The sequence below is a fragment of the Anopheles bellator genome, chromosome 2 (assembly GCF_943735745.2).
Source record: "Anopheles bellator chromosome 2, idAnoBellAS_SP24_06.2, whole genome shotgun sequence".
Lineage (NCBI taxonomy): Eukaryota > Metazoa > Arthropoda > Insecta > Diptera > Culicidae > Anopheles > Anopheles bellator.
In genome coordinates this window covers 80,839,964-80,911,496 of record NC_071286.1, presented here as the reverse complement: position 1 = coordinate 80,911,496, position 71,533 = coordinate 80,839,964, and the positions used below count along the sequence as shown (strand labels likewise).

Here is a 71,533-nt window from a genome sequence, read left to right as displayed (position 1 = left end):
TATCATTTAAATGGAAAACCGATGCAGATTGTAGTCGATTATGCACAGCGCGGTGCGATCGCATTAACCGAAAATGGCGACACCGAATACTGATTGGCAGAAGAAAGGCAAAAAGATTTTACCACCACGGCCCGTCAACGGCAGCAGCCAGTCGCCGGGCCAGGGGTTCAATTTATGCTAATGCGCACCAAACACACACATGCACGCACACGCAAAATGCATTTGCGATTTGTGCACACGGAACGGATGGAATTTATCCCGTCTTCGGTGTCGTACCCGGAACGGCATCTCCTCGGCGCCGCTGACAGCCGAACAGTCCTAGTAGGTCGGGTTGGGTGCTGTCATCGGCAGCATCACTCAGCGCTCGCTGGTTGCTTTGCCAAGATAGTGCCGATGCTACCGAAGGGGATTAAATGTAATTTATCTCATCTTTCACGCGGTCGTCGCCGGTTCGGTTCCAGCGTGGGTAGCAATTTTTCTATTTTCTCACCCCATCACCGTCCAAAATGGTTGAGCTCCACGAGGGTTCGCCGGTTCGGGTGTATGATAAATCTTATTTTGAGGTTTCAAGCCACCAAACGCCACTGGCGGAGGGTTGAAAAAAATATCCCCAAACATCTTATGATGTTGGGGGGTTCTTGTCGCCCGCAGGTGTGTATCGGATCGTCCCGACTCCGCACACACGACCCACTGGTGACACCTACCCCCTGATGGATGCTGTCATCGGTAAATCAGAATTTACGATTTGGTGTTGCACTCGTTCCGCTTCCCACGGTGCCAGCTAACCCCGTAGAAGACGATCGCAGGAGGCCCCCGGCACTAAGTAGCCAGCTTAGGCCGGGAAGAGAGAGGGTGCGGCCGGCAGACAAGATGGATATGGATCCGAGCCAACAGACAGCATCGTGTCAGTGTCATTTGAATAATCAGATTTAGCAGCATTCTTCGTCGTGCGCCCGGACGCGTGTTTTTTCGCCGAAGGAAGACTTGCCACGTCCTGTGAAGACGTGTCCTGCGCTGGTATGTAAATATGATCCCCATCAACACTCGACTGCCCGACCGCAAGGCTCGACCTTCCGCCGCTCCCCGGAGGCCGAAGCTTCTTCAAACCGAGGCAAACAACCGACGTCCGTCGTCGTCTAGGGCCTCCGGCGCCAGTGTTTACTTGTTTACTCCACACGTCCCTTGCTTGTCCGTTTCCTCTCTTCTGCTCTCTCATTCTCTCTCTCGCTCCTGTCTCTTTTGTGGTATTTTCCCACGAGACGCATTTTCTTGGAAGCAACCATAAAAAAGCGACAGAAAGCCGGACTCCGGATCCGTTGGCTTTGAAAGTTTTCCTTCTGACCACACGGTGCCACGAAGCTACGAATCCGGCCAGGGAAGGAAAACTGGGGGGAAATTCTCCTCCACACGGCCCCGGGTGGGTCATGCATCGTTCCGAGCCGGCTTCGCAGCTACAAGTGACAGATACGAACCGTCACCGGGCCCGGAATGTCCACCCCGTTGGTGATTGAAAGCTTGTGTGGCTTCACTGTGGGCTTTTCGATTCCGCTGCCGCCACCACCACGTGCGTTTGGCGGTGTCGTTTGCAACACCCACCCCCAGATGAGAGTCTGAATAAAAGATGACATCAGATTGCGGAAGCGAATCATAACGCGTGTGCTGGAACCGCTTCGTTTTCCCACGAATTTCCACGACCCTACGAACCGAGTGGACCACCCGAACGGCGCCGTTTCGGTTGAAATGGTGATGAAAGTTGGTGAAAATAGGTTTTTCTGTCGCCTACTGTCGAGTGACAAGGACCCACCCGAAACCGAACGTCCGCCGATCCTTCCGTTGCCGTGTTGGGAATTTGGTTCGTTTGTAAATAAACCATAAGCTGGCAGCGAGGGTCCTGTTACTTCGGCCTCTCGGGCGCGCATTACTTGGATGAACATATTTTTTAAATTGAAATTCGAGCCACCATGAAAGGGCCCCGGTTGTCCCACTGAAAGCCTAAATATGTTTCGCGCTCAACGGGCTGATCCACGGACTGTGGGTTCACCGGGTAGGAACATCCTTAGACCCGGGTCTGGTGAAGGATTAACCGCGGGACGGGGCTCACAATCTATCACGGATCGATTCCCGGTCCAATCTCGCACCAGATAGTCCTGATGAATGTGAATGGGTCCCAAGACCACTGGCAAGCAGTTCGATAATGAAATTTGGCCCACAGACGGCCCTTTCAGACAGAGCCAAATTCGAGCAGATTCGGGAGAAACACTAACTACTGTTCCGACCCACGTACGCAGCCCTGGTTAAGTGCGTTAATTGAATTTTGTTAGTTCGGCTCGGACCAGCTGTTCGGGTTTCCGATAAGCGGATAACCGGTCCACCGGGTAAAAGTTTTGATTAGACATCGACCAACGGGACGATTCGATCATTTGGTCGGTTCGCGGCACACCCTGTCATTTGCAGACTTTCACACGGGACGCAACTCTGACTCCATTCGGGTGCGACAGGCGCTTAGGGGTTAATCTGTTATTTTTGTACCGGCGGCAGCAGGATTTCGATGGATGGGGAGTGTCTTCGACTACTTTCGATTGTGTTTTTTTTGGTGCTTGGAGCTTGGAGAATTTCAATAAGAAAAGTTTCATCACGGTACTGTTCTAGTTTATGGTTCGGGACAGCGACTTCAGCACGTTCTCCGATTCACACATGAAACTTTCTACATCGATTGTAGGAGTAAGACAGCTCAAGTCAACGGTACTTGGAGGTGGTTTGGGTTGCTTCCCACCTTGACTTGAATAGGTCCATTTTATCGATTATTGATAACTTTGTATATAACGATGTTAATTGAATAAGAAAACGAACATAGTGAAGGTAATGGAAGAGTTGATCCTTCCTTGATTGGCTCCTGTTGGTTTAGTTAAATATTTAACATCATATTGTCAATCTGGCTCTCAAGAATTATCACCTCATCAAGAATCATCAATTGAAAATTGTCAATAAATCGTTTCAAATACCGAAAGAGGGGATAGCATCTTTAGGGGTTTCGTCCTCCAAAAATCGACCTGACGCGTCGGAAGAAAAATTGTTATGAAATTTTCACAGAACAATTCACCTTGCCCAGCTTGACCATATGGTCTTCCCAAGCATGTAACTCTCTGAGGTCCAGCAAGTCAACCAAAAAGGTTAAGGCAAATGATCTGTTTGAGTTACTATTGAATGTAGTCCATTTTTCCACCGTTTGTTTTCCAATTACAGTGCTGTGTTATTATTTTAACAAACGGACCAATCGGAGAAAAATTGCGGGCCTGATGCCCACTAATAGCCCACGCACTCCAGCTGGAGTATTTGTTTCCCGGAAGCAGCCACAAACCGAAAGTGCCACTCATCGCCCAAGAGCCCTCCGCCCGAGCCGAGGGGCCACTAGAAAGCCCAAGGAGCATTTCGCGTTTACAAGGAAAAATGGAGCATTTCCGTCCGCCAAGAACTCCGAGGTTGCCTCTTTCTTTCGCAGTCCGTTACTGTGTGTCCGCTGTCCGCGGACAATGTCTCGTTGTTCCTGGGAAGGAAGCGCCCAGCCGCGTACCTTCCGCGGACCGTTCGCAGGCTGCCGGAAGTGAGGGCCCCCGGGTGCCGGCACTTCCAAAAAGGAACTTCCAACACAATAGCACCGCAGCCACTCGGCACGGGGAGCGTAATTTCGGCATAAATAAGTAATAGGAAAATTAAAGAATTATTTTCTCTCCCCGATCCGGCGAAACCGCAGCGCGTGGGCCACACTTGCCACTGGGTGGTGGGTTGATGGGGACGGTCAGGGTGCCAACGGCCAACGGGGCTGACCAGCACGGAGAGCGAAACCCCATTTGCCACTAACTAACCGAAACTGAGCGCACATAATTGAGTAGTTTCGGCGGGTGCACGGCTGTGGGACTAATATTTCATGAAGGTAATCAGCCATGGCGCAGAGAAAGAGGCCTCGTGGGGAAGCGGGGGGAGGGGTTGTCGAGTCTCGGAAACCGGAAAGTTGTGCGGCCAGTGCGCTGCAGGGAGCGCTGAAAGAAGTAAACTTTTGCGTACGGCGGCGTGTTGCAGCCCTGCAGGCGAATTTAAGCTGCTTATGGTAGCTTGCGATTTAAGCCCCACGGAGGTTCAACGGTTCTCATTGCCTCAATTTTTTATTAATTTAATTTTAACCACACCCCTTAGGAACAGCAGTTAAGATACTTGTTTCATTAGCATACCGTTTTATTGATGATTTCATGTATCAATGTCGGTGATGATTTGGCAATGTATCAATTAATTCAACATTTGAATTGGTTCGTTTTGGTACACCAATTTGATTTGCAAGACACTTTGGCAATAAATAGGCCTTGCCTGGAGGGTGTTGTCTTACGTGGCACGAGTTGAATGACTGCATAATTGTGCCCCAATAACCAGCAAGGAGCCAGCACACTAGAGACCACATTACGGCGAAGGTAAACAATTTCGCTCGGCTAACCGATAGGCATCTCCCATTCTTTTGATTACACAAACCCATTATCGGGATTTACTTTCCGATTACTGTCGGAGTGGCCGTCCGTACCCATTTCGGAAATCCGTGCGCCGCCGGCCGGGGAGCAAATAAACATTAATGCACCGAAATGTGGCGCAATTATTGCAATTACTTCACGTATCGACCACCGGCCCGGGGAGGTCCGGGCCGAATCCGGTATTTGCTACCGACCTACCGAGAGTGGAGTGCCCTCGAGAGTCCAGAATGGATTCGTCCGAAGCGTGGACATTAATGGGTGGCCCCGTTATAGGGACGAGCCACGCAGTGCGCCGGGAAGGACGATCAGTGCCGAGCGCCACCGACCCAACGGGGCCGGAGGATGAGAAAGTGGTTCGAAAATTACCATACCATCGTAAAAGGTTCGTGGCCCGTCCCGTGGCCCTTCGGTTCGCTGCTGTCGTGATTGGACGGGAGTCGTTTGGCTCCGGGTTGGCCCCGTTCCGTTTTTTCTCGGACCTCCCGACACTTGACACCTGTTTCAACGTGGCCAACGTGTCTGCCGCGGGGGCTGGGCTACACCGGTGGGAGCATAATTTGGGCAGGCCACTCCTGCATTTCGTCCACCGTGTCGCCGCTGGCGGCCGCTCGGTAAATAATTCATGAAGCATTTCTTTTATTTGCTCGGTACGAAAATGAGATTAATCCGTTTCGTGATTTACAGAGATGAAAGCCGCAGTCAGGGCAGAAGGGATGCGACCCCTTGGACCCTGTTGCGACCCGACAGGTGGTCCAAAATCATTTCGTAAGCATAAAATCAAATTGACAGCATACCGCGCGCGTTAAGACGACTGCCACCGGCCGGTGACCGCTTACCGTGTGTAATCCATCCCGAATGGCTTGTTAGCGTCCGTGTGCCGTATTTAGGGTCCTTCAGCGTCGATGGGGAGTTGCTGTCGGGGTGCGAATATCCCTTAATTATTCACGAGCTACCGTGGATGAGTGAGTAGTGAGCGACAACCGGCTCCTTTTTGACAAAGCACCTCTTTTATTAGAAGAATTCCACGATTAAAAGATGTGGAAAACAAAAGTAATCATATTTGATCCGTTCCGTCCAGCAAATATTGGAATCAAGAGTTCTGCAAACTGCAAGTGCAACTGCAAATTGGAAGGCACAAAACGAAAGGGAACGATTAAACGTCAATCGTTGCAAAGTCTGCCCGATGGTAGGTATGTTGAAAAAATTTAATTAAAAACAGTGAAGTGAATGTTGAATAGTGTGGAAAAAAACTTCAATCAACCGAATACCATCCACCCTTCGAGGGCCGTACCAAGTACCAAGCGGCCCTCCTTACTGTGGACGAATGGGAATGGATTCCATAAAAAAAGGTGCCAGATTTTAAGGAAGCCGAAAATAATGCAAATAACAGAACCGAACCCGTCAGCACAAAAACGCCAGATGACAGAAACAATGGCACCTTTCGTTAGAATAAGCGAGTGAACAAGTGAATACACGGGAAGAAGCAAAAGCAAACTAGAAAAACAGCACCCGAAACAGTAGAAAAACAGTCGGCTGGTCAGTGGTCGTTCGAAAATAGCGGTAAAAAACGCCTTGGACACAAGCAGACGGACCCGAGAAGAGCAAAAGGATGAATATAAAAACTATCTCCCCTTTTGGATAGAAAAAAGAACGAACGGAACTCAAAAATAAACCTTGTATAGAAAGTGCTACAAGACAGAAAATAGGCACTCTGCCGAAGGGCATGACGACAAAATCGATCGAGCGCAAGCGAAACGGGCGATAAACGAGACGGCCGCCTCTCCGGGAACCCTTTTATGAAATTCTTTACTGCCTTTTATCCTTGCCCCCGGGCCGTCCAGGACTGTACAGGACTGCTTCCGGTTGCGCCGGGAAGACTCTTCACTTCACTCCCATCTAACGATCCCGATCGCGCGATGTGTCTTCATCAAGGTCTTGTGACTGTTGTTACTTTCGTTTGCTACTGCCGGGGCGAACAATGTTGCTCGGACGAGCTGACCCTGTCCAAAGTTTGCCCTCTGCAGCTTCTGTCGCACCCGTTTCCCGTTCGTTAGGTTGTTTTCATTCGCTTTACATCGTTTTTTTTTTCGGGGGGAGATTCTTCATTCTCTGTTTGCTCGCATCATCATTTTCCGCCGAGCTCTCTGTCAGTTCTGCAACTATTGTTTATTATTCCATTCTTTTGGTGGTGGTGGCCAGCAAAGTACTTCGCATGGAAAAGCGCTCCGCTTCCGAGTTGCGGTGCCGGGGCCAGACACTCACTGTCCACTTTCCCGGTGCCACTTCGCCCGGTGAGAGCGACTTCGTCATCCTCGGTATGCAAATTCCGTGGAAATTCTCTACTTTTCAGCTCGGTTAAGTTTGAGAGGTTCCATTTTTTTTGTCATTCCTGTTTCTGATTTCTTTGGGTTTGAGCTTTTTTCCTCTCTCGTTTCAGCCGAAGCTCGAGGAGAGATGATAATTTTTCTGACCACTCGCAAGCGCAGCGAGATGGAACTGATCGAAATCGAGCAAATCGGGGACACGGAAGCAAACGAAACCCACGACTCCGGGCGACACCGTTTAAACCAAACAAATAGCCGGCAATCGCTCACGGTACGGTACGAAGGATGGCTCCAGTGCCGTGGGAAAATGAAGGAAAACCACCGGAACCATCCAGCGTGATCGAGCGTGAAAGATAGAAAAGAAAAGCCCGAAACAAAAACAATGAAAAAAAGGAAATCAGTAAACTTTCTCCGTCCACACTCATCAATTATCCAATTTTTGCCTCAATTCTACCCCTCCGCTGGCGCAACGCCCTTGCGCCTCTGTTTATTGCCTTAATTTCCTCCGTAATTGTTTGTCCGGCTCGGCACCGAAGCTCGACTTTTCATGCCCCGCTTTCGCCCACTCGGCTCCTTCTGGCACAATCTTCTAATGCCTCCGGGACACGCTTGGCGTATGATTTTGTATCCCTTTCGGTGTACGCTGACCAGCCGGTTTCCTTCCGGGCTCGGTCATCGGCCGGCCGGAAAAGCGCAGCCCGTAAGGACACTCACCTGGGCGAGGAGATATTTAATGAAGTCAGCCAAGTCGGCGATAAGACCGCAAAAAGCTAACCAGCTTCGAGGAAAATTTTGGCCCCCGTCAAACCCGAAGGTCCGAGAATTCGGATGGAACGAGGGCAACCACAATGGCTGCGTGGAGCAATAATAATGATTAATTATGAGCACTGTGTCGCACAACTAACGATTCCGTGTGGTGTGCCGGGTGGCCGTTGTTGGGAGGTGGTGGAATGTTTTTTTTTTCGCCCCCCCCCCCCTAACTGACCGTGACTTTGTTAGCTTTCACTTCCGTCTGCAAGTGTCCTAGGCGGGTCCGTCGCCATTACGCTCCTGCCGTACGATTCCCTGGTCACGGGGCGCCGATCGTTCTTGTCGTAGATGGGCTGCTATTTTTGCAGCACGAACGGAAGCAAAAAGTGTGATGAGACCTCACGTGGACGCCACCACAAACTGCCCACACCTTCGTTCACGGGAAAGCTCGTATGGACATTGGTGAAAATGAATCGAGCCCAACACCATTTCCCAAGGCCTTGCACTACGATTCTTGCTGTTTTTCCGTTCCACGAAAAAGCCCGACCACCGACGACGGTTTTCCCGCTTGAGATGCGGTGGAAGTTTGTTTTTCCGGTGCCGGCTGCAGACGGTGCTTCACTTTGGTATGTTGCAACACTTTTCGGCACACCAAACAGCTTCCACCGCGTTAATGGCCCCACTGCGACGGTGGCATCCGGAACGGCTTTCCGGTTTGTTAAGCCGTGTTAGCATTCCAACACAAGCCGATGGCAGTGGTTTCTCCGTTTCAATTCTAGTACTCGATTGCATAGGGCAGTTTTCGGCGATCACTTTGGCCAGCACGGCCCACAAGGACTCTTGTTACTTTAACCATTTTTTATCATTTCTTTAACATAACTGTCACATTTGTCACTGATATAATTCAATCTAACTTGAACCATTAACGCACCTTGCACCTGCACCAGCGGCTAGTTGGGTTAGGTCAGAGCGAACGCACCGGAAACGACACAACCGAAGTACGGAACGGGCTCAGAATGCAGCGCACGGTTCGAAACGTTCCGGTTCCTGCGACCGATTCGCACGAATCACCGAGTGCAACTGAATGTTGTTACGCGAACGTGGCGATCTGGATGTCCTTCGGATTCGCGGCCCGAACGTCGAGTGCCGTCGGTGGCGAACCAGCGTGCAGCGGCGAGGGCGCATGTACCGGAAGCCGTTTCCCCTCATTGTTTTGATTTGTTTCGGATGCCATCGGCACGTGGCCGCGTGGTCCACGGCGCTTCGTGGGCTGATCCAATACGAAGCCAAATGAATCTAAAACTACTCTGCCTGCTCTAATAGCGAACATAATAAAGGAAATAAATGTTTAAACATGAAATCTCCAAGCTTCAAACTTCAAATAAACTGACCACAAACAGTGGCTAATAATAATAATATAATAATAATATAATTGTTGCTAAGAATCGAAGATTTTTCGTATTTTGGACGAAGAGACGGGAAAATTCGAGCTGTCGAGATCCTTCCATCCGAGACACGAACCACCGCAAGGTACCTTCAATTAACGCTAGGTGGCGCTCGAAGCAAATCCATTTTTTGCTTCAGTTATCAGTCAATTTTATAAAAAAATCCGTCGATCGAATAATAAGAAAATTAAATTCCCTTTTAGCTTTCAAACTATCAAACTGCAATGTTGCGTTTCTTGCTTGATGTTTTCAGTGGAAATAATAGCAAATTGTAAATATGCAGACGAAAATACATACATTGGTTCAGGAAGAATTAAGATTTGATTACGCCGCTAGGATTATCAAGGTTAAAAGGATTAAGCTGATCATACCGAAAGTCACTTCGTCTTCCTTCAAACATAAAAAAATCACGTCTCGATCATCAACCAAACACGTCTCGATTTGTTCTCGTCAGACATGTAACCGTAAAGCATAAGCGAAGAAATGGGTGTAGACGAGAAAAAAAGTACTGTAATTGAAATTAGCATAGACTTATTGGATTGACGTTTGCGGTTATGAAAATAAAGACCGCTCCTGTGAGACTTCTGCTGCCCGTGGTTGGCGACATTATGCTTGATCCGTCCACCCGTCGTCGTCGGGAGAGATAAACGAGACAGAACCAAAGAAATCTATATGAGAATTATCGTACCTCGAGCGAGAGAGTGCTGCAAATTTGAAGATAGTTCGACAAATGGTACACCACAAGCAGCTCGAACACTTTTCGAATAAAACAAGCACCATAAGAACCCCTTTCGCTGCGCCGGGTTAGCGGAGGATAAAAATATGAATCCAAACGAAGCGAACGAGGAAAACGTTGGAAAAGTCGCAGGCATTCGGTGTCGTTTGTCGGTGACGACGACGGTGGGTTGGAAATCGAAATCGAATCAAATGCATCATTTTTATTTACTGCACTCTCCGGGACCAACACACAACCTGGCCCAACGTTCGCGGCCGTTATCCTTTCCCACAGCCATCGACGACGTCGAGACAGGCTCCGGAGAGCAAAAACCAAAGGGTACACCTTGTGTGCATTCGCCAATTTGCCACACAGCGCCAAAAATCACTTACCTTTCGATCTGCCTCGATTTTCGCCATTTGTTTTGGGGCACCTTTTTGCAGCGCCCTTGCGCCGAAACACACGCTCTGAACGCCTCGAGACTGATTTGCAGACATCTTCGCGTTTTTTTTTTTACTCATGCGCTCCTGTTTGGCACAAGCCAGTTGGGAAGGTTGGGAATTGAATACTTTGTACCATAAATCTGGGCCCATAAATTCCCACCAGCGAGCGACCAATGTTGATGGCACGACAAAAAAAAATGATAAGAAAAGGCGAAAGCAGGTCCTTGCCGTGCGCGCGATGAAAGCTGCGTTTTAGCGCACGTACGTGGCAAAGAAGTTGAATTCATATTCCATATTTATCTCCATCAAGAGTTTGCGTTCTTTTTTACCTTTCGGCACCTTTTTTTACCTTTTACCGTTTCTCCTACAGTCATCTTGTACGATGCTGACGTTGCTGCTGATTCGATGATGATGGGACAAAACCGCTAGCTGCGAAGGTGTTTTCGAATGGAAAGGGTTTCCTTTTCTCACATTTTAAAATGGTGATCCTTTTGATGCAACTTTTCATTTGCTACTGAATCCAAATGAAATTTTTTTAAATTAAATGCTCCATATGAATCCATCCACATTAAAGTCTCCAGCTTCCGGAAGTGTCCCCAAACACCCGGCTTTAAACAATACTTGTTAAAATTTAAACTAATGATTTTGATCAATTAGGAAAACTATTTGCAAAATATTGTGAAGCAGAATCGTGGAAAGATGTTGAACTGGGAGACCCCAACAGACCCAATCAACCCGCGATGCGCTCAAATGAGACCGTTATTAAATAACAAATGATATGTCATTCGAGAAGTCCTGGACCGGGGGCTGCCTAGCATTTGGCCAGCCCATCTACCGTGACCGCGGCTACTGTCAGTTGTGGAATATGCCTCTCGGTCACTGCAGGCCAACGAATAGGAGAATGTGCAACATGTTCCATTTCCCAGAGCTCGTGCATTTCCGGAGGATCGACAGTTTTTTTTCTCTCGACTGAAGGTACCGAAGGGATAAAACAACGGCCAGAGAACAACAAAAAATGTGAGTGCGGCTGCGTTGTGTGTCGTGGAGTTGAAAAGCTGAACACTGTGCGTGGAACACTGTGGTCATTCAAAATTCGGTGGATCATCATCAGGTCGATCAGGCAACGTGCAGTGGGGGGATCGTGTGCGAGGGTGACGCCAGAGCTCAGTAGTTTCGGTTCATCATTTATGCAAATAATCAATACGGGTTTTCCAATTTTGCTGAAAGTACTCCAGCCACGGACTAGGGACATTGTGACGCACCCATTCTCGCTGCGTACGCACTCAGTCTCCGTCTCATACGGGGACAACGCAACGCTCGCTCCGGTCAGTTCGCTGCAACCTTCCCGGTTCGATCTGGGCGTGTGTTTGCACCTCCCGCTTTTATGCCCTCTCGATGGCCAACCCGATCCACGAGGTGTCGGTACTCGTACGCCGGCCGACGACAGGCAAGGTCCCGCAATTTGCAGTTTGCTGCGTGACCACCACGGAGATCCTTTTTCGGGCCGGTAGGAGGTGTGATGAGAAAATGACCGGCTCTGTGACTGCAGTGGGTGCATCGAAGGCTGGCTGAACCTCGAACCGGTGACCGGCCAGCCAGCCGCCAGTTGGTCGCAGTGAATACAGGGCAGCTCATCTACATTTAAATGAAGATAGCAAATCGAAGCGTGCTGCACGAGACCAGCCACCCCCTGAAGAGCAGAAAAAACGAATCGCCAGTGCCCAGCAGGATGGAGCAAATTTTCTGCCATCGGATCCACTCGACCAGTAATGGCCAAAAAGCTTTCCCGTACCGCTGGCTTGAGTTCGGGTCCGGTGGACACCGCCGGAACTCTAGCAATGACTACGGAGGAGGTTCGAGTAGTCGATCCGGCGATGCAGGTGAACGACAATGACCGGTCAGTCGGTGAAGCATCAATCGAACTCTTATTACAGTTATGAAGATTTGAAGCATCGTTGTCAGCGGGACGCTCGGAACGAGAGTCGTACGAGTTCGGGAGTGGGCATAACCGTCTTGTGGCCATGTTCTTGGCGTGTCATATTGTGTCATTTGGACCCGGTCTAGTCGCAGGCATTCAATGTCCTTCCCCGTTGTTGACCTTGCTGTACGGCCGCCCTGGACGAGAGACTCTTGGCAAGGTTATTGGTCGTTTCTTTTATAGTGCCCTCGATTGGCTTTTCAGTTGAACCGTTAGCAAATTTACAATGCATTTCAAATGTGTTCCATTGGGTGGTTTGATGGCAGTGCAATAATCATCGCACTAATTGTGAACCAAACCAAAATGGGTAAAATTTAATAGTTCGAGTTCTTTATGAAAGATTTCTGGCATTGAGGAAAAATAAAAAAAACATAACGCGCATTCTAGAGGGTTTATAGATTGCATTAATTTCACGATACATTTGTTTTTCCATTTTCATCACCCCCATGATTGACGATGATGAGAGGCAAAAATCATTTTCTCGATTGATAACCATTTCCAATAAAACTATGTTGCAATACTCCTTCTGAGCTTGTCGGAAAGTTCGTATCGTTCTGCTCGTACAAGAATTCAATTATTAGTTGGTGAATTACAGATTATCTTATGATTGATTGGATGATTGATGGCGTTTCAACGTTTCTAAAACAAGAGTTAAATTAATATCAAATTCTTCCAGTAGCAAAACGAAAAGCTGGAATTTCTACAAAACTATGCTACTTAAAGAAACATTGGAAAAACTTTTTCACTAGCTTAATGTTCCACATTGAGGAACGGCTCATGCCATTGGCGTACGTAGCGCTTAATTATTGAATCGTTTCTTTTCTTTATTCATGAACGGAAGAGACAACCGTAATAACATCTCGTAATCGTGGCTGGAGAGTCCTGGCGTTCGTCTGTTTGCGGTGGCTCACATTCTTGTTCCATTTACCGTTCAATTAGCTTCCTTCTCTGATTGCGTTTCGATGTTGTTTTAGAAAATGTTTCAAAAATCTCCCTCACGCGAGTAACCTTCAGTATCTCTGGCTGTCCCTGCTCTTTGTGCAGGTGCCACAATAAGCTCCGAGATGAAATGATAGATTTTATGAAGCTAATGCCAACAACGTGTTGTTGTAGCCGGCTCTCAGAGTCGTTACTGGAAGGCTTACCGTTATGGGCGCCTTCGGCGAACGTCGTCTTCGGTTGGTAAGAAGGCCAAGAACGATTGTGCTACTCGGCATTCTTGGTACAGTTCTCAACGCAAATCCTTCTGCTCGGAATCCAATCTGGAGCGGACTTTAGAGGCGTAATGGACAGTTAGGCCAAGTAATTAAACCGTTTCATCATCCGTCGAGTTTCCGCCGTGCAATGCGGCGAAGGATTGTAAGACTTCTTCGGAACTTAGCTAAAAAATGAGAAACTTTCACGAGTAATACGTTGGGCCCCGCACCGATGAGATTTCCGGCACGAAACGTATTTGGTACGTAATATGGTTGAAGAAATCACATCTTTATCATTGCAGACCCTGTAACGATGCTGGTTTCGGATGTTTCGAGGCAAAACACCCAACACAAGTGGATCTGCTCGTGGACATGCAATACTTTTTCCTTCTTTTATAATACTTCAAAAAACAATTGTTACAACAATTTTTAACTAATTTAGCGAGCTGGTGAGCGTTCATTCGGTTCGGTTTACTGCAATCCGTACCGTGTACCGCTGGAGTACCGGATGATTGCACCGCGCAGCAAACAGTAGTTCCCATAGTGGGAAACCTGGGGGGGTAACACTCATGCACTAATGCCCGCTGAACTCTTAAGGCTAGAAACGTGTGGTAGCAAAAATAAGGGGGAACAAATCATGCGTAGAAAAATTGTAGTTGAAATTGATAAAATGCAAAAGAAATAGAAAAACTTGGATAACAACACAGGAAACAAACTAACGCCGTGCTCTAAAGGGGTGGCATGCGTTTGATGCTTTTAAGTTCTCCTAGCTCTAACTTGTCTGACGCTTGCGAGGGGTGCGTCTTTCAGAGACGCGGATGTTTGGTTTTCCTTAACCTTTCAGCTCTCACGGCAACTCACGGTCTGATGCTTCGGACGAAACGAAACAAAAAATCATTATACTCCGAGAACAATCGCATGCCTCGCCGGCAAATGGCGCATAGCAGTGACGGGGCATGAGCAGCGCTTAAAACTGTGCGATGAAGAGCAAAAGAATAAATTATATGAAAACATCGCGAACAGACGTAGCGCCAAAGCATTGGTGCACAATCTTTCAGATTGTGCAACTTCCGGCTTCCGGTATGTCAAGCAAATTCTAATCACTCGCGGCAAGAAATGCCGCAAATGAAGCAGCACCGGGCGTACGTAGTTTGTTTCCGATTCAAATTAAAATCTGTGCAACGAAGTCGTTGAAAGGCATGCAATTAGGGTGCGTCGAGCCGTTCCGATGTGGCGTTATTATCATGCAGGAATTTAACAAAGAAGGCGGCGGCCGGCGGATGGCTGACGGGTTCGACCGTATTACGGTAGATGGCGTTAAGTTCGGTGGTTCGCGGCGGCGTTTCTTCTTGGGTCCTTGAGTCGGTCCTTTCGAATTATTGTCGATTCCTCTCCCGAGTTCTACGTGGTCCGTGGTAGAATTAAAACTGCTCCCTCAGACACAGGCCGGTCCCGATTTAATTGCTGCGGCTACTGTAAGCAGCTCGTAAGTCAAACTCTCGTGTCCTGGTCACCTCCGCAAGCATTGGAGTGCAGCGGCTGTTGGTTGCATTTAATTGCAATTATTTTGTGCAGCTCGCTTTGTTGGTTGTCACTGCGCCCGGGAGGTGGCTTCTTTGTCGAGTGGCGGGTTCTTCTCGCTACCGCGTTCTTTCCGTCGTCGGTCCCATTTGGTCAAAGCAGGCTTCGCTTGGCGTCTTAGTGTCCGGTTCGCGTGAACTGAAGGCATGTGCAATGGCGCCGCACAAAATCCATAGTCACAGAGAGACTGTCTTCTCGTCAAACAGATAGTGTCCTTTCGTTTGCGGAAATAGTTCCAGGGTCTGGGCGGGGACTTTGCCGGTCGAGTCCAGGGTCCAGGTCATGGCAAAAGTGCATCATTCTACAGACGTCCAAACAAAAGCGGTTCCATTCGCCTGAGTGCCTCAGTGTCAGTGAGTTTTGGTCCAATGTGTTCCATTAGAGGGTTTTTCGCGGCCGATTGATCTTTTTCAGTGGTTGGATGTTCAATCAAAAGACGGACAAGGCATTCGCCCAGCGGCGAATATCAGAAATTGAACGAAAGGATGTAAGTAAACGATTAATTAAACTTGTACTTAATTAATTTTGCCGTCCTTCATCGTGCATTGTGAGGTGACGGATAAGGTGCCAATCGCCAGGAAATCGCCTCTGCCAGCGAGAGGATGTCCAGCACCACATTGAATTTCCAATTCCAATCAAACCCAAATCTGAAGGCCAGCTGAGCCACAGTCCAAAGCCATCGCCTCGCCGAAAGGCCCACATTTTCGCCCCACTCACGCCCGTCACGATTTCTATTGGCCACTGGTGGAAGTGCGTCGCTCTGCACCCGGCGCGGCAGATCCAGAAAAGCGAGACATCGACGTTGAAAGCACGGACGAAGGGGACGGCGTGCCCGTTCCGAACAATCTACCACTGCCCGGGCGGATGCCCATGTCGTGAATGGCCATCAGTATTCGACGGCGCGCGCCCAGCGGCTTCACGTCCAGATTCAGCAGGTCCTGATCGGTGAGCGTCTGAAAGACGGTCATGTCGATCTCGCCGTTGACGAAGTTCTTGATGTAGTGCTCCAGCCCCAGTCCGGTCAGGATGGTGGTGACGTCGTTGTACTGTGACAGCTGTTCGCGCTGATGGCGCGGCGTCACCTCGATGATAGTGGTCGTCATGTTGTGCCGCGAGTCGTTCGGGCCGCTGCTGGGCGAGCTGTTTGTCCCGCCGCTGCCGCCGGATCCACCAGTTCCGGCGCTAGTGCTCGAGCTGCTGCTGTTCGCCCAGCTCAGATCACACGCCTCGAGGGGGGCCGGCGACGACTGGCTTAATCCCAGGCCCTGCCAGGACAATGTCGGAGTGCGTACTTCGCCCTGCTGCGGCGACGCGTGCATCGCTTTGTAGCCGGCCACGACTCGTGGGTCAAGGTTAAACAGGAACGAATCCTTAAGTGAGTTCTGCAAACGATGCCAAAACAGGTCCATTAAACGCCATGAAACTGACCGTTGGGAAACGGACGTAGCTAATGACCATCATCAGGCGCGGAATTCGTTCTAACGCCGGGACTCATGAGCTTACCTTCTGCTCGAACGCCAGCGGTGTCCGTTGGTCGATGTCTGACGAATAATGGGGGCTTTCCGGGGTGCAGGTGACGTGTCGACAGCGGTTGAGCCCACTGGTCCCGGACACACTCGGGCTCTGATGGTCGACGGACGATGACGATGGAGACCCGTTGATGAGCGAGCTGGACGAAACACCCGTCGATAAGCTACTGTGATACTGTTGGTCGAGAGAGTTACTGGAGCAGTTCAGACTTTGGTAGCCACTTGAGTGGATGTCGTTGTGGCTGCTGTTGGCCTGGCTAGTCGTGAGACTCGTCGTCAGACTGGCCGAATTGCCTCCCGTGCAGCTCGGTACGTTGCCACCGGAGAACGGAACGTGCGTCTGCTGATGGCTGTGTTGATGGTGCTGTTGCTGCTGCTGCTGATGATGATGATGATGTGCCAGCTGATGGTGCTGATGTTGATGCTGATGCTGTTGATGATGCAGATAGGACGAGGTGCCGTGCCCCGTTGGTACCGACAGGAGATGGTGGCTGTTCAGATGGCCAGCGGACTTGCTACACGAGCTGCCTGCTCCGAGAGTGCGTTCTAGCCCGGGTGGCATCGACAGTGGGTGCAACTGGTGTGGGACCGTCTGAAGCTTACCGGAACTGTGCATGTTAAAGCTCTGGAACTGGTTCCGCAGGTGATTGAAGGCAAACTCGGCCGTCGGCAGTCCAGCTGCCGCGGATAGTGCTGCTGGCGGGAGAGTTCCGAGAGACGACGGTCCCAACGTTGCAGTTGGCCAGCTAACGAACGGTAACGGATTGATGGGCGATAGTGGTGAAAACGGAGGTGCCACCGGACCGGCCAGCAAGGCCGAGATGTTTTGCGAAGTCTGGTGAGCGTGCTCGTTCGGACCGAAGTACGCACGCGGTACTTCGGCGACGACCCGCGGCCCGACGGACTTCAGCAGCTGGTGGCGTGCATCGTAGATGTTTGCTATGAACTTTTCGATACCCTTGATCACGATGCAGAGCGTGCTCTGGCGAGACTTTTGGCGCACGGAGATGAACACGTCGTGCGTCAGCATTAGGTTGGTGATTTCCTCTGAATCAACCGTGTTATCCGGGTAGTCGAAGATGAGCGCAATCGGAAGGCTTCCCTGAGAAGAACCGTGCCAAGAACGACGAGTTAATTAGCGTCCATTTTAGAGCCAGGGTCTGTCGTTGGTGCATGAACAGAGGCCACAGCACAGCCAACAGAGCCTAAATGGCCCGCTTCCCAGTACTTACGATTAATTGCTGCCTCGCCAAATAGACACCGTTTATCGAGCCGGTAATGGTCACCTGGGAGCGCTTGATTGGCTTTATGTTCACATCGTTCGCATCCGGGAACATAATCTGTAAAACAATATTCACCCACCGAAGGGGCGCACCGTCGGGGCCGGCGATTAAAGCGACCAGGTCTACTGGATTGCTGGCGGTCCGCAATCATCGGACCGGACCGGTATCGATTGCTTACCTGGGTGCCGGTTCGGTTCATAATTTCCCGCAGATTGCTTGACGCACGCCCGAGCACGATCGGATGGTGCTGCGTGGAGATTTCCAGCTGCATCTGGACCGGTATCTGGCTCTGTGAACGCGAAAATTTACGACCACATTAGAACGAACGCACGGCAGGTTTATGCGGGCTGCAGTGGCAGCATTGGCAGGCGCCTAAGGGGTAGCTCCAAGACGACGATGACGACGTTGCAGAGACTATTATCGTTTGAATGGATTTTGCAAGGAAATCTATTGTTTCAGGAGGGCGGTTCGGCGAAGGAACACAATTGTTGTGAAGTTAATATAGGAGAAATTCGAATTTGGCATGGCGAAGCGGCAATCACGGGAAAGCGCAGCAGATTTCCGTTCACTCAAATGGAGTCCTTAGAAGCTTTTAACTCACCGCAATGTTCTCGCACATCAGATCCATCAGCCGCCGGGTGGCCTCCTTCACCATCTGTTCCTCCTTTTCCGAGCCCTTCACCAGCACCAGCGATGAGTGGAGCTTTGGCCGTGTCGAGAAGATCACCTGCACCCCGTACTCCGCTTCAATCTCCTTCACGTACGGTGTATCGTTGTCCGGCGGAGTCTTACCCGGTGCCAAAATGGGCAGCTCGAACGAGATTAGCAGCGGTGTCGAGTTGCGCACCAGCGAACGGGCCCTTTCGACGCCCTCGATGCTACCGCACATCGACACCTGGTTGCTCTTTTCCGTCGGATTCGAGCGGTTCGAGTCCGGGAAGTGGATGTGCGTGGTCGTGTCTTCCATGATCTTCTTGATGTTGTTACCACCGCGGCCAATGATGAACGAATGGTCTGTGTACGAGACGTCCATCTTCATGATCACACGGCTTCCCTGCAAAGGCCATGTCGGGCCAAAAGTGGACAGTGAATTGAGGTACCCAAACCCAGGGAACGATTGTTACTTACTCTCGAGTCCAGTCGCGCCATAACTTTATCTTTCGCCCGCATCACGTCCGCCATGTTGCCAACAATGCGAATGTGCGGATCCTTCTTCGTTTTCGCTCCAATCTTCAAGCGACACGGCCAGCTGACGTAGGTGGTAGTTTCCTTCATTATCTGTGAGTCGTGAGAAGGAAGATAGAAATAATGGAGTCTTGGACCCCAAAGGCGGACCGACGCGATACCTACATTCGTGAAGAACTCCTCGGCACTATTCATTCCCTCTGAATATGTTTCCACTGCGAAGGAAGAGAGAAACGGACGCGGTCAGTTATGGTGCCCTTCATGCAAGATCTTCCCGTCGGGAACCCACCCTTGATCATCTCCTCAAGCTTCTGCCGGTCCACCTTGAAGCGCTCGACGTGCAGCTCGTCCGGATTGGCGATGCCCAGCTGGCCCGCAATCAGCCGCAGATCGCCCCAATCACTTTCGACCGACGAAATTTCGCTCGTCGTCTCACTCGGCGGGCCGCCATTAAGAAAGATGTGCTTATTAAACGGTGAACAGGATGCCATCATCGTACCACCAGGAACAGCTTTTCTTTAGTGTGCCTTAGTCTTGAGATCGTCTTGCTCTTCACCCGTGTCCGTCCCCGTGGGGTTTCGTTTCAAACGCCGTTGCGGAACTCGTTTCAAGACCAGCTGTAAACGGTTACACTGTTGATCGTCGATTGAAGGGAGGCTGATATTAGTCCTTGTTTCCGTGGAAGCTTTTCTCTCTAGCCACGCTCATTCACTCTGTGCCGGAAACCGGAAATTGGGACAAAAATTAGAAATCGCCAACACTTTCCGAATGCAAGTGTTTCTTTATGATTGGATGGTAATGGTGATGGAGCAATTCCAATTGAGCACCGAATCCATCCAATTAAACCTCGACACGCAATTGACATTGAAAAAGGTGTATGCAATCCACGCGCCGGGACACGTACGAGGCGTGAACCCACTTTATAAACTACCCCACGCCCTTCGCACTAGTCCTTCCGGGCGAAGGCTGACGTAACGAGCATAAAGGATGGGACCAAAAAAAATCATCACATCATAAAACGGCGTCGGAAGAGTGGCGAGGGATACCGATTATCAGATAACACATAAATCATGTTAGATGAAACGGTGCAACTGTGTCACACTCCTCGCCAGGAGCGTTGTTTTCCGGCAAACATTCCCGCGATCCGAGCCGGTTGTCACCGTCGCCAACGATACACACATCACAGTGGTTCGCAAATCAACGGAACCCCCCGATCTGGACCTGGTGGACGAACGGGCATTTGCTTTCGGCTTTCAGTGACGCAAAACCCGGACAACTCCAAGGATAGGCGCTAACGAGTGACTAATAACCGGCGAAGCAATTTGTAACAGCTTCCCCGGGTAGGTCCAATTTGTGATTTATTCGTTTATTTGTGAGCAATTGATGGCCGTGGACCGTGGCTTTGGGGTTTCGAAAATGTGACACCACGTTCCGGGCGCGACCACTCGAGCGAGGGTGCAACCGAACGCACCCGAATCGGATGCGGATGCAAAATGCAATCAATTTGAAACGAAGCACCGACACGAAACGATTCCCACATTCTCGAAGCTCGATGGCGGTGGATCGGTGTTTGCGAATTGATCTATGGGGGCGCCAAAACCATGGCCAGCAACCATTACACTAGCGTAAGTGTTGATCGATGAATCATGTCTAAAATGTATGGTTTAAGGTACAACGAGGGCACAAAATGGATACCCGGTTCGGTGCGTGTCCCCTGACACTGCCGAATACCAATCCGATACGAACCCGAGCTCTGCACCGATTGAGAACTTCTACGCGATGTACTAAAAATGGTGGGGTCCTTTTCGACCCGGATTGAATCCGCCAAAAACGGGCGTCTTGAAGCCATCATCGCACCATTTCACGAAAATGTCTCCCAAGGTTGAACGTTTTTGGTTAGATTTTTGGAAATACGGTTTTAAAACGGGTCTTAATATCTTAGAAATCTTCCTAAATAAGCGTCTCTAGTGGGACATTTCTCGTCCATAAACTTATTTCGTACAGATCGTTCTTCAAATGAATGGAGAGTTTGCTAAAACCATGTATCTTATCGAGATAATCTCACAAATGGACGAAAAAGCCGCTTTCTCGGCTTCAAATATTGATTTGTAGCAAAACAAAGTGTTTCGCGTCTTCAAATCGTTCATTTTTAGCATTCATAACACTGGCCACGATGCGTCCTAGGTTTGTTGCCACCAACCGCAGATCGATGACCGTATGCCAGGTTCATCAACCCACGGAGCGCACCGTGCAGGAAAACAAACTTCTGCACACGGAAAGTTCATGTGCCGCAGCCCTCATTAACACTGAGCCACGAGATGCAGCTAAAGCCGGTCGCCCTGTGGTACTGGTGCGCTCGGACTTGGTGCTTTCGTGTTCCCATATCTCTTTCCTGTATTGGTACATCATCGGGTCAGATTTGTTCCGATCGGGTTGGTCTAGGTGACGGGCTTAGTTCGAACTAACACGATAAGAGCTTTTTTCGCTTTCGGTTTCGCTTCTAATTGCCCTGCTTTTTTACCATCAAAATGTGTTTATCTATCATCAAATGGTTTGTTTGATATCCAAACTGAGGGAAGATGCTTGAAGAAGCTTGTTTATTTTACTACCAATAACCGTGTAAGGATTTTTCAGGTGACCCACTACAGTACAAAGTCCAAGTGGCCACCACGTTGTTGCACTATACTCACTTCCTGCCTGTTGCAAGCTTTCCGTGTCTTCACACTGCGATCATTCGGCGAATATTTGTTGTGTGAATCTCAGAGCCGTTCCGAACGCGTTCCGAAACGTTTCGTATTGTGGCAAACGGAAAGAAATTGCGTTCCTGTCGTTCACTAACTCCACCGACCGGGATTTGACCGCACCGAACCAGAATGGAGATCCGATCACTGGCTTGCTAGTAAGTTACGATCACCAGCGGCTGTCTTCCCGCCCAAAAAAATATATTTAGGATGCAAGATGAAGGATGAAGGTGAAAAGTGAATAACTAGCTTAATCGGAAGGGCAAAATCGTGTTCGCTGCGAACGCACCGGCGATCACTGGCAGACTGAAATCCGGGGCTCCGTTCGAATTGGTCGTCACAACTATTTGCCAAAATTCGGCAAAGTCTATATACCCACACGGCAATCAGCATCCGAGCGAAAGAGACCGATCGATACGCGCTCGGCGCTCGTTGCGGAATCTGTGATCTTTTGATAACATTTGCGCTACGATCACCAGCGATTCGACCGTGCTCCGTTGCGTTAACAGAGGTTTAATCGATTCGCAGTGAACCGATCTGAGGAGTCTGGCAGTGTTACCAACTTGGCAAAATCTTTTTTTTTCTGATTGGCCATAGTATGCGATGCAAAGTCGGCCGAATCAAAACTTCCCAAAAGGCTACGGTTGAAGAGTGTTTTTGATACGATACGTTCTGTGAATGCTTTCTGGAACGAAGGTAAAATTCATTCGGCTTTTTACATTCTTCTTCCACAACATACGATAAACAACGTATAGCATTTTCTAAAAAAAACCAGTGTAAACTGATTGCCTACACTAATTAAGATCACGTCAATAGACATGTTGAAGACTTCGAGAACGGTTTCGTTGTTTGCTGAACAAGGTACGCTTTTTTTGCATAAAATGTAGATTCCATTGCCCCTTATGTCAACTCGCACTTTCCAGGCGGACCAAGCCATCCCGTTGACGCGCCAATAAAAGCGATCGATTGGTTACTGTGGGGAATATAAAAGGGCAGCCCTATACGAGGCCCCTGTTCGTAGGGATAAAAACCATGCCACGGTGCATGTAACACCATCCTCAGCGAAGGCACTCATCTGACGGGCATCAGTATTTGTCTTTGTCACCGAGTGGACGCAAAAATAAAACCCGGTAAATCTCCTTCACCGGTGGCGCTCAACGTTACTGGATAATGGTAAAAGAAAATAAAACGTCGCAAAATGTAGGGAAAAAACAGTGCATCACCCAACAGGTGACTCTCGGTTGGCGACAGGTAGTTAATTGGAGTGTCATTCTAAGGTGCACGATGATTAAACCGTTCCGCGGGGGTCCGGCTTGCTGTTGCAGTTTAATTAACTGCAGACCGGTGCCCGTTCCGTTGCTCTAGCTGACGGACTCTCATGCGATGCACTTTGATCCTTCTAACGCTTCCATTTTGCATTTGCGTAACGTAACACAAGGTAAGCAAAAAAGCAATCTGATATGTGTCCAGTTGGACAAGGCAGTGCAAAATCAACGAAATGAAAAGGCTTAAATGAGAATGCCCATACCCGTTACAAAAAGAGCTACTTACAAGAGCGTTCCCAAATCACCTCAAATTTACTGACATTGTGAGACCATTCACAACCAACCGTTCTGTGTTATTAAAATGTCGATGTCCAGGATTCTAATCTAACTCATCTGGTTTCTTGGTATCGTTTTTTTCACAAATGCCAATGCTCTCAAGCATATATTGCATAATACAGCAATTATTGGCACAAAATGGTAATAACATCGTTACGAACGGAAAATCAAACAAATTTCTGGACCCCATTCGCGATGCGCGATGTCAAAAGCTTTTCAAGCTCTTAAAGCTCCACAGCATCCTCAACGCGGGGCACAGCTCTCGTTCCGCGGGACACATTTGTCCATAATTTGATTTATTCAGGCAAATATTTACCATCCGGTTGGATTACAATTTCATTTCGTCGAGTGATAAAGCGTTTCCTCCGCTGCATGTGATCTCGATTATATCTTCGCGCTCACCGTCGAGAACTTTTGCTGCCCAACGAACAGACCGGCAGCGGGTCCGCGATTCTGCATAATGTTGACATTCATTATGAAAGTCTCCGTATATCCGTTGCGGAGGGGTGAAAAAAGCGCCAGCGGAAGAACGGGATTTTTTGTTGAAAAATCCCCGGTAAAAGTGCCACCGTTGGTAGCTTCTTCAACGAGATTCTTTCCAGTACCGGAAGCGAGTTATCATTTTTATTTTTGGCCAAAAAACTGACTACAATCGTGACATAAGGTAAATCCTGGAACGGCCTCGCACTGGGGCGTCTATTTTATTATTTCTTAGCCAAGGTAGAAAATAAATTGACCGTACATTCTAGGAAGTAATGATTTCTTTTAAAATATTTTCATTCAATGGTAAGGGAATTCACTTGAAGGTACAACAATGGAGAGCGGTCTATCAACGTGTGTCGAAACCATGTTGTACAAGAAACGATCAATGTTGTTGTAGTGAAAGTTTACGGAACTGGGAAACTCGTAATTATAAGGATGACATTGTAACAAATCGATATTTTAAAATGTTTGCATACAAACGCCATATTTGATTTGTTATTTATCAAACAAACGTTGTATTTATTCTATATACCAACGTTCAAGGAATCGAAATCCATATCAAACCCAGACAATGTCTATTATATTGGAGCTCACTAAATTATAAATATTAATTTCACGACTTTTTCAATAAAATAGAAACATACCAATCAAATCGAAACACAATCAATCATAAATACTGTAGTACAGGACTGCTTGAAGGTCAACGAAAAGCTATGAACCAACCCAATCTAATCTTAAACAAATTGTTTCCACTTCCGCAGGAAGTTGGCTCGAGTTTTAAGCAATCGGTGGGCGTTTCCCGGAACGGCAAAAAGGAAAACAAGTAGCTACAGAAACATTTCAGGCGTAATTCATTATTTGGGCAAGAATTCGGCCCTTCGTAAAGTTTCCACCGATTCCGGCGACGGTTTGCTGACAGGAACCCTTGTTCGGGGCAGATCGTTTGATTTTTGTTGCTTCGTAAGCATCTTCCAGGTCGTTGATGTTACGAAGTTCCTTCCGTGATCAGGATGGCAAGTTTCGTTTTGGTATAGTTTCGTTCAGTTTGAAATTAGTCAAGTAAGAGGTGTTCAGAGCAAGGAACACCTCTGGAAGTCCCCTGAATCAAGCGGCAGCAAAGGAAACCCGTCTCGTTGCACCATTTTTAACATTTGAATTTTATTATTTTCACCCCCCAAGGGACGTGTTTCACGCTCCAGGTTCGCACATTTATTGTAGAAAAGTTAACTCAATCCACACGGCCATCCACGGCTCTCTAGTGTCCCTAATGGATGCACGCAGGTGCATGTGAGTTCCCGTCGGAAACGAGCACACCACGGTTTACACAAGCTATTTACATCGCACCCAGCCTTTCTGTATTGTTGTTCGCTGTTCTGTTTCTTGTGGTTACTAATGAACAATGGCCCGTGCCCGTGTTCCTCGCTACACTGTTAAGGGTTTGTCCGTTGAGTAAAAAAAACCATAGCCTCGCACTACCAATGTACATTCACTTATCAATTGAACTACTTATACCTAGACTATTTACAGTTTCGTCTACTGGTTGTTGTACGGCAAGTTCTTTAGTCATAAAAACTGTGGCTCTTCCACTTGTTTGTTGCTTTCTTTTGCCGTTTACGTTCAAAATTAATGAGCTTCTGTTTCGCTGTGCAACTTTCCACAAACATTGAGCAACATTTTGAGCATCGTGAAATCTCTTTCCGGAGTTTCTACATCTTCTCGTTTCCCATTTCTTAACAAGCCAGTTTTGTCTTCGTTATAAATGCAAAGCCCAGTTTGGGTGCCGCTGCTGCGAGTTGCTACCGGAACCGGAGCTGAAAGGAAGGCCATTTGCTGTTGAGCCAAACCGGATTGTGATTGGGAAGTTGTTTGGTGTTGAGCAGAAGCGTTGTTGACCGCGCGATCGTTGCTTTATATTTTAATCACTTCCTTCAGGTTGTACAGTCAAGAGATGCCGATACGCAACGAGTACAGCAGCACGGTGCAGATCGTGCAGACGTAGAGCGCAATCCAGCCCATCTTCACGTAAGCTCCGACCTGTTTCGTGGCCGACGACGGCGACGAAGGTGAGTTGTCCGCTAAAACGAAACGACAGCAGCATTAGTACTTTAGTATTAGTACTTTCCATGGTTGTGTTTAAGAATTGAAAAGAAAGGGCACCAGAAATCAAATCACCAAAACTGACAAATGGGAATTTGGAGCAAGTAAGCTGCTCTCTGTTTATTGCTCAATCATTTACAGCGAGAAAGAATATTATTTTTATTTTTATGGCTTTCCATTCGCAAAAGGGGGTCCCGATGACGATGCCCCTGCCCGGCATGTCCACGCATCCCACGGCTAGGTACCACCTTTGTCGAGGAAATTCAAAATCATAAATAACCCCGCTTTGAGGAAGGCTGTCCACGGCCGGGCGTTCGTTGAAACTCAAGAACCAACCACATTCCGGACACCGTCCACTCGGTAAGGCCGCAACTTTTCGGGCAAAACTTATGAACCATAAAACGGTTGGCCGGAAAGTGGAGACCAGTAATGGGTACCGAAACCGGAAACGGAAGCCCCGGGAGGGAGGCAGGCTGGCTGCTTGCTGGTCGACTCCGGCCGTCACACAAATGGCATAATTTTCCGGCGACAACGACGAGCTTTTTCAATGAACACCCACCGGTCCCAAGAGCTTAGGTTTGGTGTTTCTTAGACCGGGCCGGGCGAATGTGTTGTAAGCTCATGTTCCCTTCCTGCAAACCAAAAGAGGGGAAAAGAGGGCTATGCTTGTAACGCTGCTCCGCCACAGCTTGGACAATTTCCGGCCCCGCACCGACCGGAAAGTGGTATTCGAAATTTGCTACAATGAGTTTCGGTTTCCGACCGGATTTTCTCTGGTCCGGGATGGGCCCCTCGCCGCAACGTTGGCAGCGGTTGTGGGAGATGGAATTGGAAACAGAACCAAATGACCGAAACCGATTTTGGGCAAACCAATTGGGTCAACGGAGGTCCGGGCCTGCGGCGGTCTGGGTCGGGGTTTGTTTACAATTTGTTAAGGCAAAGCTTCGGCCGGGAAAGGGAAGCAATTCAACCGTGCAAGATGATTTGCCTATCTACTTCCAGCAGTTCCTTGCCACTCGGTTAGCCCGGAATTCCCCGAGTGCCGATGGAAAGTAACCCGGCCCGGCCCGGCCCGGGGGTGAATCGAAGGATTAGAACCCCGTTTTAATCCAACGCCACCGGTGGTCACTGGGCTGGGCATCATCATAAGAATATGATCGTAAGTAATCCGGGACTTTGGAGTACGCAGCCCGAGTCCCTAGATGGTGTTCCTCCAGGCAAAGTCCGGAATGGAGCTCCAATTGATTACTCCGGGGATGCATTGGGATGTGATGGAAATTTTGCTGGATAACTCAATCTGTTTGCTCAGCAGGACCTCGGCTAGGTCAGCTCACAGTCGGTGACCCGGCCTTCGATTCTCCCTCTTTAGAGAGTGTGCGTAAAAATAAAATAGTTTACTAAATAAACACATCGGCAACCAAGCTGAAGAGTCCCGATGGGTCCGTGTGTCCAGCTAATGGAACCAATTCTTGGAAGAAAATAAAAGCTAGCTTCCATCATTTCAATGCAACCGATTCACGTAAACAAGAATATGCAAATAAGCAGTCCCGATGCTTCCCTGTACTTGCTGTTGACGAAAGGTACAGTTAAGCTGCTGGCGGAGAAAAATTTCTTGCAAGAAGTTTACTTTCCAAGTTTCTATTTCCGAGCTTTGCTAGCAAATAGATGACTTTTCCCGGAAGTGGTATTGCTAGTGCGTCGATCGGTCCAAAGAACTGTTGTGTATCTTCTGGTCCTAAGAATCGGAACTGCATATTGCTGCCGAGGGACTAGCAAGCATCACGTGTAGACGGTTGCATATTGCGTAACTTAAGGCAATCTGCTTTGCTCGATGCATAACAGTCACTTCTTTCGCAAGGCTAAATTTCGAAAAAAACTCTCACAAGAAATGAAATACCAAAAGATTACGAAATAACAGAAAACCTTACTAAACAGAATGTTCTATTTAGAAATTGAATTGTATTCTTTCGCCACTTAACTCAACCAACGTTTCGCGCAGCTGACGCTGGTCAGTGCCGTCCCCGTAATCGTGACGACCTTATCGATAAGTTCTTCGCAAACCAATATACGCCTTATTGGAAAAATCTCCTCAGATTAGGGGAACTCACAATGGCAGCCGGCATATGCTTGTCAATCGGTTCGCTGAGGACGTGTTATATGGCGACAATCGCCATCGCCCGTGGCCAGTGTAGCGCTGCCAGCTTACCAGTGTTCTCCGCAGAACCCACAGAAATATCCCTCACGATTCAATGTACGGTGGAACATGAATTATTGTGACCATTTTTCACACACGAGCGTGGACGCTCGCGGACTCCTTCCGTCGAAGGCGGCTGCCAAGGAACGACACGTTTTTGGCACTAGACAAGGGGACCACCGGCGGATGCAGGGGCGACCCCAGGCTAAACCTCAGAAGCCTGGCCACCGAAACATTGTGCGAAACCACGCGCCCGGTTCCGCTAGGAAAGGACCGACCGCCCGGGTTCTCCGGGTTCCATTTCCGGGGATGATTTATATTTAATATCTAATGCCGATGCCGTGCCGGCGAGGTCCCTTTGCTCTCCGTGGCGAGATCTTCGGTGGACCGGAAGATGCACCCCGTCTTGTGGCATTCCGAGCGCCACCGGCGAGGTGCCGAGTTGAGAACTTGCCGCCGTAAAGATGGATGGAGTACGGTTGAACGGCTTCCGCAGAACAATCGCACGGGAGCGGTCCGTTTGAAGGACTGCAACGAAGGATTTTTGCAACTGCAGAGACCGGGGCGGCGCGGACCGGGCCAACTTCGCTCGTGTCGAGAGTGGCCGGAATGTTTGTTAACTGCGGCGAGTGGGCCGGCGGTGAGTGGCCACTGCTCGCTGGCGAAGATAGAGCATTATATTAACATACTTCTGTGGTTGAATTTATGAGGCGATAAAATGCAGATATGGCACACAGTGTGCGGCCCGCTCGCCCGCCCGGCCACACCGGAGCCTCGCGGGGCCTTTGCCGGAGCGATTGGAGATGTTTTACAAGTCCTAATCGACCCGGTTCCCCAGAAAGTGGGGCTTTCCGTGCACACTCCGCCAGCATTAAGTGCTCCGGAACGTGCTCCGTGCATCGGGCCCATCGGGCGATGCAATGTTGCGTCGATGATTTAGACTCTCGTGCCGAATGCCGAGCGTTGCCAGGACGATTGGGCAAGCCCAGGGGGGCAGTAAATCAAAAAAGCTGGGCTGGCCTCCGGAACCGATAAAACGTAAGAGAGCTTAAATTAAGCAAACCATTTCGAACCACAACCGGCGCTCGGCGGTTCGAAGCGAGTTTCTCACAACGGCCCAAGAAGCTTCAATCTCACCTTTGTATCCGTTCACCTTCAGGTAGCTGTCGCTCTGCTCCGGTGACTCCGATTCGTAGCCCGGGCCCTGGTAGAGGTTCTGGTTGTTGTGCAGGTTATGGCCACTCGACGAACCGGTGGCCAGTATTCGGGGCCGGTCTTCCTCCACGTACCACTCGCTGCTCTCGTCGTAGATCTGGTGAATTTTTGCGTGACACTTTAGCTGGCGGAAAAAAGGACACAAAGAGCAAGAAAAGAAATCGTTACCAAGCGGCCCGATTACGCGACCCGCTAACGATGGTCCCTCATTCGGTGTAACGGGCCGGAAGAACTCTGGAACACCAGCGTGAGCGAGGTACTAATTAGAAAAGTTGTCCGTTTCAGCAAGTGGCGTAGATAGTGGTGACTTTGATGGTAGATATGTCATTTTCAGTGCTGCCGGACTAGGCCACTCTCCCGGCCGCACAATGAGTGCACGGATGCACCGCAGCAAATAGAATAATCCGTCTAATGTCCGTGAAAAATCCATGACACGGCCTCGAGCCAGAGCGAACGGAAGATAAAGCGGAGCTTGAGCTCTGCTAATCCTCCTTTTGGTCGGCGCTCGTCACGATCTAGCCAGGATCTTGGCAGATAGTTTCACCCAAGCCCAACCCCAGTGGCTGGCATTAATGGAGGCAAAATAATAATAACACCGATGAGGACAATGATGATGGCCGGCAGGAAGCATCCGTAGCAGATGCAGTGCATCCGGTTCCCGTGCGCGAGCGCACGCCCTCCGGCGGACCGGCGGATGTCGAGCGAAACGATATCCTTCTGCCGGTGGATGGTAAAGAAATGGAATGGAAAATGTACCCGCCCGGAGCACTGTTCTATATAAGAGGTGGCCGGCGCCACTTGCACCGGCCGGCCCGGTTCCGGTTCACGGTCCGGCCGGAAGTGCCCGTTGTTCGAATCAATTTAACTTTTAATTAACACCATTCGTCCGGCAAGGAATTGAATCCTTTTCTATCCTTCGCGTGACACTCCGGTCCATCGTGCCCGCTCGGAACGGACGGAACCGGTTTCTTTCGGTTCACCTAACTTTCGTCCCGTGTTTCCCGACCATATCTGGCCACCTTCTGGAGGGATGACACTCAGCGGGAAACAGCGGGAGAAAAGAAAAACATTTCTTCCAACGAGCCGCGTATTCACCGGAAAACCCGGTTCAGGCACCGACCATCAGGTGTCAACCTTCCGGCAGAAATTGGTCAAAACGAGCCCGCCGTAGGGCCCGGGGCTACCTTTTGTGCAGATTTCAATTAACCCCTCACCTTCTTCGGTGCTGATTTACCGACGGTGCTTAATATTAATTATCATCTTATTGTAGCGGCGTTATTCTTAGCGCCCCATAAACTCCGGCCCGTCGGAGTAATTGCTACGAAGACAGTGCGGAGAGAATCTCTCCCCGGGAGCGTGAACAGATTTACACGAGCCTTAGGAGCAATCCGGGGAGCTCGTAGAGAAAAAGCCTCATTTAAATGCAGTGACATCGATCTTGGTTATTTTAATTTTATTTTCACTCCTATACGGAGTACACAATGAATTAAAAGGAGGCGCCCGAAAATGGCGCCCAAGGGATTTATGTTGAGCCATTTGTTAAACTGCACACGAAACAGTTGAGACCGTGTTCGGTAGAGGTAGAGATTTTGCACGAATTCAGTCGCAGGAAGTGGGTGATCGGTAATAATCCGCGGTGTAGAACCACGGCTGAAACCATCCGTTTACCATCGGACGGGACCGACGGGCCGGGCACAACCGAAGCCGACAGTAGTTTTGCATCGAAATGAGAAAAGTTCAGCGGAACGTGAATATCATTTCCACGTGCAGTCGTCAGACGAACTAGCGAACTGTACTATCACTGTAAAACGCCAACGGAAACGTTTACGACCAAGACACCGCCGGCAGGAATCGGGAGAGAAAACTTTGGCCAAACCACCCCACCCGATCCGGACCAGGTTTGCCGGTGGAAAAAGTTTCGCCGCGTGATAAACTGAATTATTCTTGTCGCCTGTCCTTCCAAGAAATGTGACTCCTTATTTTCAGCTGGCTGCGTAAAATAACTCAACCATCGCCGGCAAAGTCGCCAACTTTTGCCCTCTGCCGTGCCGTGCGGCGGCGGTGCGACGAACTCGTGATCACTCATTTGCATTTGCATTTGTCTGCGAGGGAAGAAAGCTGCGCCTCCATTGTAAAACCGAACCGAACACCAGAACCCGCGTCCGTGGGTGTTTTTTCTGATGGTCAAACGGAACCCATGCTGCAGCTGGCAGCAAATATTTACCTTCATTTTGCCTTTCGCGAAGTAGCCCTGCGAGACGAGCATGTTGACGCCGAGGATCGAGGTTTCCAGCCCCGTGTAGGTGTCCTTAATGGGGCGGTACTGTTTGATGTACTGCTGCACAATCTGTAAGCAGGGAAGATAGAAAGAAATCGAAATCCACGCAAAGTGAGTCGGGTGGTGTAATTTTCTATGCGGAATCAAATTGAAATTGATGCCGAACACATCGCACCCATACGCCAGACCCAAACTTCAGAACATTTTTCCCCTCAAAAAATGGAGGGTTCAAAATTAAAATTAAAACCGTAACACTCGCCGGCCGTGACCATGGCACCGGACCACCGGGTAAGCCATCGAAATTGGTTTCGATTTTCCGCCCCGCGGTTCCATTCCATCACAATAATTAGTCATTCACTCGGGACCGGCCCAACCACGCGGCTTCGATTCTGCAGCTGCGCTTGACAAAATATTCTCGGAATAAATATTAAATTAATAACAAACATTCAGTGCACTTCACGGTGCCTTCAAACGGCACACAACATTTGGTGCGGTGTCCCGTTCGCCCGTGCCCCTTGATTTCGTGTATTCCCCACCCGATGGGGCTTAACATTCCGGTGGCCCACCAGGCGCCTCCATCGATGGACCGCCGAAGCACTTTTCCAACTTCCGAAGGCCGAGGGGCCAGGAAGTGTAAATTGAATTTCTTCGCGCTCTCTCTCTCTCTCTGTAGTCGTGGATACAAACGCCAGTCCATCGAGAACCGACACATACACTCCACGCCCGGAGCATTTCGAGTCACGGGCGGAGTTTTGCAAAGTGGATGACATTACGCGGAAATTCGATGTTTCAAATTTGTTTTTCTCCTGCCAGTCGCCGTCGTCGTCGTCGTCGGCAAGCACTCCGCGGGTAGCCGCAGCAGCACCGGAGCGTTTGATTGAATCGTTTGATTTTTCTCACTTCATTTCGCGCCGAGTTGGCCCGCTTCCCGGTGGCCCCCTGGGAGTGGCAAAGAAAAACCGAAATGAAGGAAGAGCTTTCGATTGAATGATGTGTTTGATTATGGCTTTCGCCCTCTCCGAAGCCCGGGCTGGTTGGTTTCGTTCCGTCCGATTCGTGAAGTGGCCGCTGGCGAATGGTTCGTGAAAGGCTGTGGGTAAATTAATTTTAAATGATTTTCCATCACCATCGTGGCCACCCCGTGATGGTAAATTGTTTTTCTTTCGACCAACGAAGACGGCGCCAGACGGAACCTAATCGTAATGTGTAAACAAAGGTTGGCTGGACGGTCGGTCGGACGACGATGACGACGCGGATGATGGTGATGTATGCGTTTTGCCTAAATCAATAACGACCACATGGAGGGCTGACCCTGAGTGGGCCGTTTACATGCTTCGCCTCCCCCAGCGGGGGTGGGGGATCGCTTCGCGGTTCCCATAAATCTTACCGGTACGTCATTAATCGTCCACGTCAGATTTGCTGGCGGCTTAGAATTAATCGCGGTGCAGTTTCCCCGCAGGATGTCGCCCAGCTGGTAGCGGTTCTGCAGCCCGTTTATCGATGGTTTTCCCGGCGGTGGTTCTGCAGCGTTTTTTTTTGTTTTCCCATTCGGTCCGGTTCCATCGTTCACGGTTTGGATCGGTCCGGTTCGCAGCCGGAAGTTGAAGCGAGAAAAGCATGAAATGGAAAAAAGTAATTTGATTGATTTTTTGCTCACTTACAGTTGGCCGCTGCCATCGAAGTCAATGTTTGAAAATCATTCAATCTTTTATTTAAAGGGGCCAACAATTATTTTAATTTAATTTCGGCTTTAAGAGATTTTGATATAACGAAACGGCAGCGAAAGACGACTGTGTCGCTTCCTAACCTATGAGTCTAAATAAATCCTCTCTTTCCTGCGTGAAACCTTGTGCATAATTCACGTGTTTTCTTTGTTCGTGTTCGAGTGTAAAGCTCCTTGACGGCGTTTAGATAAAACAATTTGGCAAATGGTGCCGTACGTTCATAAACGCATCTCTAGATCGGATCGGACACGGACACACGGCAATCAACCAAAGTACCATCGAACGTACGATGGAAGTTCACGGCAAACGGAAAGATGTAATCGAAGCAGGGGTCGAAGATCAATAGGATTTATTGGCCTCATCGAATCACTCGCTACGATTAGCATTTCAGGTTCCTGGAGAACGACTTCCGTGTCGTCACTCTCTTCTACAGGATGTCCGGAGCACGGTTTCGGTCGCTTCTTTACTGGCAACTGGCACCATGAACCCCTATCGCGCCATTTCCATTCCGTTCCATCCCAACTCCCAACAGTTCGGGATAAGATGGCAGAACGAGTGCTGACACAACAGACGGGACTGCATCTGAACCCGGGAACCAAAATGAAGCCCGGTGTCGTGTCCGTTCCGGGTGCGTTTCAAGTTGCACTCTGCCGTCGCGTCGGTTGCAGCTCGGAAGTTTTTCTCCGATTGAAGCGGTTCCCGTTGCCGAACAATGGAATGTGTCCAACCTGTCTTTCGACGTCAACAGCGGGGCGTGGGCTGCACTTACCTACTACTTCCATATCGCCCGACACGATCATGGTGTGGAAGGACGGGGCATCGGCGGACACCTCGCAGCTGTACTTCCCGGAGACGTTCGTGTCGACCGACTTAATCACGACGTGGCTCTTGTTCGATAAGGTTTGCTGGAACGGGAAACATGTTTCAAGGGTTTTTAAAAATGTGTTTTATTTACATTTTGCTGTAGAAATGGTTGTACCATTCTTCCGCTCATTTAATTAATTAGACGTTTGGGTGCTGATTCTGAAGAGGCATGGTCCAAACAACAAACGGTCAACAGTTAACCTTCAATCTGACTATTTGGAACACAAAAATGGGCCGTTCCTGGTTGGCACCTTTCGAGTGTTTGTTTTCCCCAAACCCACTGCGGCCACTGTGGACCTTTTTTTTTGGTTTGGTCCAGCTGGCCAAGAGCCGCCCCAGGAAAGACCGTAAAAAATGTTGAACCAGCAAGGGAAACAAAAAGAACCAACTGCTTTCCAAAACCCCAAACCCAGGGACCCAGGCCGGGAAATGAACCGTCATAAATCGGCGAGATAATTTAAGGGCAGAAGGTTGGCTTCCGCGTCGAAAGCAGGTCGGGGGAAAAAAATCCCAGGAAAACACTTAGCAACCTTGTGCACCCCGGGAAAGCGCTACACCAAGAGGCCCAGGACACAGGACTCCGCAGCCCGAGGGAAGGGCGTGGGTCCATCCCGGGTCACCGTCGCGGTTTATGAGCCACGCGTAAAATATTCCCTCCTTCCCGCGCTCCTTTTTTATTCACCCTCATCTTCCGGTGGCGCTCCGGTTTTTTTTCCAGATCCCCAAACGTTTGGTGAAGAAAAACCCTTAATGCGCCGCGTCGACCGTATGCGCAACGAACAATTTGTCGCGCAAAGTTCGCCCCCGCGAAAGGTCCTGGCCACTGACCGATTCTACGTGGCCGACGAAAAGGTGGGGCGCTGCTAGAAGATGATGGCCACAGGAAGTAAAGCAAAAAAAAGGGAAGGAAAAACCGAAGCCGGGAAGCCGACAAATTCCAATAAAAGTGCTTCACCTCCGGACGCCAGCGCGCGCGCACGCGGCAAGGCGTTATCGCAGTTGTTTATTGACTGGAAAGCAACAAAAAGAGACATTATTTCTTGCTTATCTTCGGGCAAATGGCGCAACGGTTTTGCTGGCCCCCGGCCAGCCGGCGCCCGGACGGTCGAATCCGGACCGATGCTGGCAGCATCTGCGGTGAGCAAGTTTCAATCACTCCGCTGTTGCTTCGACGCTACACTTCCGGAAACTTTATGCTGTCCAAGTGTCCATGGCCCCCCGCAACCGGATCCGGCCCGAGAAGGGCGGATCTTTGGTGACGCAGTCCCACGTAGACCGAAATCCAAACATCTTTTTGGGAAGGTGGCCCCCGTACCATTATTCCCAATCAAGACGAATCGATCGAACCCGAACAGATTGGTCCCGTTTGTTGTTGGCCCGGGCCGGCGGTCCGGGCCTCATGATGGATGATTATGATGGGATGAATGAAATGAAATTAGAAATGGTCCTTTTTTCCCTGTGGATGGCGGTCGAAAGCATAATAATCTCGATCCCGGAACCACTTGACCACTAGACTCGCCGGGTGCCGGGCCCGACGGTCGTTCGGGCTCTTCGTCGAGAGACCAATCGACCACCGAGGGTATTAGAAATTCATGAGGGATTTATTATGTCGGGAGGTTTTTGGTCCGTTGTTTGTTTGGTCGGCGCTTCTTTGCGATTCTGTTTGTCTGGCGTTTTGTTTGGTTGTTTTTTTTTTGCACAATGAAGGAACCCACCTAACCATCGATGTCCTTCCGCTGTGGCCGTAGCGTAGTGACCACGGGTTTGAAAATGATTCATAAATCCAATTAATCCCTCAAACTTACGGCTCAACGAGCATTTTTAAGGCACACACCAAGAGGCAGCTTCATCGCAATTAAAATTGAGACAGAACGTTCCCTGACGCTGATTCCTGATTCCTACGGGCCACGCCCTGGGTGTGGCTTCCGGGTACGGTTATCCGAACCGGTACCGGATCGGAACAGCCCGGCAACGAAACAACCTCAACATCACCATCGCAACTAGTTATTGTTGCAAGAGCAAAGAAATAAATAATAAAGTAGCTTCTGGTTGTCTTACGGTGTTCTTTCCGAACAGTTGGTCCGACGGTGAAACGTGGCACCAGTAGTATTCTCTGCCCCGAAGTACGTCTTTCCGGTCCGGGCAGTTGTAATGATTTTCCGCACCGGAATTCGGATAATTGTTTCACCGCTCGCTCCGGTTCCGTACCGACGGCGCCTTCGGTTTATTGGTTTGCAGCAGAACGTGCTCAACACCAAAACGAAAACATTTTTCGGGTACCATGACCCGGCCTGATACCTTCGACAGCAGACCCAGTCCCCGTGCTGCAAAGGATAGCGGCTTCATTATCCGGGTACGTAGGGGCGCCCAGGTTCCGGGATCCAGCTCCGGGTCTCGAGGTGTGTTTTTCTCATTCACGAACTCAACTTTTACGACTCTTCGAGCAGGTTCTTTGCTCATCCCGACAGTGAGTCGACATGGTGCAACGGGTGAAACATTTCGAAGCCGGTGCTCGACGTCTGATCATGCTTGATGATGGTTTATCAACACGGACCGGCGAGTCTTAGGATTTAATTGTTGTTCTGTGCACAATGCACAGGGCATTGTCAGGGTAGTTATTACTTGCTGCCAGCTTAGCCGGTGCTCTTCGTTAGTGTACCTTTGGAACTAACAACCTTTTCCGGCATTAAAACCCGGACTCAGTCAAATCGATATTGTCAATTGGTTTTTCCTATTTCACCATTGGAACGTCGTGCCGATTCCCTTTATTTTGCATAAATAGCAATGAAAAGAGAAAATCTTTCTCTCGGCAGCCTGTCAGAAAATTGAGTTGTGAAAACGAACGAATCACCGACGACACGGCCGCAAATCTTGATTCACAATACATTTGCCAAATTAAACGTAAACCTTGAGCGTGAGCCCTCCCCCTTACGCGTAAAATTCATTTCCACAATTTGCGCTTCCAATCGCGCAGCAGGGCGCCGGTCGTACCTCGACGTCAACTCCGTTGACACTGTTGAACACCTTCATCGATGGGCTCTCCTGGGGCGTGTAGCGATAGAACTCTCGCTTGCCCTTGTACCACTTGATCGAGTAGAGCCGCTCCTTGTCCTCCAGCTCGTAGTCGCAGGACAGGTGGGCCGCGTCACCCTTCCGGACCGCCGTCGGCACCGTGACCCGCACATTCCTGAGGCCCTGGGAAATCTCTGCAATGAAAAGTGCGCCATGCGAGAAAAAGAAGACAGAAACGATTAGCTTCCGGGCGGGCAATAAGCTTGGAATGAGGACGGGAAGGATTCATTAGAATAAATTAGACAGAACCAATTGCGGGGGGTTTTGGGGGCACCCAATTAGGTGTGGTGTTCCTTCTTTCCCGTTTTTTTTTCTCTAACCTATTCGGAGTGCAGACACGTGACAAATGTACAACTTTAGGTTTTCGTGTTCCTTAAGATATTTATAAAGTTGAATAATAGAACTCCGATGAAGTTGTGTGGTGGCCATCCATTGGCCCCGTTTGAAATTATTGAATAAGGTGGCATTGTTGAGGTTAAGGTCTTAGTTAAAGAGATTCTTAAAATAAAATTTCTCGCATCGTTTCGAAAATGGGAACAAATGAAGTCATACGAATAGGGATAGCTTTAATGGTGCTGACACAGATTTAAAAGATTAAATAAAGAGATTTTGAGTTATAAATAAATTCTCGATACTGTTTTGCTCCACATTTCCTCTCCCGGTTGATAGGGCACCGTCTAAGACCATTTGAAAACATTATTCGAACCCAAAAGCCGGTTCCATTGCGAGCAGCCCAACAATAAGCTTACTAAAATCGCATTGAAAACTTTCCCGAAAGGACTTTCAATGAAGAAAACTTCCCATCACGGACCCCGATGCTGTCCGAATGAGTAATGTGCCTCCGTGGTGCCTCCGTGAAATGAAGTTTGAAGATGGATTCTTTTTTAACTTGTGGAATTTGGGAGGCCGTTTTCACTCCGACAGCCATCTTTCGATGTTGGCAGGTGTCATTCAGTGCGCCATTCAATGGGTATTATAGTGACACTTTATTCTCCTTGTCCTCAAAACAGATGCTGACATCGGTGGCCCAACAATGTGCATCGATTTCTTAGAAACTCGCCGATCGATATTGCCTTCTCGGGCGAAACGGATTCCGGTCCCTACTTTGGGAGGAGTACAAAAATAGAACCCATTATTACGGACGCACAAAAGCACGCCCATGGCGGACCCATACTAAGCTTTCCATTGTCTTGTTACCATCTGCGTGATTCTATGTAGATATTGCCACCACGAAGGTTTTGTATGTAACTTTCGCGGGAGACTTAGTTCTTATTGAATCTTATGAGCCCCGTCCTACCGTTTCGCCGGTCAATGTAGCGCGAAAAGGTATTTGTTGGGCTTAAACATGCTTTTAGAGTTCCCACTTTCTCCAGGTTGTGGTCAAACTCATTCTGCCGAAGCTTTGTTTCGTAATCTAGAAACGTTTGTTGTCGAAATGGTTGTCATTTACATTTTCGCTGTGTTGGAGCCACGTGAATCAGATGCGCAGGGTTTCCATACGTCATGCAAGGCCATTTGACCGGGTACGGATCATTGTTGCATGATTCACCGTATTCTCGCTCTTTCGGTTGCTACAAAGGGCAAACTCATGCTTCGCATAATTCACTTAGCTTCTCATTCGGCGCTAGTCGATGCACCATAAATTCTGTGCACTCATCTTATGGCTGCCGGCGTATCCACCCTAAATTTTGGCAAAAGCCTCCGGGAACGGCAGCATTCGAGGCACAACCGACCGACAGACACCGTACGTATGCTTCCGGCCGGGCTGACTTTTAATGTGTTGCTTCCCGACACGGTGACCAACCGAGGAGCCCGAGACGCCTGATGTCGCCCGAAATGTCGACAGAAAAATCATCGCTTGCCTTTGATGCGTTTGGGAATGCAGTCGCACCACCAGCAGACCGTTGCACGGGAAAAGAGTGTTTTCCCTTTTTCCCTGACCATTTTTTTTTGTTGAAGGATTTTTGCCAGATCACCACAAGCCACTCGGCTCGGCTCGATGGAGAAAAAACAGGGCAAAATGTAAGATTAATTGCAGGACCGGGTCGTTCGGTACGCGCGCGCGCGCGCGCAAGAAGCGAAACGGCTCCGGACGCGTCTGGAGCGAAGTCTTGGAGGAAAGTTTTCTTCGTGAAGTGGCCTCCCAACATTCCTCGTCCGTGTACGTGCGTTGCGGTTGCGGATGGCGCTCCGTCCACGGCCACGTTCTTCCCACAACCCGCAATGATGTAGTTTTTCATCCAACCCGTGACCGTCCGTCCCGGGAGGGGACCGACCGAGGCGAGCGAGTGGAAGCGAAACAGTAAGGAATTTAAAGAAGATAAATTGATTACAAAGTTTCAGTTCACTTCCCGTGAACTGTGCCGGGTGGTGGGCATTCTTTAATATTGTCATTTAAGCTGGGAGCGCGCATAAACTTGTTTGGGAAACTGTAATGCACTGCGCAGGGGGAGGGTCGTCTGTCGGTTTTTCTTCGCACAAAACTAGCGACCTCGCCCACCGCGTTCCTCCAACTCTCACCATTGTCCCTGGCCGTTGGGCCATGCGTTGACTTTAAACACAACGAAAAAACAGGCGAGCGCCGGTCCTTCGGTGGGTGCCTTTCTTGTCGCGTGGAGCGAAAATATTGGGAAACTCAAACTTTTCGGTTAATTACGTGAGACAGTGACAGTGCCGTTGGTTCGCTTCATACTCTTGTTCCCGGCCAAGAGTTCGAGCATCAGGGGAAACTTTTGCCCGCCCGGCTTTCGGCACAAACAGCTTCATGTTGACAACCGCCACCATTGGCGTTATTAAATTTCTCTTCGCACATGTCGTAGTTCTTAAAGTCCTGCGCCTGCGTGTGTTTCAGTTTGCCATGGTTGGCCGCACGGGGCCGATAAATTCACGCAAACAGCTCAACAGCCTGACAGACAGAGAGCCCAACGCAACCGGCACGTAGCGGGATGACATGCAGCCAACAACCACCACCGCCTGGAACATATTATTCATACCAAACGCAGCCTGGGCTGCGACCGTGGGCTTGGGCACGTACGGCTGCTAAACGGTGGCGAAAGGTCAGCAAGCCGCTGGCCAGCAGGAAGCGAAACGGTTCACAGCCAACGCGGTTCGCGATAGAAGCGGGAAAAAAACGGTGCAAAAACAGCCTATTACATTTGTTTGCTCGGCCTCAGATGGCCTGCCAGAGCTGGAGCATGACAGCTGGAGCCCATTTCCTGAGCGCACGGGACGGACATCCTGCGACACGCGCTCCGGCGCTCAACGCAGCTTCAAATCTGTGCCACGAACGGCACGGCACGGTTTTCACGTTCACAAGCAATCTCTGGGGCAGGCTCAGGTGCAGGTCGAAAGTCATATCCCCGGTCACATCCCCTCACCGGTGGCCGGAATGCAACCGTTGATTAGTTCATTCGCCGTTCCGAAGGTCCTCGACGCACCGGCTCGACTTACTGCGAGATGGGTGAGATACGGGCCTCGTCGAAAGCCCGACTTTGGCGAGGCTTCGTGTCAGCGTGGCGTAATTGAAATGCTACTGCACTTGCCACGTGTCGGTTACAGAGACCGTGTGGCGGGTTTTGTTTTGCACTTAGTTTTTATCGTCCCTTGAATTGGTGCTCCAATTGGCCATCCAATTGAAAACGGCTTTTGAAGGGTTTGATCTGATTTTTGTCCTTCAAACAATTAACAGAAACATTACAGTATCATCGTACGATATATTTATCGTACAACGTACAGTAAATTTATCCAAAAGATCGTGCAACATAAAGCAGGGATCAGACACGAAATGATTTTAATACAATCGGTTCACGATCACCTCCTTCAGGTCATTTTTGGCTTTCCTGGTTGATCTCGATGACTGACATTGACGATCAAATCGTTGATCTCGATGACACTCGCCATGTTTCACTTTTAACTGTTTTTTGTGTTTTAATTTTTTTAAAACCTATCTTTTGTCGAGGTACAGAATTCAGGATCAACACATGGTTAAACCAACTTAAAACGCATCGTCGCTTCGTACCGCCTGATAACGGTTGGCGAGATGGTTCTGCTTTAAGCTCGGCTCCGCTCCGTAGCCGTAGACACCAACCCGAAGCTAAAGTAGCTGGATAAGAAACAAACAAACACCATAGCCCTATAGCCATCCCACCACCAACGGGCGCCGGTAATGATGCTTTTCCATCATTCGGGAGCACCCGGCACCCGAGCCAAGCCGAGCCGAGAGTTATGAAAAATGAGATTTCACCTTTTCCCATCCGGCGGAAATGAATCGAGATGAAATTGGTTTCAGCAGTTCCGCGCCGAATAAAGTATGCATTCGCATCGTCGGAGCGCAAACCGCGGCGGGAAAAATTGGAAAGCGATTTTTCCCGCACCAACCACAGACGGGTAGAACGAACGGAAGAAGGGACCCTGGTGGCGTCACCGAATCGCTTCGTAATCATGTTTAGTCTGCGTTTTTCGTGACTCATAATTCAATGGGTAAAGTGAAACTTTTTCGCAACTCATTCTATTGATTGGGGCAGAATGAAGTAGAATCAATTCGATCACGGAGCGAACGGAGCGCAGGTGCCGCTCTTGCACCGTGGATTTAGTCTTGCCTCAGATTTTACTCCGAGCTTTCAATGTCAGAGATGTTTGCGCAAAACGATCTAATCAGTCTGAGTCATTTTAGTAATTGTTTTTCCCAAAAAACACGGGCTTCGGGTTAAAATGAACGGCCCAATCCTTGGCCTTAGCGATGGCACAAGCTAAAAGAGATTTAACAGTAGGTCGCCTGAGTCTGTCCCGGAAGTGATACCGAGTAACAGGCTCACTCGACTCACTCGACACCGATCATACTTCCTGCCCATAGTATTCATACTTTGCGTGCTCCCTGCCAGGATACGCACCGTAACGGCTTGCCGTCGTGAACCGTTTCGGTTCCGTTCTTCTATTTTCGCACATCCTCCGCCGCCACATTCAAATGTCCTTCCCACCACACGGATAATGCCGGTGTAATCGTGTGTTCGTTCGTTTCTGAGTTCGTTTTCCACGCGCGACACGCGGTGCTCCTTCTTTGGCCATGATCACTTCAAAAGAAAAATGCCAAACGCCGACGGAACGGCTCCCTTTTTAGCCATTGTTCGGGTGGAATACAACGCACACTCTCTCTCACTCGGAGACCCGGGAGAGTGGATTTGAGGAGGCCACATACTCACTCGGGTGCGCTAGGTAAGGTTATGTCACCGTGCCACGTCAACGTCACCACGTGGCAACCGACCGCGCTACCGAGTGTGCTACCTTCGGAAAACCACAAAAACATCAGCCGGCGACGGCTGGGCGCCACTTCATCCTGCCAAGTGGGCGGTGCCCGGTTGCCCGGGCAACGGCGAAACTTCTTCCCGCGGCACGATTGACGGACTCCCGCTTGACAGCATGGGATTATCATTAACAGCTCTCTCTTTTCTCTCTCTCTCTCTCTCTCTCTCTCTCTCTCTCTCTCTCTCTCTCTCTCTTTCTCACGGTGTTAGTCGTCGCCTCCTTTTGGCGCTCCGTAACCACAGAGCGTAAGCATAAAAAAGCGTCGTTCTGAGGGCGAACCTCACGACTTCCGGCCGGCCCAGGGTGCGGGCATCCGGTACTGGGGGATAGGGGAGAGCAACTGGAGCGATAAGCATAAGTTCGGTGCCAGCAGCGTCTGGTGCTGACGGGAACGGCTGGGGACAGGTTGCGCAGGTTGAGTAACAAGTTTTTCAATTCCATAAACATGCAGATAAGACGGTTTCCGGTGGCTCCCGTGCCGGGTGCACGTGTGTGGGGTGGGTTGGGGTGTAAATTTTGGGCCACCGGGCCGGGTCGGGCTCATATCTCAACGATGCTAGGCCGGGGAGATAAATGCCGCCAGCAGAACTTTGGGTGCTTCGACACGCTGAACCCAGATGGTGCCCCGTTTCCAGCGGGCGGAACCCGCGGGTGTGGAAAGGATTGACGGGGCGGGACTAGGATCGAATGGCTGGGAACCTTGAGAACCAGGTCCTACTATAAATACTACACCACGTGCGTGCGTGCGTGCGTGCGTGCGTGCGTGAGTAGCGCTTGTCAGTTTTCTTGAAGTTTCGGAAGAATTGCTTTTGGATCGGTTTCGTTTTCGCAACGGAATACGTTTCCCCGGCATCGGACGGACATTCGCCTAATCCTGGGCGGAAGCCATCTCCCTCTTGGTGTCAACCTACCCGAACCCGGACTTATTGCTTGTCGGTGGTCGAAGCGCTTGCCACTACCCGGTGTGATCCGAGGACGCTCCTTCACTCAAGAAAGATCACTATTTAGTGCCGTTCCTGCATCGGCTTGCCAGGGCTTCACATGATCCCCGTTCAGCCCATTCGGTGCTGACTGGGAGCTGCAGTTCTTGGCCAGCCCACTAGACCAGCGAAAAGTTTGAAAAATCAATTTAAATTCATAGAACTCGCTGGCAGCCTGAACGAACCTTCTTCCAGGGTTCGACCTTTTGCCACACGGAAGCCACGGAAAAGGATAGGGACCTTTAGCAGCAAATGTTCCCATCATGTGCTCTGCAATTCGGGCCCTCGCAGTCGATCGACTACCGGCGACCATTGGATGGCGCCCGGCATCATATCCGTGGTTTCTTCCGCCAACTTATGATGACTTCCGACCACCGAGAGTCGATCGTAATTTGCCCAAAAGTTCTCGCACTCCCGGCCGGCACGAGTTTTCCGAACTTCGCTTACAGGCAAGTGGCATTTCTTTTCAGCATATTTCCATATTTACATGGAGGATCCTGCTAGGATACGGGCACTCATCAGAGCGCACCCAGCCGCCTTGTACCGGATTATACCGGGAAACTGTTTCAGGAAACCGATTACGGAATCGACATTCGGATTATCGAAAACTTTTATCTGTTTGTGGTGCTTTGGGGTCCATTTTTGACGGAATAAAAAGTGCAGCCAACAGTGTTTGGGAAAGTTTTTGGGGCTCTCCGGGTGCAGTAGCGGTAGGTTGTGGTCCGTAGAATGCTGCGGAGAGATGATTTTGCGTAAACACGACAGCCATTCAGTGGGATTACATATCCTTAATAGTTCGAAGGAGAACGTTTTGAGTGAGTCTGTGAGATGAATATGCAATGCAAGGCTATTTGAACTTTACAATTATTACATTTGATGAGATTCAATATTTAACTTAAGTCATTTCTTTAAAAGTGGCCCATTTGTAGCGCTCTCTCTCTCACTCACTCTCTTCTTACTCGCTCACTCCGGCAGCTACTCCGTAACGCTTTTGAGCGGTCGTCCAAAAGCAGAGCAAGCAATCAGCGACTAACTTTGACACGTGGTCGTGACCGGGATCATTTTCAGTTTCAACGACTCTGACCGACTTGTATTATCTTTTATTTTGAGGTCAGCATAACTTCTATAACATTACGTAACTTGTTAACAATGTACTCGGCCACTTCCGAAGGTAATTATTTTCCTCTAACAATTTCCCGGAGCAAGCCTCCACTGCGCTGTTAATTATTCAGCATAATTTGGCTCAAATTATGGAATGCCCTGTGCCGTTAAAGAAACGGACCTCTGCCTTCAGAATGCTCTTTAAGCAACGAGATCGAGACCACGAAAAACCACGATACACTCTAATCGACCGCTGGAAAATGGGGTGAAATCAATGAATAAAAATCACTCTCGAAACGTGAGGTGAAACAGGAAGAAAAACCCACAATGAATTCCAGGCATTATCGAGCAAACGAGCAGCCACTTCGGGCACACGGTGCAACCTTCACCCATCCTGGGCGCAGTGGGTGTAAAAAGCGCAACCAAAACTGTGACCACTTTCAGCACATGCCAAAGTCCTGCTCGAAACTATCGACACCGGCTCCCCCGGCACGATGGCCGCGGCCCCGCAAACACTTTCTCCTGACAGGCCGCACAACAACAGAGTGAGAGGAAAAGAATAGGTGGACCAAAGATTTTCCATCATCATGCCATGCCATCGCACCGACGGAAACCCAAAACCCAGCGGGGAAAAACTCCGGAAAACAAAAGAGTCCAGCTCCAGCAGGATGATAGTCGGGCATCGGGACCTGGATGCCTGGGGCCGGTCAGAATCAACAAGGAGATAATTGATTGTGTGAACCAGCGGACGGCAGATGAAGGGCCGGTTTCTTTCGGTTCCCGCCCGACCGGCGCGACCCGTCCGTCCGAGGTCCGAAATTAATCACCCTCCGAGGGGAACTTTTGCGGGTGAAGTGAAAATTGTTTCCGCGACACAGTTAACCCATTGCTACCCTTCGCCGTGTCCGCTCCACCGCATGTTTGGGGTGCCATTCGGGGCTGGTGCCATGGGTTGGTTTTTTTTCGATTCCCTTTTCCTGACGGCGGTGACCCCGAAGGAGACCGAAAGTTTGTTACATTTTCAACACATTTGCTCCCAGCCGGAAAGGATCCGTTTTTTCAGGCGGGTTGGTTGGTGGGTGGAGTCTCCAGAGGCGTCTCGAACACGGCTCTCGGAGCGGGCATAAATTTCCGCCGACCATTTTATGAACTTCTTAAAACCGAACTCCGTGCCGTGCCATGTCGCATTTGTTGCGCAATTTGTACGCCAACCAGCCGGTCCCGCCCGACTGCTTTAAAGCCCGTGCGATCCGTACCCCGGTCGGAAGGGGTCGATAAAAGTCGAAAGTTTGGTCGTCATTGGGATTGATGGGTTTCTGGAAGGCGGAAAGAAAAAGCCGCCTCCAGACCAGGCGCTTTTCCGGCCCGGCCAAATTGAGCCATCCACCCTGAACGTTGGCGGAATCTCGGTTCTGAGGGTCCCCGTTCCCTGCCAGTTTATGGTGTATCGTAACCATCATTGACTGCTTTTATGCTTGCCAGCCCCCCCGAATCCGGTTCGAATAAATGGCCCGAACTCGGTAGACCCAACGAATCATGTCCCAACATCATGCTCCCCGAGTGCTCCACACACGTACTGTAGCACCCCCCTCACTGTCACTTCTCGGTTTCCCTCTCGGCGGCAACCGGAACCCCTTTCTGGCGCTGGAGACGCGCCAGCGCTTAAGCAAGTAAATCTAATTTAAAAGTTTAATCCTCGCGCCGCTACACGAGGAAAACTTTTCAGGCCCACCCCCGGAACACGCGTGTGTTTTGTTTTTCCGCTGCATAAATCGCGCTTCCGTTTGCGGTCCGGAATGTGCGGGTGAATGCTTTATGTCAGCCGGTGCCGACACGTTGTTGGCGTTAGTCGGCGTAAAATGGGACTTAAATTTGTAGTTTTTCATCGCTTTTCCCGCCCCTGGTTGCCTGGAGGCTTGATTAGTGGAAAGTGATCCCCGAGCAGCCCGGGCGCGTTCCGAGCATAAATTCGTGGACCCTAATCCTCACGCCGTGTAATGGCGCCCTTAATCATTCACGAATTCCACGAGCCAGAGTCGGTAGTTGCCAACGTTTTACGATGCACAAGCCCCGCAGCGGAGTGGATCTTTGGGCCACGTTGGCAACGTGTGAGCCGTGCGTAAGGAGGCGTTAAATGGGTGAAAAATTACACTCTAGCCTAGGAAGGGTTTCCAATTACGCAGCTCGGCAGCTCGTAATGGCCGAACTAACTTTATGACGTCCTGTGCGATGCCAAATCAAACGCACTTTTGTCACGTTTCATACGACTCCAAGCCGGGGGCTCCCATTCACTGAACCCTTCTTGAAATTGAAAATGAGTTCCCATGAAAAAAGGTAACCCCAAATCTGGCCCGTCCGATGATCACTGCTGTTGACCGCCCCGTCACTCCGATGGGATTATGACCCGGCACCGTTTCAGCACGTACGTTCCCCGGTGGCCGGATATTGATCCGTAAATCCGAACACCTGGCTGCAGGCCCCCAAGAGACCGACCCCTTTTCGGTTGCTCGGCCTATGTATCCAACCAAGTCCGGGGCACTGATTGCGGTGGGTCGAATTGCAACATTCGGTACAGGTTGGGGGAATTGATAGTGGAAAGCCAAATATTTGTGCGTCAAAATATTCTGTGCCGAAAATCATTTGTTTGTAAATAACGCGTGTAATGCGAGGTGCCGAAAAGTGGTAGAGGCCGCACTCGTCCGATTCCTGGACAGCTCGGCATCATCGGCAACATTATAATCCTCCCGGCCGGAACGATGGAAAAGCCGGACTCCATTACGGATGGGGCGGTGGCATAAAAATCAACATCTCGTCCGGCTCGGGCCGGGAGCCGGGCGCTTTTCCGGGTATCATTAGTTGGCACGTCGGGCCCGGGACCAAGGTTTTTGCTCGCCTAATCCCTCATGCCGCGCGAACATAATGAAACCACGCTCGCGCCCGAGCTCCTGGTTCCCGGTTTGTGCGCGGTGAAGCGTACATAATTAAACTAATGCCCAGGAATTATGCGATTCGTTACGCTCGCGCCTGCCCACCCGCCTTCGGTACACTTTCCTGCGTTTCCATCATGTTCCCATTTTTGGCAAATATCTGATTCCATCCGCGGATCGACGTCGCGGCCACATGAGCGTCATCAAGTGCAGACACTCATTATGCAGAACGCTGGCGTCGGGTGTTAAAGGCTCGAAAGGCGTATTCTAGATGCTGCATCTGGAGCCATAGGTGGCACTGCAACTCGAACGTGCCACGATGCTTGGCACGGGGTGCATTTTTCAACCCTTACAAGTTGGTGGAACGTCCGTGCCATTCGCCCTTCGTAACTAGCATAGCATAATCATTGTTTTTGGCTGCAACGATGTGTGGTATTAAATTTACCATACAAGGTGAGGTTTGTATTACATTTACCATTTGTTACCACAATCACAAGTACTGCTTTTTTATTGTAACCGCACAGTAAATCTAATAATGAATCTCCCGCGTGCAGTCGGATTTCAGACAACATCATCTGCAATCGAAAACCTGGGAATGTAATCGCTAATAACCGATATTGGATATGCTTTTGTGGTTTGATTGACTTAAAATTGAGATTTTACTGTTCCGTTACCGCGAACCTTTGGTTGACCCTGTGCGTAACGCAAAGTTCCACAGAAACGCATTTTCATTAGGACAGTTCAAAGTTTGTTTTTGGCCTCACCAGAAACGACGTGCGGTTTGTATTAAATTTATTTTGATGGTAAATACATTTTCAAGCCTTCCAGACTTACCATATTGTCATTCAATAAAAGCTGGGCATTAGAACACTCATTACATATGCTGGTTATTTGATCACATTTGGCGGATTGGTTGATTGAAAAAGAACTTCACTTCAACGAAACGATTGTAAACATCCAAATGCAATGCAACTATCCAATTTCAAGATTCACTTCGTTGGTTTCTATTCAATTGTAATATAGTTTCAATAAGTAAGGTCCTGTAAGATGTACCAAAAATGAGAATGCACTGTAAAAAGTAAACGAAAATTCGTTTTGTTAGACGCCCCCCTTTTCGATATGAAATTAGGAGCAGCCACCTTAGAACCGTTGGGATCTTTGTTCTAATCAGCGATAGGGAAGAAACTGCCCAACGGACTAATAATGCCAAGCAGTCCTTTCTACAGCCCTCCACTTACAGCCCGTTTTCGTTGACCAGACTGTTTAAATTGGTTGAGCCAGCTCTGTGAAATTACATGCGGTCTTTGCAGTCACTTAAAAGGTGAAACTCTGCAGGAATTGAAAATTCTTTCGTAAGATTACCATGGTGGGATAGGCTTTCGAGCCAACAAGGCTTAGAAAGGTCTCGACCGTGCTTGTTTCTTGCCTGAAGTATGTACCTAGATCGTTTGCCTTTGCCATTTGTTTCTTATTGTTCATTCGACACGCTTATAGGAGGTTCAACGCTGCGTAAATGTAATTGATGCCTTACCAACTACTCATCACTCCAAAGCTTTTTTCCCAGAATGAAGGTCTTAGTTATTCAACGAATTTTTTTGGAGAACCGGGCCACGTAAGGCCCCTACTATTTGATTATTAGCTCAGTTTTCTGTTTTATTAATGTATAAAAATGTGTTGTTCAGAGGACCACGATGTAGACGATCTATCCCTGCATATATTTTAATTTCATTTGGTCATTTGCTATCTCAATTTAGTGAAAAAGATTTGCATGTTCAGCATGACTATTAATAAATTCTATTTCAGACCCTGAGCTCCACTTTTCAGCACATAGCGGAGGTAATCATATCTGCCATCGGCTACAAATGTCGAACGTAATCCAGCCCTCACACTTTGGTGTCATTTTTCTTAAACCCACCCTGCCGATTATTATTTGACATTCTCCTCCATTTACCTATTTGTCCACGTTCTGGTGGCAGCCGGTGGCACGTAATTTGATGCAACCTGTTGAAGGGTTGTGATATGCGCGCTCCCCTATGGCACCTTTTCATACTACTTCACCCTTTACCTTCGTTACTGTTCCTTTGATGGCACAAAAAAGCGCATAATAAATGGCACCAAAAGCGAAAGCACATTGAGGAGTTCAATTTTTATTGAAAAATCAATTCCCCCGAGCGAGGCAGCATTATGAGCGGGCTGCGACGAGCACCCTCACGGTCTCTCCCTCTCTCTGTGCCTCCCCGCTGGCCGGCATCGAGGCCAAAAGCAACAGAAAAAAGTGAGATGATATTGCAACCGCGGGCCACGTCTGTGAGGTCACGGCGATGTTGGAACGCTTTTCGCGCAACGAATAACAAAGATGTACGTGGCGATGTGTCCATCGAGTGGCGCTGTTTGATGACACAACGACCCAGGACTCTGCAGGACCGGAACGGGAGCACCGGGTAGCCGATGAACGGTGTCGACGGATGCATACGATAGCGTATCCTCGTTCGGTGAATCGAACCCGTTTCGAGCACCGATCGGTAGCCCCGGTCGAGCCAGGGGAGCAATGCAATCGCACTGACACCGGAATCATAAATGAAACGAAAGTCCACGGCGAAAGGAAAATGCCGATGCCGGGTCGGATAGCGCGGTTAAACTATCAGAGAACCGTTTACGGAACGTGCTTAGCATGGGAATGTGTCCTTTTTCGATGCCCCACTTTGAGGGCACCGATTTCGACTCAAACTGTAGCTCGAGCCACCACGAAAGGAATGAGATAGCTTGCAGAACGGAGAAAAGAGAGAGAGAGAGAGAGAGAGAGAGAATGAAGGGGGGCTTAAATGCATTCACGCGAGCGCAACTGCAATTAATTGCAGCACACTTAAGCGTAATTGTTTTCTCCGGAAAATCCACCAACCGAGCCACTGCTGAAGCTGGCTGGAGCTACATTGTGCTCTCGACTGCTACAATAAATACCAATCGCTCTCAGGAGTGCATCAACATTCGTTAATCACACCAACGCCCTCTCTAGCGAATTAAATCTGCAATTGACCGGTAAATGAATTCTCCCGAAACTGGCGTCGCTTTGGCTTCGTGCAATACGAATCAGTGCAAATTTATTTACTAAACAACTTAACATCTGTAAGGTACATATTACGCCGTGCCTCGAACCTGACGTAATGGTGACCGAAAGCGGCCAGCATCCCGGCACCTCACTAATGTAGCCCGAACTCCAGGACCGGCCTGGACAAAAAAACAGCTCATAATCGACATTTTCACGTTCGATTACCCTAACACCGAAGGCCTATCCGGACCTTCGGAAGGCCTCGGATTTTCGACCTTCCCGAGTGTGGAATGGAATACGTGAGAAGAAACCAAAGCGGATGAGCTGCCATCGTTTTCGGGATCCACCTTTTCTATTTTCCGTGAGACCACTAGGCTGAGGCCGGAGTCAAGAAGGATTGAGTCGCGTGCCGGAGCCGGACAGTAAAATCAATCAATCATAAAAAGACCGAGACCGGGAACCGAAATGCAGGTCCCGTGTCGAGTCGAGCCACGGTGCCACGAACTTTGGCTGCGTTTACACTGCGGCCACACCCGAGGTGCGGTGTGATTGATGACAATTGTGTGAAAAGTGCGGAAAATGAGGACCTATTTGGAATATCCTATTTGCCAATGCACCGAGCACCGAGACCGAAAGTGCCGATCACACGCAAGTTTCCATTTCGAACTGGCTGTTCCGGGAACGAGCCCATTTCATTAAGCCCAGGCCCCGGCGGTTAACACGATGCCGGTTCTTTCACCGAACGGGACTTCAAACGAGAAAACATGAACCCAATCACAGCCCTGTCAGAGGCAGAGCGTTCTACCCGTTCCGTTCCTGATTAAGAAAACGGTGCCCCAGAGTCATCTTTAATCGGTCCGGGAGCACCGGGCACGATGTGTGTAGTTCATGTTGCTTGCGTAAGCTTAACTTGTCAAACAATAGGCACGGCACAACATCAAAGCCCATGCGCGGGACGACCTGGCCGACTGGTCTCGGTGTACGAATTTAAACTTGCAGCTCAAGGCGGGGTGGGCCGGGCCACAAAGTTGTGTCCCGGGGACCCTTGATCCTTGTTGGTTCGAGAAGCGCTCGTTAGCGTTCGATTCTTAGAGCTAATTCCCTAAATGGTACGAGAATCGATCCCGGCACGACCTCCGGCGCAGAGACGTCTGTGGCGCAATTTTCAATTCGTTATCCAATATTGACAGTGCAATTGCCGTCAGTGCAGCAGCCAGCAACGGATGGCTTCTGCTGCTGCTGCTGCTGGTGAGCGGTCGGTGCATAATGTCGTGCTGATTGGCTGCAGGTTGGGGTGCAAGACGATTGGCAACGAAATGCCAAGAAACCATGAATCATGCACCGGAGCACCGAGCAGCTGGAAACAAAGTGTAACCACGCCAATGGGTTGTGGTGGTCGGAGCGGGATTGATCAATTTTTAATCAAAGCATGTTTGCATACCCAACGTCGGCCGGAATCTCGGACAAGGACATAATGAATTCCGTACAACAGACTTTAATACTCATTTAGGAGCGACTTAGTATTGATGAAACATTCAAACATGGCTTGGGCTTTTAAATCAATTCATGAGCAAGCTTTCTGATTCGCTCCACCCGAAGACCGATCCGATTGCGGACGTTTGTTTGAATGTTCGCCCAATCGTCAATCGGTTCCGATCTTTGGCGTGACTGGTTGTGCAACGTTGCACACAAGTTTCCACGACAAAAACCGACTCCAATTCGCCTGGTGCCGCCATGTGGCCAATTTGCAGTAAAACCTAATCAGTCGTCGCTTTTTCATGTGCCCGACAACAGTTTAATGAGAAAAACTTGCACCATTTCCTACGAAAGCAACGCGCAACGAACGGTCCGCGATACAAATCGAACGAAAATTCTCATTTGCCCGCGTTCGCGCGATACGATCTTAAACTAATTAGCTTTCCAGCGGCCCCCAGAAAGCGCACTGCACTTTCGGGATCCCTCCCGTCTGTGTATGTGTTGGTGGCAGTGCGAGGCCACTTTATCGGGTGGCAAATAACGCCGGGGAACACGCTCGTGCAACAGCATAAAAGCCACTCGTGCGACGCCACGCGGCCAAGAATCCCGCGTGGGAAAACGAAAACATAACACAGCGGCAACAATGGGCCACCAACTGCCACCAACACGCTGCGGGCTCCCGCTTTGCCTGGGTGGCGCCAAGGAGGAATTTTCCTCCTGCTGCAGGTCCCGGCCCAATGCACCATTAATGGTGTCGAACCGGGGGAGCCAGGATCCGGGATCCGGGTGGTGCTAGTCAGCCCCGTTTCCATTTCCTGCACTTTTATTTTGGCCGTCTTTTGCGCGCGTTGAGTGTTGTTGAGTGTTTCCCCGGAAAGCGGAATGCCTTCGCGCAACGATTCGATTCGAAGATGACGAAACGTGCGTTCTTTATAAATAACGAAGCTTAAAGTGCTGCAATGCTTGGGAAAACAATTTGAAGCAAAACTACAAACAAACAAGTAGAACCGAAAGAAGTAGAAGTTTGAAATATAAACACGTGAGTTATGTTAAAATAAACATTAAAACAATAAAAAATGGGAGAACTGTAACAAAAGTATTACATAAAAATAACGCATAGCTAGATCTTCGTAACGCAGTAGCGCCCCTTAGCTTTTGCCATTCCCGGCCCGGCGAAACGGTACATAAAAGCTGTCACCAAACACTCCGTTAGAGCATAATAACCCTGCGTTTATGAATAGTCAGCAGCTGCGGAGATAAATTTCGTTCACCATCGACCTTCCCATCGACATTCCGCTTCGCTCTCGGCGGGTTGGTCTAGTTAAAATCGTTTTCATTTTCACCCAATTCGTTTCCCATTTCGTGTGGTGCGGGCCAAGATTTCACTGTTTTTTGTCCACTTTCCGGGGACCACCGAAAGACCCGAGGGCCACGTTCATCAGTGATTCAGCGTGCGAGCCAGTCGGCTGGCAATTGCTGGCAGCGAATAAATGTTGCCCCGCAGGATGCAAGGAACCACGGGGAGGGTCCGGAATAAATGGATGTAGCATTAGGTGGATCGATTTCCACACCGGCACGTACCTGCCACTATCAGCAAACAGAGAATTGGGAGTCGTAAATCCATTACCACTGGGAGCCACATTTCCTAGCGCTACGGTCGCTGTACAGTTTTTTGGCGGCCACCGAGCGGTTGCCGGGTTCTTTCCCGGCCACGGGAAGCCTGTGAGTCTTGTGAGAACGCTGGCGAGAGCTTCCTGTTGTTGTTGTTGCTTCACTTTCGACGATCTGTGCACTCGTCTCGACCGGAAGTGGAAATATTCCCACGGTGGCCGACTGCGGCGAGCTTTGCTTCGGCTCCGTAAGAAAGCCCCACGTTCTGGCACTGCTGGGTGTCGGACCCAGCAGGAGCCTCACGGAAATGCTACACTGAACCACACAGACACTCTGACACGCCACGCAATCAACCACAAACAACCGATTAATCGTACACGCTTGTTATGGCTCCGACGGTCGTTCGACACATTTTTCTTCACCACTGTCTTCCGTGGCGTGTTTTTGCGTTGCCACGTTTTGTTTATTCCGATCACAGGCTGCACACGCGAGGGAGTTCGGGGTCCTCGGCAAGGATCCGGTTCGCCTACAGCCTCGGTTCGATTGGCCGGGGCGTACGCACCTCCACGCGGTTACGTTCCGCGGGCCCCGGGAGCTTTCGGACTGCGACCACTTCGTTTTCCACCGACTTTCCCAACTCGCTGGTGGCCCGATGCCGCTCGGTGGCGTTCATTATTCAGCACAAAGTGGCACGCCGATAAATGATGCATACCGGGTGCGCATTTTTCCCTCCGATGGGGCCCGATGGTTTTCCAAATCACTCAAACTCTGGCTGAGGGCAATCTGAAATGAGCGGAGCAAAAGAATGAAACAAGGAGAAACCGTACACTTTGCGCGAACGGAACGATGTTGCCCGGGCGGCGCTGATTGTCTGTGGCGCTGTCGTTGTTGGCGGCAATGAACGTGGAAATGGATGTAAAATTTTATTGCACCATCGGCACCGATCGGATCCGGCACCACGGGGGACTACGTAATGGGGTTTGCTACAAACAATTAAATGTGAGTGAAGCATCGACTGCGCTTATCGTGGCTTCACTCGACTTGTTGCCATAAATGTTTTCTTTGTGTAGTTGCGATGCCACTGCATCCTATTAGGTTAAAGAAGTGCTTATTTTAGTTGTATAAATGTGCAAAGAATTTGTAGAAAAAAATTGCCAAAACTGAGAGTCTGTTGAAACATGTCTCTGACACACTAATGGCCGGCAAATGGAGTGCACTAGGCGATCTGATACTTTTCTTTTAGTGTTAGACTAGTATAGTATTGTACAAAGTGATTGTTTTAGATAACCAATTTTTTTATATATAAAATGAACCCATATCTATTTGTTAGTAACATGGTTTTAAGGTACGTAGTGCCTTTTTTCAATGCATCCAATCTCATACGATCCTTACCTTTTACGGTTACCCTAGCTGAATCATCATCTTCAAAAATATATTGATCAATGGTCGCCTGATATGCACAAGCGATATATTTACTTCCACTGTAAAATGGATAATTCACAGAAGCAGAACAGAGTAGAAATAAAGCACGGTCCTTTTCCGAACCAGCCTTAACCAGTGTCACTGAATTTTGCAGAGTTGTCATTTTTCTCTAAAAGACTAAGGCCTAGAGTCCTACAGAATGTACTACCCCCGTAAACTAACCACTCAAAGTCTCTATAATTCAATGACAACGACGGAACTCTCATTCTGAGTGCCATTCCTGGATTGCTGGATGCTTCTCGATGAAAAAGGCATAATTTTATTGTTCAAGAAACTGCTCTTTGCACAGAGCCGTTCAAGGATACTCGCCAGCACTTACTACCGGGCTCAGTTCCCTATCTGTCACATAATCCTGGCTACTTAACCTAAAACAAGACCTGGATGCAAACCCTATTGTTCCCTTATTAATACTATTTGCATTTTCCGAGGCTCCCTCGTCCGGCACTCGAAGCTTTCCTTCGTTGGAAAGCGAAAGCATAATAAACAAAAAAAGAAAAACAAAGGTCAATCTTAAAGACGGGGCCGCAATTTGGTTCGATCACCGCCGAACCGGTCGAGGGCTTATGATTGAAATATTAACCATAATGCGGTGCCGCTGAATGGAAATTAAATTAAATTAACGGTCCGTGCCGGTGGCCGGGGCACCGTAATTGGGTTCGGGTGCCGTTAGAATGCCACCAGAATTTTTCCAAGCTTTTCCTTCATTGTCGTTCGCACGGCCATATACAAAAAAAAAACACACCACCAACACGCTGCACCAAGCTGATCGCGAGCACTCCGCATGGCATCCCGTTTCGGGTGACGTCCGGGAAAATGCTCCGGCCGCGGAACATAACGAGGAAAAAATGAACACACCCGGCGGTGAGCACCGAACGGGAAGTCGGGCGGCGTTCGAAGCAGGACGTGGTGTGGAAATATATAAAAAAAATGCTCCCAGACCCGCCCGATGAGGGTTGAATAAATAATGTACTGTCTCGTCCGTCCGCCTGTCCTTCTCCCCGGACCGACCTGGCCCAGGCGGTGAGAAAATGCGCCATGGACCTCCCCCGAATCGAGATCGTTCGAGTCGCTTCCGCGGCGAATAATGTAAGGAAGTTTATAAAGAACACATTTTTGTGCTTCCATTTTCGTTTTTACTTTATTTTGCCTTTTTTAGGGTCGTCATCCCCCAGCGTGGCGCAGGATGAAATAAAACTTAATTTATCCAACTGTCCAAACGGTGGCGGTGAGAAAATGTGACAATTTTCCCGGATCGTCCGAGGCCGAGCTTATTAGCCGAAGGCCCGGACGGATTCGCTAGCCACCGGAATTGATAGAGTTTGATTTGTGGCCCTGCGGTGGCTTGTGCCCGGTTAGGGGAGCCGGTGGCGGGGAATACCGGGGAAGTAAGTGAGACATTAACCGAAAGCATCGAACGCAATAACTTATGTTTTAAGCCGAACCCGGCGCTGGCACCGAAGCTGACACGAAACTCGTCTAGCAACTTTCAGCAACATTCCACGTAACGGAACACGTCCATGGCCCAGTGCGGCCCCAGTTCATTACTACCGGTACCTGGAACAGCCGGCCACCCGGGGGGTGGTGTCGCTACCAACGGATTGATAATAATGAATTGTGGGGCAACAGAGACACATCCTTCAACCAGGTAGACATTTGTGCGGGCTGCGAACAGTGGCAAAAGTTTCATGCCGTTTTCCCAGCCCGGGTTGGCCGGATTGCCCAAACCGAAAAGTAGAAAAACGAAAAATGAAACCACACAAACACACGGATACAATTTTCCTCGATTTTGCGGTGTGCCAGGAGCCGAGCCGAGCATCACCAGCGTCGATGATGAGGACGTTTATGGGACGTTCAGTTTTTCTTTCCCATTCCGATAACGTGAGCGAACGAGTGATCGCAAAGCTCATCACCGATCGCTCCAGGAGGCCCCTAATGTGGGTCTCGCGGGGAAAATTTGGCCACCCCATCGCCTGGAACCTCTTCCGTTTGGGTGAAATATTTTACAACGCGCGCACACCGAGATTCGACAGAGATTCGAGGCTCCGGAGTCTAATTGAATACATGCGAGAGACCTTCGGAATGTTGCGTGCGAGACCGACTTTCCAACTCCGGGACACGGGAGTCTCTTTTCCGGCGAAAAGAATCCGTTCAGTCGCTTTTTAATGATGATTGGCTTTCTCCGCCGAACGGAGCAGCGAGTAAACTGGGTCCCACCGTCCCATTGGCGAAAGTATTAGGAAGAAAATTGGGTAATGCCAATTTGATTATGATGGCGCCGCACGATAAAGCGAAGCCGGAGAGTGTCAATAATTAGTAGGCAATCCCCGTGGGCGATAATTTCATCAGAACCACAATTTGTGCCGGTTGTGCGGTCTCCCGGAAAGCCAAACTTACGGCCGCACGGAGAGCGCGCAGAAGATTAATTGAATTGCCACCGTGTTTGGATGAAGTTGGGCCACCGCAGGCCCAATTTTCACTACAAACGCCCCACGGTTTGCCCCACGACTGTCCAACCGGAGTTCGGACCGGAGCGCGTCCCTTAAAGTTTTAACGCACTCGAACAGAGTGCGCCAGCAAAAGCCGCTCGCAAACGGATCTGCTTACCGAGGCTGTGATTCGAAACAATCACCAGTTTGTGTCACCACTTCCGGTGGCGGACCCGAAGGAGTCGTCTGGCGTCGTCAACGGCTACCGTCAACGCTGGCCATGGCAACGCGTCAAAGCCTCACGACAACAAACCATTTCCACGATAATCCACTTTAAAATCCAATCCACCAAACAAGCGTGCATGTGTGCCAAGGACCAGGACCAAGGGCCTCCCCGACTTTCCCCCGGACACTCCATCATCGGGGTACGGAGGATTTGAAAGTTTTATCACCGGCGCCCGGTTGGTGTATTAGATTTTCCGGGAAGCCACCATGGGGCGCCTTTTCCGAAAATACTCGTAGTCCGACTCCGGAGGACGCAAAGACGGATTGACAGAGCAATATTCGGGCCTCTCGGGGGGTGGTGGTGTGTGGGTACATTGTTTCGACGTGCAGGCATTGTCACATGCCGCTTATATTGCTGAGCGCTGTGCTGAACGAGAGGCTTAAGCTACTGAGCTGGCTGCTGATTGGAGCTGGGTGTCTCCGGGCCTGACGACACAGGGAGTTGGGAGAGCGAGAGAAAGAGAGCGACAGATGGGCGTGGAGGATTGGAAAATCTACAGCTCAGCCGATCCGACCTTCGGCGCCTGCCGGGAACCGTGCTACGTGTTGATGTCCTGGGCACTCAGGCGCGGATTCAGCTTGGGCCACGGAAACCATCACCCATCGGCCGGGTGCGGCCGCAACCCAACAAAGGAAAATCGATTTCAGTCTAACCCCCCCCCCCCGGCAGTTGCGTTGGGGGTGGTTTTGGGGGGCAAAGGGAATTTTGGCCTTCGCGGAGGCCGTGGCTTCATTTGGTTCGCCGAAAATGCGGGCGCTTTATGCGAAGCTCGTGCGATCGGCACCGGCGGAACCCGGTTATCAATCCGGTGACGACGGATGAACGTGCTGTCGGTGCAACTGGGGTCCGAGGGGGTGGTTTTTCGGAAACGATTCCAAAAGCCTTCAACCTGAGCGGCCACTCGGCGGCGGGCGACCGCTAAACCTCTGATCCTGATGAAGGTCTCCCCAGGTCCACTTTCGACAACAATCACCATCTGCCCCCGGTGGAGCTTCGGAAGTGAGAGAAAAATGTGAATCATTCTGTGGGGCCACCCTTATCTTGGTGGGCTGCGTGCTTATTCATTCACTTTTCCACCGGAACGGCTGCTTATCATCGGCGGCCCCGGGGTATTCGCGGGCGACAGCATTTTCCGGTTCCGTGGTGCGTCGTTGGAAAGCGATCAGCCACGACCTCACGGTGCGAATGTTTCACGGTGTGGTTTGTTTATTAGCAGACGGGCTAATGGATGGGTTTGAGTTACTCCGGGACATAGAAAATTATCGGTTCCCAGGTTGCTTATAGTTTGAGTCCGAAGTTGTAGTATTCATTACCGATAATTCAATGAGAAAGAATGTCGATTCGTTCCGTAAATTCAATTGCAAAATTTCCGTTGTCCATCAAATCCTTCAGTTGACCCCAGCAAAGTAACCTTCAAGCGATTCAAGGACACGTGCCACTTTCAAATGGCAATAAATCAGAGATGCCGTACCAAGGTCTTGGCGTCTGTGTTGTGTCTTTATTCGAAATTCACAAACATACTATAAACATTACGGATGTGCGAAAAGTTCTTTAGCGCCTAAGCGAGTAAAACGCGATGGTCTGTCCTCCGTCCCATCGCGTTCCAGCTCCAGAACTCCTGACGGTAGTCTGCGAAATGTTGCGCTCCCTATTACCAGCACCAGATTACCCGGGGGCGGCAGAGCAAATTTGAAGTTATGCTCTCGCGCATTAATAGATTTTCATATCGCTCGGTGGGGGCCCGTCAGCCCCAAAATCGAACCTCACGCTCCGATCGGGGATCCCCCCCCCCCAAAAGGCTCCCTTCGCGAAAGTACACCTTAGAGGCACCGAAACCCCGGTAAGCCACCTCCATTTCGCTGAGCTCAGCGAGGCTCACGGTGGCTTTCCGAAGCGGCGGCTCGTTAGCGGGCGGCCACCGAACGCCCAGGATGCGTTTCGCCATTTCGAGAAGCATTACGCGAATCATGATTTATGCGAACGTGCGATCCGTGACCGCGTCGCGTCTTTTTGTTTTCCTTCCGCGTAAGGGATCAAAGTGTGGTACCTTTCGCCCGATCCCGACGAACTGCCGGTTTGTTTTGCGCTGGCCGGGTTGGGCTAGTCCAGAACCAGAAGACCGTTTTCTCGGCCGGGATTACTTCGCCCGAAGCGACCGGCCCCGCCGCTTGCGTTCTTTTATTGTCCGTCCGTCCGTGGCCGTGTCCGTGTCCGTTGGACCGGCAAAAAGCGGCCTTCTCCGGAGTGATGTAAATTTTCGTTAACGTTTTCCATATTGAAAGCGCACCCAGAAGGACCGGCCCCGTACGGAGCGCGTACGCCATTATGCTTCGGCGGTGATCGCTTTCGACGGGCTTCCGTTGCCCCCATCAAAGATCGTGCTCGGTGGGATCCGGCCCGGGTGAGTGAACCAAAAAAAAATCGTAGCTAAAAGCCCTCCAAGAAGAGCCCCCAAGAGCTCGCAATCAATCTTCCCGCGGCCATTAATATAATCCACCGCCGAAAAACCGATCCGTGGCAGGCCGCGGCCGGGGCCGGGGATTTGCAGCTTCATGGCGCAAGGATAACGACACCGCAAAAGCTCGACTCGCGCACTTTAAGACATCCCCATCACTGGGGATTGGAAGGCCAACAATGCTTGTGGCGGAGAAGCCACCGCAACGGAGGGAAAGCGAACACAAAGTTATGTTTATCGAAATTTTCCAGCCAACGGAGAAAAGCGTAACTGGAACGCACGGGAATCCTCTCGAGAAGGATGGTTCGAGGAATTCCATTCTTCATCAGCCGGGCCCGGCCGAATCAATCACGCGCTGGAAAACGTATCGGTTGAGACTTTGGTGGCGTGTGCCGAGCAGCATCGGAGGTGATGTATGCTCCGGCGTGGCTGGTGGCACCGAGCACGCAACATTCCCGGCCGATGCTCGACGTGTTGCTTATGCTTATGCTACCCGACTGTCGGCCGGTTCCGGTCGTTGACGGTCGACCGGATTTTCGGACAAGTTGGTGCGCGGCGCGCGGCGTGACGAGCTTGGAAAGGATCAAATTGGGCTGACTTGGACTGAATGAACCACAAATTGTGCCGGAATTAAGTTGCTAACTTTTCCGACTCGGCAGCCGTCAAGGTCGAGACCGGGCCGGGTCTTGCGATATCCGAACGCTCCGGCTTCGACCGGGAAGACGGATGTGGATGCCGTTCTGCCCGTTCCCATCCCCTTCGATTTATGGGCCGCGACGGTTAAAGCCCGGTGGTGGATTTGCTGTTTTGTTTACTTGTCGGCAAGGATTGATTTCCGTGTTCGCTTTTCAGCGTGCGCAGTGCCCGTAATTTGTAAGGCGGATCCTTGCGTGGTGACGGAATGGTTTTGGGGTGGCCTATTGAATTGAAACTGAACCTTTGAAGGTTGCGCAGGCCGTTACTGAGTCCTTGCTGAGCAATTCTGATGCATTTATTTTGATTTATTTGGCCCAACTAAGCCTCATGACCCATCAGTCAAAAGATCGTTCTCGATCAGTTTAGTGACCCAGGGAGCCGGAGGAATAGAAAAGGTAATTAAAGAAAAGTGGACCTCGGTCATAAATCCTCATGCCAAAACCCATTTGAATCGCATCTGATGCCGACTCGAAGCACACTTGGCGAATTAGTAAACGAAATAAATCATTCTTCCGAAAAGAGGAAACAAAATGAAGATCTCCTCCCGAGAGCAAAAGGGAGAACGAGAGAGAGAGAGAGTGAGAGAGAAAAGGCGGAAGAAACGAAACGACGAAAAACCGTTGTTTCGATTTTATTAACAGACACCCGGATCGACTTACGTGATTAGATGTTGTGACGGAACCGGAAACGGATACCGGGTGACAGCCGGGTAGGCAGGCTGCCTAATAAGTATCGGTAGGGGTTTCGGGTGGGGGACGGGTTGGGGAGGGCTGGAGTTAATAAGCCGCTCTCGACGGCAACGAATTCCAACGTCGTAAAATCTTTATCACCACCGATTGCCGATTTTCCAAAGTGACCACCGAACGCGAGCAACCGACTGCTGGTCCTCCCGTTCCCGAGTGACGTCCTTTGGTCAATTGATATCCTGTCGCTGGGGAGGCTGGGGAGGAGAAATTCCTTTTACTGTTGCCACACGCGAGCGCGCGGACTGAGGAACACGTGTGGGTGACCACTTCCGCGGCTCAATTCCGTTCGGTTTTGTCCGTCTTTTTATTGTGTTTCCGACCTCTCTCTCTCTCTCTCTCCATCGCACTATCTGTTCCTTGCGCCACACGCACTCCGTTTAATCCCCGAAAGCTGGGGCGAAATTGGGTGGCGAACAAAGAACAGACGGTCCCGGGACGGCCCACGCAAGCGACGGAGGATGCTGCGCCCGTCTTTATGTTTTATTCATTTTCATCATCGGAATCCACGGGCATGGCGTTGGAAAGTTTTTTTTCCCCCTCGGTACGGCAGGCTCAACAGGGCCGTCCGGGCAGCGGATGCGGGACACCGGAACCGTCTGGGAAATTGGCCGGATCCGGATGGCGGACGGAGCAAAGTGGCGACGGCAGCACCCAGTGGCGTGGGTACGAAGTAAAAACGGCACCACATCGATTACGCCCTATCGCTCGCCCTTCGTTTCACGGCCGGAAAACTGCCCACGTCGACGGAACAATTTTCTCACCGAAATTGTTGATGTCGTTCGATTTGTACACCGCGGCGGCCCCGTTTGATCTGCTTTTTTCTGTGCTTGTGTGTTTTGTGAGACGCTCCTCAACCCCCGCACACACACGAGTATCCTGCGAAAGGGAAAAGTCCTCCGTACCCGAATCCGACTGCTGTGACCGTCGATTTTGTAACCGGGTGTACAAAAGTGGAAAACTTTCACAAAACTCGTGGCTCGCGAAAAGAGACGCAACTTTTCCCGCTTCGCTTCGCTGCCGTTTTTCGTGCCGGCTACAATAACAACCACAACAACAACAGTAACCACAATCAGCAGTCCACCGAGCCGAGCCTGTAACGTTCCCACAGCGTAACGCCACGTAACACACTCAGACGCGCCCGTAACGCGTGCGTAACGCCTGTACCTGGGTGTGCCGCTGTCGCGTTCGAACCAACCGAGAGGAAAACTCGCGTTTGACTGAACCCCGAACGGGGGCGAACCCGAGGCGGATCCTTTCGGGACGGATCCTTCCAATTAGTCCGATTTCCGAACGTCCACTCACGCTCACGCAAGTGAGAAAACTCTTTGCATCTCTCTCGCCTGATCGGGCGCTCTCTTTCTCGTTTCTCACTCTCGCGAGTTACACCGAAGGCTTCTCCCGTGGAGAAACGCGTGCCCAGCTTCCCGACCATCATCAGCACTGTTGTTGTTTGAAGCCCCAGTTTTCCGACAGTATTTTTTTGTGTCACGAGGGTGTGTGAAAAGCAACGGAAAATCACCAACACTAGTGCAAGCAAAGGTGGGGAAAAATCACCATCCTTAGTGGGCTGAGATGAACTGAGGTGAAATACGTTTTCACCACGATGAATCGTGATCGGCGAAGGTGAGAAACTTCTCACCGAAGGACACAGCTATGAGTAACGAGTTTTAAGGACGGCACGTGTAGAATAAATCAAAAAAATTATGGAAAATTACCGACACATGCAGGAGTGTTCCGTAGCCCTTCCTTTAAAAAACATTTCCATCGATTGGATGATAAAATTCAAAAACGAGGGCTCAGACCAGAATTCGACAGTCTCTTTCCATCGTTTGCGGTAATCTTATGTTTTGTATAAAAATTCTCATTATCATCAATAAGTAAGAGATTGTTACTGCCAAAGAGTAAGAGTGAGTGGCAGAAAGAATTATGGAACGTTTAAATGTATTTGGTCTTGGTCAACAGATGGTAACTCTCTACATTCGAGAACGTGGAGAGAACTTTTCGATGATGGTCTACACGGAGATGGTTGCAATAAGTCAGCGCAATGTGTCGTATGCAGTTGGATGTTGGCAATCCCCTCAACACCTAACCCTCGATCGGCTCCGCCGAAGCAGGAACGAAGTAAAGCAATTAGTTTGACGGGCTACAAACATTAATTAGTTTACTCTAGCAGACACGGTGGCTCTCGGCGCTACACTTATCGCTCTCATTAGGATACAATTAAAGTGGACCAAAGCTCGGACGACAATATCCCGAGGCGGGCCCGCATCGGTCAAGTGACCGAAAGCCCGGACTCCGGCTCACTAACTTCACCCCCCCGACTGGGCGCGAAGGGAAAGACACGACGCTACAGGGAAAAAGGCCGTACCCAGCTTCGGCCAGAGAGCCGGGGCGTCAACTGGAAATTAACAGTGCCTCCACCATGCCACCGCCCGCCTTAGTCCGGAACCGGTTGTCAACGAAAGCCAGAAAGCAGCCGCAGGGTTGGCCTTCCACCCGGTTACTATTGTGCAAACAAAGCCCATTGTGCTTGGGACTTCCTGGTGGGGAAGCGAAAAAAAAGCCGAGGGTATGACATAGCAGCAAATAAGAATATGAGTGCCTGACACGGAGCCAGGAGTCACACACGCTGCCCAGTGACTGACTGGCTGGTAAATATATTGTGACATGTCATGTCACCGACACGTTCACCGTTGACATTCCCCATAAACCTATTCCGGGTCGATTGACGGGACGGGATGTTTGTTTAATCCGGTTTACGTGATGTGCAAGCGTAAACAGCCCACGACCCGACGGCCTCGGGGACGCACTTGATTGCAGTTTCCGGTGCCATTTTCAGTGGCTGTTCCGGGGCTGGGTGCTGGGCCGTGCCCGGGTCTGTGGTTCCTGCCTCATCAAGAATCACTCAGACGCTCGCGCGTGAAGGGTTTGATTGATTTCAAGGAGCGACGACTTCAAGACGCATTCGGCCTTAACGTTTCGTGGGGTGGATTTACTGCAGGATGCGCAACTTACGCAACGCACAGACAGTAAAAGATACAAAAGTGTTCACATTATTGCAACGTAAAGCGATGAAGTTCAGGGGTCACAACGTCGTACGCACGCTCACGAACATTTGCCAATCTCCCCGACATCGCCCCGACCCGATTTTCGGGCCAAGCGGCTTGCCATCCAACTAGGCGACAAGGCGGCATCCGACGATGCGATCCCCGGTACGGTGTCAGCCTAAAATCACTCAACTCGAAGGCGCTCGGTGTGGTGTAATTCACTTTTTGCCCATGCAACAACATGCTCCGGAGATTAATCTTCGCCCAGATTTGCACTCCCTCCGGCACCGGGCGGGCTGCCAGTGATAGCCACAGCTACGCAGCACACCATTGCACAACGGCCCGCCCGTCCTCGCTCCGAGCCATGACTCCAGGACATGACTAAATCAACTCGCCCCCAGTCCCTCGGGAGGGCTGCGTTTCGGGCGAAAAACATGCCGGCGCTGGAGTTGCAGTTTTGTTGTAGTTGTTGGAAAATTGTTTACCATTGTCCCCGTGCCCGTCCTCCGCCGGGGTGGCCGCCTGAGCTGCAGGACCTACTAATCTGGCACCCTGCGCCGCTCCGCTCCCGAGGCTCCCTCCAACCTCAAACTAACTAACCGGGCGAGGGCCCGGGTACCATCCGGGATGTGATGTGTCAGATGGTATGTAACAAGATTTTCATCCGGCTTCCCGGGCGCCCTCGTTGGAGAATAGAATGCCGAATCGAGTGCCGTCACCGACAGGCTGCTGGACCCGGATCCTTCGGTTGACTTTAACCGTCCGTACCGCCCATTTAAAGCCCCTTTTCGGTGGCGACGGTGAGAGCCTTACACGGCGGAATGGGATACTGTGAATAATGCGACACAATGCGACTTCCACCGGCCCCGACGCCTGGTGTGATGTCTGTAATTCGGTACTTCGAGCTAAGTCCTCGCCGTGTGTACTCGAACTCCCGGTTCACGCTGGCGAACAAGAATCGTTCGCTGCCTGCTTGGCAAAGGTCCTACGGCGGTCCAGTGCCGACCGAATGCCGTGTCGCTGTTCGCACTAGGACTAGGTGCCTGGAGTCTCGGTGCACGAGTTGAGCTTTCTTCTACACAAGGTGATCACCTTCGTTCGAAACATTCTAATTCCCGTTGACGCCAACCGGTCGCTCGGGGTGATTGGAATTAACGATAATGCGATGGCTGGACCTCGACGTTCGGCAACGGATCTGCTGATAACCGTTGGCCGTTTCGCTCGTAACCGGCTCGTAGAGCCAGATAAAGAACAGGAATTTGGTCGATTGGAAATGCCAAATTGAAGATTACCTACGCACGATTCCGACATTCGGTCGATCCCAGTGTCCGCGGCTTAGTGTCGCCTCCGTCGATTGTCAATTTCAATCAATTACGCCCTTTTTGTCGTAACACGAACGGAATCGTAACGAAAGTTTCTGTCTCGCTTCGTGCCGGTTTTCGCCGAAACGAAACTTTCCGAACGCCAACTAAATCGCCAGGAGCTGAAGCTGTAATGGCCGCTCTGAACGCGTCAGGACGGCGGCAAACAAACGAGCTAAAACGAGGAACAAAAATAACGAAACAATTAGTTTCTACCGATCGTTGTTACGGTTTGTTTGCCGCCGCCCTGCGAAACTCTAACCGTGGCGCTGGAGGAATCCAATCAATACAGTTAGCGATTCATTAGGGATTTAATCGTTGTTTAAACCAGCCCCAGACTAGTGAGTGACTTCGGTGGCTGGTTTGTCCCGCACAGTATCGAGAATCCGTCAACGGGGCCCTTCTGTAAATGATCAGTTGTAAGTGATTGCTTTGCGCACTCGTCACTCGCCTGTCGGTCGGTCATCGACAAAGCCGCCCCATACGTCATTAACATAGCCGGTGCTCGAGACTCTCGAGGAGCTGCAATTGAATGCGATCAACATAATCACGGGACCGGGACAAATCGGAGTAACTGAAGGGCCATCGAATCAAGGCACATCAAAGCTCCCAATTAGTTTGCCATTCGTTGAAATTCGTATCACATTCAGTGAGTTTGAACGAGAGATGGTTTCGGCAGCAGCGAGCTCAAACCCTAAAAATAGTCCATCAAACTGATGGGCAGCCCGGTTTATTCTGATGTCCCAAAGTGATTCCCACTAATCCCTACAGTATGAGTGCCAAACACATAATCATCGGCTGCTGTCCTATTTTGTAATTAAAAAAAAGCAGCAGCAACAACTAACATCAAAAGCTCCAGATCAGGTCGTCTCACACATCGTCAGCGTCAGGAGCAAAACAGTAAACTTAAGGAGCAAGGAGTGTCGGAGAGTCAATACGGGAAGTCAAGATCTTAAATACGGGTTAACCCGACTGTCTACGATGCTCAAGTGACCTAAGGCCGAGTAGAAGGCAACGCGTACTAAATTGTCCTCAACTGTAAGAGCAGTCACAATCCATTAGCAATCGATTTAGAGTCAATTGTGACAAACCATAATGCAAGTGGCCAACTTGGAGAGCTGAAAGATTAACCGCCACTTATAAAGGAAAGATGGACACATTTTAAATACAAACTTGATTCTTTAGCTGCGAGCATCTCACGTTTTCATTCATCCTAAGGTATCAGGCGGCAGCTGTAAATTTGATCCTCATAATTATGCTGTTTGGCAACATTACCTTGTTTCGACATCAGGAAAAGGATTTCATGTCGGAAATAAAATTTAGTTAGCAACTTATCTTTGAAGAGATTAGACCATGTCGACTTTTGTGCCTGAAAACAACGTTTTCGCAACGGGATCATTGCTTTTCTGCTACCTGTTGCAGAAAACTGCTACAGAATCGCATCAAATGATTGTCAAAGATTGTTTTTGGAAGATCGCAGCGTTTAAGTAGTTAAATAAATTTAAAAATTACGATTTTACCTCATCAAGCAAAGAGGCTTTCTGATGTCTTTTTGATGGAACAGAAAGGTGTGGTGTATCACAAGCTCCTAAAACCTGGTTAATAAAGATCCCTACCATTGATCAATTTATGATCAATGATCAATTTGAACCATGGATAGATGAATTGATATCTATTTTTATAGGAATAGAGCTGATATCGCTAAAGGCGCACAACAAAGCACCTTCGCCTCAGCGAGAGCCCTGAAAATGGTTGGAAAATCTCAATCACGACTCTGCACGCTGCTGACGTTGATGGGGATATCACTTGGTCGGGTGTTCAGCACCGTCTTATTAGCGTGTAAAGCACACGCTGTTGCGCAAGTGTTGAACCGTAAGGCGATAGAATAACTCACTCAAACCCAGTGCTCCCGCAGCTCACGACGTTACATCGCGTCACCCGAAACCGTGCGCGCACACCGTGTTTAATGAGTGAAATTATATATTCTCCACCGGGCCATTCCCGGGCGCAATCATGCTGCGGGCGAAGGAGTTTTATGGGCGGCCCGCGGCACGACCAGCTAACGCCATTTATCTCACCGACACGCTGCAAATGTGCAAACTTTGCACAATTTCTTACCAACACTTTACACGCCGGTGCGCTTGCATCTTGTGCGGTGTTTTCCTCCCGCCCAAACTCTGCCGCCCGACACCAAACTAATGAGGATGCGGTGACAAACAAGCGAAGCTTCCGAGGAAGCCCTTGTTTGCGTGTCGAAAACCACACCCCGAACCCGCTGGGTGAAGAGATTTATGGCAGGTGCGCGCCGGATCCGGTGCCCACCATAATGAGCCGTGCGACGATGATGAGTCGCTAGTTTGTTGCTGGCCTTTCCGTTTTCCACCCGGAAAAAGGCGGTTTAATCGTTCTCGAGTACGCTCGAGCCCTGCAGTAGTAGCTCGTTTTCATTAAGGCTCGCGGTGCTGTCGTCAGCGTTTTGCCGGGAACGCTCTGTTTTGGACACGACCGGGGAACCCAACTGACCCCCGCTGCCTAGCATAAACGGAAGCACCGGAAAGGGAATCCCGTTTTCTTATCGGTCGGAAATGGCATGAACGCTACAGGCGCTGAGCGTTCGCTCTGAAAAAGGTTCGGGTCCGGGGTGTCTCAGAATTCGTAAACATGCCATAATGTTCAATAAAGTCACCGGACTACAAGACGTATAGGTTCCGAAAAGGAGGAGGCAAAAACATGCAAAGTATGTTTTTCATCCTTCACGAACCTCGGTGATATCAAATTCACACCAGATGCGTCAGAAGCGTCGCTTCCGTCAGCCCCGCACCCCGAAGGTCCAACCGGCCCACTATCCATCATGAGACAAAGAATCGTGGCCACACGAACCAATCGTACACCGATCCTGCCCAGCAGGATCCGAACGGATTCCCCATTTATGAGCCTTTGCCGAGAGTTTGTTTTTCATTCTGGGTTTTTTTTGCTGTTTTCTGTTCTCCCCAATTTCATATGCTCATCGTCCAATGTGGCCAGTACCGCGCGCACTCGGATCGAAAATAAACATCCGGTGCACCGGAGTGTGCCTCTGATTAAATCTGCATAATATGAAATAGTCGAGAAGTTTTTGAATATTCAACAGCTCCGACAGCCTGTCAATATGCCGAGAGTCACGGGAATGGCCGGGAGTTCGGGACGTTTGAGTCGGCGCAAAACAGAGCGCACTTTTTTTGGCTTCCTCTTTCACTTACTCAGCTCATTTATTTGATTTATTAAATTCAAATATTGGCCAACGGGTTTTTGCGTCAACGACCCACACAAAAGTGTACCGAGCACCGGGTGTCTCCATCGAGGGTCAGTCACCGCCAGTTGGCGTAGTGTTTCAATCTTTGCACTCTGCCACCCGGTCACACGGCTTACTGCCGCTCGGTCCGTGCGGTACATTAAAAGATTAATTCCACCTTAACCGGGTTACAGTCGGCTCGCCAGTCCAGCTAGCCGGCACGGCGCGGCTCGGTTCGTTTTTAATTTATGGATTCCATTTTCAAATTGAACGCAACGTACGCAGCAGCTCTTTGCTGTGGCCACCGGGACGACCGAGACTACAATCACCACAAATTGATTAGAACAAATGCAAATTGAAAATCAAACCCACTCAGCACACACAGCAGGGCACGTGGCCACGTGGGATAATCGAACGGATAATGGGACGCTTTATCGAGAACCCGAGCCTTCCGTCTTACAGAGAGTGAGATGGGAAAAATGTGGGGGTCCCAGGGAAAGCGAGCTGGGGCTCCGGGCCACTAACAACCCATCGTGCGGGCAGGCGTGCAAATAATACACGATACCTAGGCCGGCTCAGGGTTTCATGTGCACGACGGTAAACAATCGAACATTAATAAATCTATTCATGCGATGATCTAATGAAGCAAACAGGACATCCCATCCGGCAGGACTTCGATCGGTCCCGAGGCATAGTCTTCGGTAAGTATATTTGTACAGCTGAGCGTCAGCCGAGGTGAAGAGCAAGTCAGAGACAGAGAGATAGGTCAGTGTGCAGGTGCATGCAGATGCTCGGCCACGGAAGGACACACAGGGCACGCAGCATTACACTCGGGCGGTGATTGATAATTGATGTTTATTGCAATTTGACCCTACGCTCGGTTCAGATTTACGCCTCGGAGGGGGTCAAATTTTAATTAGAACGCTTTCAGAAGACCACCCGGAACCTTGCAGATGTAACTCACAATGTACTGTGAGTCTGATGGACATCCAATTTGCATCGACGAAGGTGCTTCGACTTAAAAAGAGTTGATATGAAATGGATGGGATATAATTGATTTAATAACTCACCAAATGGTGAGTATATTTTTCGAACGAACCTCGAAAGGGCGATCAATAGTTTGATCACTTTTGTCACAGCACCACTACGACCGATAAATCTTGAACATTATCCACAACGTGACACACCGACGGAGAGTGACAGGGAACGCGACAGGATCACCGCAAATAAATTCCATCCTCTTCACCACGATCCGCTCTGAGGTTCTGAGTACTTTAAAAGTTTAATTAAACTTTCGACCGGCTTCACACCGGCGGGTGCTTAGAAATTTGACCGACCTCTCAGCCACCCTGCCAACCGAATCCATTAGAATAAATATGTGTGTATTGTGGTAGACTTTGGTGAACTTTTGGGGGTGAGTTCCCACAAAAACCCCCTTAAAATCGAAACCAAAAAACTAACACGACTTTACGCTCTCTTTCTCTCTCGGTCCGTCAGGTTTGGACATATTGTCGGTCAGCTGCACCGAGCTCCGGTGCTTCGATGGACGGGCTGTGAAGGCCGGGTGACTTTGCTACAGGACAACCAAGCGACAGAGAGAGACGGGGTGCGAGAGAGAAAGAGAGAGTGACACCAGACGGCGGTTTTACTGATGGCCATTATGCTAGAAACTATTTCGCCAACGAGGATGAGGGTCCTGCTGAGAGAAACTTTTCTGTCCTTCTAGACGTGGAGCAGTCGAGGAATGCATCGAACCTAATTTGCTTCCAACCGTTGATGCCGATGGTCTGAATTGGCCAAATTTGCCTCGGTTACCAGGGATCCACCTTGGAAGATGGGCGCTTTAATGAATGTAAATAGTTTCCCTGTTTGTCGATGGCACAAACTATGCGAAGCTGAATGGTTTGTCTATTGTTCTGAGTACGTGTAGGTTATGAAACCTGCAACGACATAGTTTTGATCGTGAGTGTGATCTTCATAAGATTTTACTATACCGTTGCGTTGTAATGTGAAACGGCTGGCCTCCGGTGTGCGTATGGGGTTCATTAGTTACGAAACTGCCGATACCTGGCCGCCCTATCCTAAAAAAGCTCATCCATTTATCATTCA

At 49.9% G+C, this 71,533-nt stretch overlaps 2 protein-coding genes across 2 annotated transcripts; both read right to left on the bottom strand.

Moving 5' to 3' along the window:
- Window positions 1-15,677: 15,677 nt before the first annotated feature.
- LOC131210710 (protein bicaudal C) lies at window positions 15,678-19,437 on the bottom strand. Its single transcript, XM_058203992.1, has 8 exons — window positions 19,233-19,437; window positions 19,109-19,158; window positions 18,887-19,036; window positions 18,360-18,812; window positions 17,937-18,047; window positions 17,708-17,815; window positions 16,450-17,577; window positions 15,678-16,328 (listed from the first exon to the last, which is right to left on the bottom strand). The coding sequence occupies exons 1-8, from the start codon at window positions 19,435-19,437 to the stop codon at window positions 15,678-15,680; spliced, it is 2,856 nt and encodes a 951-aa protein (XP_058059975.1).
- Window positions 19,438-25,662: 6,225 nt separating this feature from the next.
- LOC131210655 (uncharacterized) lies at window positions 25,663-53,685 on the bottom strand. The gene is made up of 7 exons (XM_058203934.1): window positions 53,625-53,685; window positions 37,132-37,346; window positions 34,046-34,181; window positions 32,940-33,073; window positions 31,499-31,621; window positions 29,197-29,398; window positions 25,663-25,843 (listed from the first exon to the last, which is right to left on the bottom strand). Exons 1-7 carry the CDS (start codon window positions 53,683-53,685, stop codon window positions 25,710-25,712), a joined length of 1,005 nt encoding a protein of 334 aa, XP_058059917.1. The 3' UTR covers window positions 25,663-25,709.
- Window positions 53,686-71,533: the final 17,848 nt, after the last annotated feature.

What these genes read in the sequence shown, in the direction of transcription:
- LOC131210710 (XM_058203992.1), bottom strand. Translation starts at nt 19,437, where the DNA reads ATGATGGCATCCTGTTCACCGTTTAATAAGCACATCTTTCTTAATGGC. An exon ending in GCTTGAGGAGATGATCAAGG is followed by an intron (nt 19,159 to 19,232) that starts GTGGGTTCCCGA and finishes CTTCCTTCGCAG; the next exon opens with TGGAAACATATTCAGAGGGA. An exon ending in CCGAGGAGTTCTTCACGAAT is followed by an intron (nt 19,037 to 19,108) that starts GTAGGTATCGCG and finishes CACGACTCACAG; the next exon opens with ATAATGAAGGAAACTACCAC.
- LOC131210655 (XM_058203934.1), bottom strand. Translation starts at nt 53,685, where the DNA reads ATGTGGCTCCCAGTGGTAATGGATTTACGACTCCCAATTCTCTGTTTG. An exon ending in GGGCGATATGGAAGTAGTAG is followed by an intron (nt 33,074 to 34,045) that starts GTAAGTGCAGCC and finishes AAAACGCTGCAG; the next exon opens with AACCACCGCCGGGAAAACCA. An exon ending in GAAGGTGAACGGATACAAAG is followed by an intron (nt 25,844 to 29,196) that starts GTGAGATTGAAG and finishes GTTTCGTTTTAG; the next exon opens with CGGACAACTCACCTTCGTCG.